General features: G+C 37.3%; 1 protein-coding gene across 1 annotated transcript; it reads right to left on the reverse strand.

Annotated features, from left to right (window-relative positions):
* Window positions 1-9,208: 9,208 nt before the first annotated feature.
* LOC104461499 (lysine-specific demethylase 4C-like) lies at window positions 9,209-49,358 on the reverse strand. The gene is made up of 7 exons (XM_010073121.1): window positions 49,272-49,358; window positions 40,111-40,296; window positions 39,146-39,160; window positions 32,652-32,804; window positions 16,160-16,279; window positions 12,095-12,187; window positions 9,209-9,385 (listed from the first exon to the last, which is right to left on the reverse strand). Exons 1-7 carry the CDS (start codon window positions 49,356-49,358, stop codon window positions 9,209-9,211), a joined length of 831 nt encoding a protein of 276 aa, XP_010071423.1.
* Between the last annotated feature and the right edge of the window lie 9,963 nt (window positions 49,359-59,321).

Consider the following 59,321-nt stretch of genomic DNA (forward strand, 5'->3'; position numbering starts at 1 on the left):
GGACCTGGGGTTGTTTAGTCTAGAGAAGAAGAAGCTGAGGGGCGACCTTATCACTCTCTACAACTACCTAAAAGGAGGTTGTAGTGAGGTGGGTGCTGGCCTCTTCTCTAAAGTAATAAGCAATAGGACAAGAGGAAATGGTCTCAAGTTGCACCAGGGGTGGTCTGGGCTGGATATTAGAAAAAATTTCTTCACCGAAAGAGTGATCAAGCATTGGAACAGGCTGGCCGGGGAAGGGGAGGAGGCACCCTCCCCGGGGGAAAAAAGAAGTGGTGGAGTCACCATCCCTGGAGGTGTTCAAGAAACATGTAGATGTGGTGCTTCAGGACATGGTTTAGTGGGTCAGGTGGTGTTGGGTTGACAGTTGGACTTGATGATCCTTGAGGTCTTTTCCAACCTTAATGATTCTATGATTCCATAAAAATATTTTAATTGATCCACACTATCTGGCCCTTTGCACGTTAAAACTGCTGGGGAAAGAAGCACCAGACAGAAAGGGAGAGCTTCTAGTAAGGAAACTATATTGGCTAAGGGCTATATGCAAAGAATAAAACAAAAAATCCAGATAAAAGGAATGCAGCAAAATGCAAAGCAGTGTTTCTGCCATAGGGAATACCACATAATTCACTAGAGAAAATGGATTACATGGCCTGACAACAGTAAGGGGATGCCAGAGACTGCTCTTATAGCAGAACTAAGCTATAATTGCTGTATTGTTATAATTTTCATTGAGACAAAACTTGCAGCTGACACACAGCCAGATCTCACATTGGTGCTACATGGTGTTTAGCAGGGATTTGGGCCCCCCATCCTGCATTTGAAAAATCTCTGTGATGTTGCCCTATGTGGACAAAAGGAAACTCTTGTTTTCCTCCAGGGCCTCCCTCAGTGGCTACTGTGTCCTTTCTTTTAAAACACATTATGAAATTAATAATTCTGATGGCAAGTGATTACCCTCCTGGGGTTTCTCAATTGATTTCCTGTGTCTTTTTAAAACATTACTAATTGACATCAATTTTCTCACTACTATCTCAGCAGTTAATTTATGGACATTTCACAATGAGTGTCTATTATTGTGTTTTCTGTTTATTTTTCATAAAGTACCTACTGTTACATAGCTTTGAGGGGGTACCACAGGACAAAGTGCTAAAACTTGGGTGCAGTGCACGCTGATCACATTTATTTGTAGGGGCTGTGGTCTATGTATGTGCCTACAGAGCTTGTCAACTAGTACCCCCAGCAGTGGAAGCCTGGACAAATAATAGGTGAATTTCCCAGAGACACAGTCTCTTCTTTGATTATTCCAAAATCTTAGGGTGCTGTAGCTCAACACTGTTACTGTATCTCAGGCATCCATTTTCTTTTGGGGACAAAGACCTCAGGGAGCTCAACAGTCACTTTAAATCACCCTTTTTACCTAGAGTTGGGGTAAGAACTTCTGCAGTGGTTGGTCATGCCTCAGTCCTGCTTGTTTGCTAAGAACATGGTGATACTTACCACCACTGTCTGAGTGGCTGGTGCTTGCAGCTCGAAGTTATTTCTGCAAATATTTACTTCCAGTTAGAGCAACCCTCTCATGTAGCTTCTGCTTGACTTTCTCTTGACAGAAAGGAGCTAATGAAGAGTTTTATTCATGTTTCTCTTTGTGTTATACGACAACGTACCATCTATCAGACCTTCCATTTTTAAAATATACTTACTGGACCAGTTTACATGGTGTCACATTCACTAACTTCTCTAAGCAAAGACAGGGTGTCTGGAGACCTGCCCAAAATCACACAGGAAGGTGGTGTCAAAAGTTGTGAGCTCTTCTCACAATATGCTGTGCCATGTTGTGTTTCAGCTGTGGATGACAAGGGTGAGACTATTCAAAAACCCACATTTTTTTGCTTTTAGATTATGGCAGTACTCACCACTGCTTCTTGTAGTGAAGAAGATGCTGCTTCTTTCATCTTTTTTCAGTAGTCTCCAACTATGTGGTACAGCCAACATCCATTTCATTAGCTGGGGAAGCACTGCTCCCCATCTACAGACCATACAGGCATTGCACATGAACAAGTGAAGCAGAACATACTCAGCCTGTCTCAAGCCAAGTCTTAAGCCTACAGGTGAATAAAAATCCACAGAGGGAGCATGGAGACACAACAGTGACAAGGTTATTTTCCAAATAATAGTAGGGCACGCTAGGAGCAGGCCTCATCAGCTATTTGCCACTAGCCAGTTCAGCCTGAACTCCAAAACTAGCAAAAATTCATACGGGAAGCACTCTGGGGAAAAGCAACATTTCCCTGGGAATTAGGTTCCTGAAGTCCAGAAGTGACTGCTTAGACCTCTAGTTCATGTTTCACCTGTGAGAGCTCCTGCGCCACCCTGTATAAATATTGAAATTCATTTCTAGATTTATTTCAGATATCTTACTATTTTTCAGAAGTCAAACCCTCTTCTGTTTATGTAAATATATTCTCTGTTTCAAAGACACCCCATCAAATATTTTTAACCACTAGACAAATTGTAGGAGTCATTATGTGTTTCTCCAGGGCAAACAAGAGATAGAGCAGGAATAAAAGGGGAGGCACTGCATTCCCATAGGACATGGAACTGTGGTCCTTTGCTTGCAGGGCCTGGGATGGCTGTTCTGTGAAAATAAACCTATGCATCTCATACTACTGCTAGAGCTTTGTACATAGCTTATGTCCCCATAATAATTTCCAATAAAATCTAATTTGTCTTATCTACCCGCTGTCATACCCACGTCAGCTTTGTTGGACTTCTTTTCATTGAAACAAAGACACTTTGTGCATAAATGATATCTTAAAAATGCTTAATCATGAAGAAACCTACAACTCCATTTCTTCTTATTTCAACAAACCAGTGAAGTCAAGTATGTTGCTATCTAATGCATGCTGCTCATTTATTCATTTCTGATTGATTCGATTTTCTCTACAGGAATATACTGTTTGATTAGAAGTAAAATATATTATTTTTCTAGTTATTGTAACTGCAAATATTGTCTTTAAATTAAGATCAAGGACTGAAAATCCATGATCAAGGGGGAATTTATCACTGATTTCAGTGGAACCAGGACTTCACTCCAGATGTTACTGACAAAGATGCTTCAGTCATGAAGGATGCTTTCAGTAAAGAATTTAAAATCTGGGGCATGTGAATAACGAGCTGTGTGACCAAATTTGGACCAAGAGACTGGCTTTCAGCACATTGACACAAACTCAGTCAGATATACATACTAAAACAACACCCATTAAGCAAGGTCCTTCATGTATGCCAAAGTCATGTACAGAAGAACTGGAGACACTGAACTGCCTCCCTTACCAGAGACCTCTGTCCTTTGCATTTTAGGTCCACACAATTGTCAAAGGAAGACAGAAAGCTGTCTTTTTTTTCTACTTGTGTGCTTGGAGTTGGAAGAAAAATTTTAGCTAATATTCCTCTGCCTTTGGTGGGAGACTTTGAAGAGGGAGCTACAAAAATGGGCAGGCAGAGAACAGAAATACTCCAGCCCTTCCTTTGAGAGGACCTGAAATGACAAAAAGAAGAGGTATGTAGCCCAGAAATCTATCTTATTGCTATTTCAATAGCTCAATAGGAAAAAGAAAAATAATACCTTGTCTTCTGCTCCTCCTTCATTCAGGATTAAAAAAAATATATTTATATACCAAATCCTCCTGCTCCTGCTTTCACTTATCTAATAGAACTCTTAAGGGAAACAACAGGTTCATGCAAGTCACCCATGGCTGCCACATCAGGACTGGCCTGAGGTAGCAGCTTTGTTTATTACTTATGTCCAGTGCACATGCTCACAGAGAAAGGGACTGACATGGACTGCAGTGGACCACTTTTAGACATGGAAACTTTTCACAGATAATGTTGTTCCATTACACTGTTCCTTAAGCCTTTTCTCCTCAATAATGCCGCATGACATTGCCATCAACTGTTAGTACTGTGTCAAGAAATGCCCGTTGGGAATGCAGTGCCTCATCTCTACTCTTCCCTGCTTTTATCCCTGTGCATCCCAGAGAGTCACTATGGTGATTCCTTCACACAGTTTCTCTAGTGACTAGATCTGTAAGGAACATATAAGGAAGCTTCAAACATTATGTTTATTCTGGGAAAATTCTGGTGTTGGCTGTATTCCTCATTTTGCAACCTTAACTCTAGCATAAGAATTTAAATGCACACAAACACACAATTTTTTTTTCTAGTAACCAATCTTAAAAAAGAAAAAATTTAAAACCTCATCACATGCAACTGACTTTCAATCTGTACAGCAGGATCAGATCCTTGGGAGAACAAAGATGACTACTCCTTCAGTTAATGAAGTAACTGGCATCAGGAATAGCTGTTCCTAAAGGCAAACAGCCAGTAAGATGCAGGTACATTTCACAGCCATTTGCTTATACCAGAAGAAATTTGAGCCTCAGACATCCTGGGTTCTGCAGAGGACTGTGAACAAATCTGTTTTTCAGAATACGGTCTCCCTATTTCTCGTTCCAGCTCCACAAATTCTCCCTGTCTGTCTTCAATTCTTTACACTGTTGTACTGAAGTCAGAATATTTTTCTCTTGCTTTTCTATACTACTGCAGCAACATTAGCAGGTCTCCTTTGTTTGAGAACAAAGGTGAGCCTGTCTCTGTCCTCCATTTAAGTAACCAGAATGAACAAAAACGGGCCCTCCCAGTTTGCAAGCCTGGCAATGTCAGTGCTGAGCTGACTGTTGTGGCAATACATGCACAGTCCCCTCCAACACCAGAAAGGCACTGAGGAGGGACAAGCACTGCAAGTGGTACAGGCTCTTCCAAGACATTATCTCAAGGCCCTGTCCACAGAGCACTCAGTTTACGATAGCTCAGTCAAATGACATCACATTTATAGAGACACTAAAAACCCTCTTTCTGATACTGAATGGGAAACACCCGTTTCCCCATCCACCAGCAAGTCCCTGTTTCACTGCATAAAGGAACCACGTAGGTTTCCAGATAAATAGCTGGGAAACTTCAGGACAGAGAGAATATTTATTTCCTTAGCCTTCCTCTTCCAAATGACGAAACTACTTAAAGTAGTTATCTGACCTTTTTCAGGCACAAACTGAGAGATAAAAATTTTGACTGTAATATATCTAAACTGACGAAGTTCTTAGTAACTCAGAACAGGCTCTACAGGAGAAAGTTTTGGCAGCTACCAGCTCTGCCTACAAATCTAGATATAGAGGAAACACAGTAAAGTATTGAGGTTAACATCTCAGCAGTATGGCTGCAGGACAATTCAGTCTGACAGTAACAGTGAGGCCATAACCACGTAGACCGCACACACAACAGCTCAGATGAACTCCAGTAAAACTTTTATGCCCTACCATATCATCACTCATTTTCTTTTTGCTGGATGTGTCAGAGAACAAAAACCTATCTAACACATTGGCAATGCAAGACTAGAAGCCTTAGAGATGGCTTTTGAAGTTCAAAGGTGTGTGATATATTTATTAGATGGTGCTGCAATTTTTAAGGAAGATGGATATACCTTTTGTGGATATGTGCAGGAAGGATTCCTCTTGCCCATCATACATAAGCTTTCTCTCCTGCTAATGTGCTATTGGGCACTGGTATGAAATACTTCAGCTGGTTAACAAGAAACAAACACCACTACAAAATGCAGAGACTGAAGAAAAAGTGGTAATTCATAACAGCAAGTGAAATTATCATTTTGCCTTCATCTATTATCAAAGTTAACAGTTGTGATTGTGCCACTAAATAGAAATGGCTAGATCAAGCAGAACAGGTAACAAATACAACTATTTGTCATTTACCCAGATGATTATTCAGGCAGTAATTATCTTACCAGTAATTTTTTTCTGTTATGTCTTCTACACTGGAGAACACTGTACAAAATCAGAAATGGTGGAACTGCATGAATAGGGGCAGCTTCTATCTTGTTATATTTCGTTTGTAAGTATCAGGGTATCATATTTCTCTATTACAAAAGTTTGCTGTTCACTTATATCACAGCCAGAAAGTACAAACAAGCTTCAAAGTAAAAATATTTTGGTTTTAATTGAAAATTTTTAACCACTGTAGCACAACACAACAGATTGCAGAGCTCCTATTAAGTATCAACAAAATTGCTTTCTACAGTAATACAAGAGCAAATAGGATTCAAGAGAAGTAATCTAATTTTCATCTAATTCTAGTAATTTGGTTTTATCAGATTTTAGCTATAACTGTGGAAATCAAAGTTGTAGTGTTAAAGCATTTTACTTCACAATCCAGCATAAATTTAAGTACTTCAAACTCTCTGTTGATATTTTTCATCAGATGAGTGTGAATATCCTGAAAAAAAAAAATGTATCCTGGTCAAACCACTAATTTGTGTGGGTACACTCACAAGCACACCCATAGCCTTTGGGATTTTTGAATATGCAAAATGATTACTTTGCTCTTGTATCAATAAGCTAATAAAAAGGGCATGGTTCCTCCTGTCCCGGCATATGCAGTGCTGTCTTGCTACAGACAAGGTTGTTTGGTTTTTTTTTAACCCTAGGAAAACCACCGCTGATTCAACTAGCCTGTCTTTAAAGGTAACACTTCACTCTTCCTATGTACTTCACCCTTCCTCACACAGACACATGAATGCCAATGTGCTTTTTCATCAGCAAAGACATCCCTGTCCCTAATATGAGGACAAAAATAACATGTAAACATTTTTTACTGGAGCAAGAACCTGGCTATTGAGAGCTGGTTACATGGACAGCAAACAACCCTGTTTTGCTATCCACCTGTCCAGTTCAGATAGAGGCAAGATCCTGGTCTCCCAGAGCATGTCATACCAATCACTGCATGCACCAACCACTGCATGTGAATCTGCTCTCTCATATTGCTGAAAGCTTCATATCAATACTGGATATGAAACTGAAAAATTTGGCTTTTCAGGAACTGTAAAGAAACAGGATAGCTCTTTCTAGGCCACTTGTTTAGCCAGTTCAGTTTGCAAGGGCCATGAGGTCTCAAGACAGGAGGCATGAAACTGCAATCATGACAATGACTACACTTTCAATTTACATAGCAGGTATTTTAGAGCACCTTACAAAGGTCAGAAATCATTTTGAAGCTTTCTAGAACTTCCAAAGTAAAATTTTTTTGCTGAAAGGCAGAAGGGGAAACAAGCCAACTGATGACTTTTGCATGAATCCTTTAAAAGATTTTTGCAATACTTTAATCAGCAAATTTCAAGGAACTTGAAGAGAAAGATGCTGGATCCATTTCACAGAGATGAGGCTGTTTATTCATGCTGTCATAAGAGGTCATCTCAGATCCAGGCAAAGAATGTACATTGATTTCTAGCCCCTGTAGTACCCTCGTAACATCATCTATTTAATTACAAAATGTATCTATATGTATTTAACCAATTAATAATGTCATAGCTTTTTGAATATTCATGGTGGATCACAAAAGCACTCATCCTAGAACAGTACTTTGAAGCTAAGCATCAGTAATTAGGTTATCAGCTGCATTTACTCTAGAAGGCAGCAACAATCTTGCATTTTGCAAACGTATAATTAGATTTTATTTTTCCTTTACAATACCAGAAGGAGCTTTGATATTCTGACATATGCCAGACAGTACCACCACAACAGACTACCTCTAGAGAAAGTATTGTCAATTAGAAATACATTCCAACTGTCACAGCTAAGCAATTTCTTAGACGAAAGATTCGGAGTGATTTCATGGTACAAGAAAAGATAGTTAACGTAACACAGAAAAATTAAATTGTCAATTGAGGTGTCACATAGTAAATTAAAATATTTCACTGTCCAATAGGAAAAATAAGAATAATCATGCAAGGGCTACAGTGAAACAAAGATCTGTGTGCCTCACATATAAAGGACGGGGTTTGTAATGAAAAATACTTTGGGTCCATATATTTAGGTTTTTTTGCAAGCAGAACCCTAGAAACAGCACTGTTCAGATTTAAATCGGATTTTGAGAGGGCTCTTTTTCCTGTGGCAGACAGTCAGAAATCCTGCTGATGGTCCAATTTACAAGAAACAGATGATGTCATTTTGATAAAGCTCTCTTCTAGTTTCACATACTCAAGAGTTTCAGACAAATTCAGACTTTCTGCTTTCTGTGAAGCATCAAAAAAGGTCAAGATCCCAAAGATTGAAGGGAAATAGAAAGACAAAAAATGAAAGTACATTATTTATCAAGTTTGCATTTTAATAGCAAGCTATGTACTTGTATGTGTGTATACTCAGTCATGTTCAGGAAACTACATGCATACTGCATATAGTGGAGTTTCTTGACTCCTATAGGTACAAAATAGTAGGACTGAAAATCACATCAACAGACAAAATGCTGCAAATAAAAGGACAGCATTTATTTGTTTGTTTATTTTAAAACACATTACATTGACAGAATATTACTTTTAAAGGTAGACCATAATATATTCCTTTAAAACTAGGCTGATAAGCATGTAAAAACTCTAATTTTCATACACTCAATGAAAGAAAACTATATTTTACAAATAGCTATTTTTAATAGACCTTACGAAAAACATGTTTAAAAATAACTGCCAAAATCTGCCTCTTTAAATATACAAAACACCCTTGCTGTGCTGAAGATATCTTTCTTAAAAGCCAAAAATATATGTCCACAGTTAAGTCCACATCAAACCCTACTTAAAGCCGTAGTGACATAAAAATGTAAAAGCACTTTACAAAGTAAATACAGCATTGCTTTTGTTTGTCTTAATACTGTACATATTTGTATTTGTTTTAAAAATATTTTACAAAAACTGCTATTATTGAACTTAACATCCTTTCCTGTCCACAGAAAAAAAGTGAGCCACTGAAATTACCTCTTTTTTCCTAAAATATCTCCTCTTCTGAATGTGAATCTGCTCCTATAATGCAAAGGGAATTTTACTGCTTAAGTCAATGCAAGCAGGACTGAAAGTTTTCTCAGCATATCACTGTGTTATTGCTCTTACTCTCACTTGGTTTCCCCCTTAGTTTCACAATGCAAAACATTACAAAATCTTTAATAAATTAACTGAAGAAATCAGAACTCAAGTACTTCAGCTTCTGAAGCTGGTGTATGGATTAGTTCATTGTAAGACTGAGTGTTCCATTAAACCAAACCAATCGCAAACGATGCTGTATGTTTTTTAATCAACATCTCTCTCTCTCTCTTGCTTCCTTTACAGCCCCTTCTGGCATCTCTTCTGGAATGAGCTTTTTAAGAAGGTGCGGTATCCTGGATCATCCACATATTCATTCCTAAAGCGGGAACTCAATATTCTCTGCCTCTTCTTCTCGCCCAAGATAATATCTGCTCCATAAAATGTGTCTTCAAATCTCATGTCAGAGGCTGTAGACTAAAACCAGCCATTAGTGAAACATACAGATTCATACAGGCCATAATATTCTGGCATTTTAGACAAGCTACCTGGAAACACAGATGTATTTCTCTAGATCATTACTGATTATGTAGTTACAACCGTTTTCAGGAAAATGTCTAAATATTAAGCATATCTGTTAAATGCAGATTTAAAGCATAATTTTTACTCTTCCATATTTTGCATGTACTACTCATCATTTAATTCTCTAGGTCTGCAGTGTTCCTTACAAACAGGTGACTAACACCAAATGTTAGTCTAGATTTTATCCAGAGGTCACACAATCACTGTAATTCAAGGTCAGAAACAGCAACATGGAAGTGATGCAACTGTTGGGCAGGTTTGATCCTAGCAGTATCAAGTTTTATCCACCACTTTGTGTTATTCAGAAAAGTTTTAAGTGCAAGGTACTATGGCATGACCCTCTGAAAAGAAACCTGCACACTGCCTAATTTGCAAAGAATCAGAGTCACAAGTTCGTTTGTTTGTCAGCAAACTTAAAACAGTTGGGAATCACCTGAAACAAAGCAGCAGGACAGTGAACAGCAAGCTATTTGGGAAAACACAGTGGCAGAAATTTTTGGATCAACTTCCACTACCAAAGTCATGGTAAAATTCCCAGGTTTAGGAAAAGAATAATTTAGAAGGAATTGGTGTAATTTATTTCAAGGGGCAGAAACAATATCATAAGCTGTCTTCAACTTGCACTGACTTCAGCACGAGGAGTGGAAGGAGGTGCTGGTCACACCTTGAGGACTAAGCTACTTATTTATAGAACTTGGGGCAATACCAGGAAATCAGGCAAAGGTCAGAGCACAGGCTGTGGTTTGTTTTATTTGGTTGACCAAATTAAATGTTTTTTACCTATGTTTAATTCCCCTGTGAAGTTCATGGTGTCAAACATTAAAAAAAAAAAAAAAAACAAACTATAGAAACTTCATTTTAAGAAGAGTAGCATAAACCCAACTATATCATTATCCTTAGTGAAATGCAACTGTTCACATTCTACAGAACATGCAGTTAATTACAAATGCTTCTTACAAATAGTCTCTTAAAACAACAAAAAAAACCCCAGAAATGGAATGCATTTCAACTACAATGAAAAATCCCATTGAATATAACCAGGTGGTTCATTTTACATTTTCCAAGACAACTTTCTTAACCCTAGATGGTCAGGACACTGAAAAATGTGTGCACTTATCCCAAATACACTGACAAAAAGGTGTGTTAGCCAAAAATATTTCACCATTGCACCTCCTGTTAGAAAGAGTTGTCCTAATTGTATTCTATTCCTTCAGTAAAACTGGGCATCCTGCTGGTGAGCACTTACTCCCTCACATTTCTCTTTCTCTCTTCCATTCCCAGCTTTACATGATGTCAGTCCTTTCCTTTAACACACCCCCACCTTAGGAAACATACAGCACCCATGCTGGAGTTGGCTGCTGAGAACTGGATGAAAGGAAATTATGATAATAACAATGATGGCAGCTGCATCTGGCAAGAAGCATAGGAAAGTCAAACTGAAACCTTCTTTAGCTGCCTCACCACAAAATGTTATGTTATTCCACTAAACTCATACAAGCTGACGTACACCCAAAGAATCAACTCTACACATAATTCCCCTACAACTGCTTGCACCCAGCTTTCAAGAATCAGCTAATCAATGTCACATAATGGATGCGTGAGCAGGTATTGTGTATGAGACCACCTCCCTGCAGCAATGAAAAATATACTGCACACTGCTCTCCCTTTCAATGCTTCACTGAAAGGATTAAGAGGGAATTTTTCATTCACAACAATGAGTTATTGTTTGTTCTAAATTATGACAAGATTTTTGCATCTTATGCTTTGGTTTTACATGTTAAGAAAGCTAAAATTTAACATGCAATGCATTGCAATGCAGTTTTGAACAAATAGCTCTAAAGTAGAACACAGGCATTAGAAGAACATGGCGCTGTTCTGAGTAGACTTGGTAATGGATTGAATTGCACAATATTTAGCATTAATGACAAAGACAGGTAACAGCAGTCATCTTGCCTCCTCCAACAACTGTATCGCAGAACTTTCCCTTTTCAACCTTTAAGTGTTACACTCTTCATGAACCTTAACACTTTGCCACATGGCATACATATAAATGACTAGCTGGTGGCTGTTGTTTCAAAAATATAGCAAAGATTTGGTTTTAAACCAATGACTAGTGAAATGCTGATGAATCCTGCCAGTGACACTAATGAGTTATGATCAGGCACTTTCTTTCTTAGAACAAGTTAATTGCATTTTTATTAAACTCAATTCTTTTAAAATCACAAGGGTCTGAGAAATTGGAAAGCTTTCTAAAAAGTATAGACATGCTATAAGCATACTGAAAGAACAGACTGCCTGTCAATTTAAATATTTACTAACTTGATAATTCATGATCTGACAGATGATCGATCAAGATATCCCTTTTAAGAGAAAAAAATTATGTTTAACAACAATATTTGCCTGTACCAGAAAAACAACTAACCATCCTCACTAGCAAACAGACACTTGTGCTAATTTTTGTGCTGATTTAGCTCGTTATATTCAGTACAGGCTCCACAAAACATTTGTCCAACTTAGACTGAAAATCCAGAATACAGTCCAGGATAGCATTTTTGTCATTTTGAGCATATATATAGTATAAAGTTATCATCTGCAAATACTCACTAAACGTGCTTTTACTCTCTTAGGAAGCTCTTCATCTAGTGTATAGATCTCTTCCCTCTTCATTACTATTTGAGAACCATCTTCAAACTCAACCTAATTGAAAAAAATGAGTATTTTAAAATAAAATCATAATTTTACTCTTGCAGGAAGCTTTTGGGAATGTTCCTACACAAAAATATATGTGCAAACACAGAAGATTTAGATACAAACATTTTGCTATCTATTTTAGGAAGATAAAATTAGAATAAAACATTAAAATATGTTATTTCTTAGGAATTTCAACACATTAATAAATTTAAAATAATACCTGAGCAAAGAGACTTCAAAATCAACACTGACACACATATAATAAATTAAAATTGGTTAGATTAGGAATGCTAAGCAGTGACAACACAGACAACATTATTTTGTAGGAATGACATTAAAATGTCGTCGTGTCATTTTTATTTGCCTCTATTTTTTCTACCTGCTTTTAATAAATAAAAAATTAATTTTAACATCCTGTGCTTCAAGGTTGAGGAAGACCATGTCAAAAGAAAGTAAGTATGAGTGACAACTAAGGAAATACCAGTTAACAGAATTTTATTGAATCTGATGGAATTTCTTTAAAATGCTCTGTTCAGAAGATGAAAAGCTTTATCATGCTTAGGTTTAGATTTAATCCAACATGAACCCTGTTAGCAGAAAATGAGAAAAGAAATGTAACTAGGTGTGGGGAATGTTAAAATGCTGAGGCTTTGAAGCATTTAAGCTTTTTCAGTAGGTTCCGTTTTTTTTTTTTTTTAATACTTTATCTAGCAATTGTGAATTTCAGCTATTATCTATGTTGTCTTAGCTCCCACAGAAACTGTACTTTAAGTTTGTTATAAAATTAAAAGAAGTCCCATCCTGCATCGTTAGGTGACTTAATGAGACGATGAGAATGACAACAACAGACTGAGACTGGAAGAATAAGCCCAAACACAAAGGAAAAAACGAGGAAAACATTCACTTAGAGAAAGTATTATCAGAGATAAAACCAAAAAATCATGTATTTGAATTTGTAAATTGACTGTGTTTTGTACCTTCAAATTCAAACCTTGCCATGACTGATTATGTCAGATTAATTGTGAACAGCTGAAAAATCCGCTATAGTATATCCATTGTCAAAAGCCAGGGTACAGATCTATGAACTACTAACTTCTTTAAAGGCATTTCTTTAAAGCAATTTGACAGGGATGCACAAATCTGGAATGCATTTAAAATCCACAGAGCACAGATGGATAACAAAGTCACAAGAGTCATCCTTGCTCCTCTCTGTTCCTGTTACTAACCCTATAAGCCTAGTCTGTTAGTAGTATGTTAGAGGAACTTAAATGTCAATTTGGCTTAAGCTTGTTTAATAAAAATAAAATGATGGTAATTTACATATTTTTCACCAGGATGCAGGAGGAGCCTTTCTGTTATTCCTGCTCCTTACTGCACAATACAGTTGGTAATATGTTTTTTTCATAATACAGTTCGTAATCATGTTTTTTGCATCGTTGTTGAAAGAACTGGGCAGGAAGTGAACTCTGCCAGCTCCATGCTATCAGAAAATCACCTCCTCAATGGGCAATGTTTTTGTTTTTACTGGAAGTGTGTAGCAGGAGGCAACTGCTTCATACCACAGAATCTGTCAGGCTTGCAGTATGAAATATATTGAACATTTACAATGAAGAATAATTGGAAGTTCTTCAGCTATAACTCAGCATACCATACTGGAAATAAATTTGCCTACTGTTAAGGGAAAACACAACAAGAGCTCCTCTAAGACTTTCAATAGTATAATGATTCATGCAAAATATAAACCCACAATCTCTAATAGCTCCAACAATTCAGACTGCAGAGTGCATTTCAAATCATCAATTTTATCCAGCAGGTTATTTTACTTGGAGTTTGGTTGCTGTACTATATCTGTGTAGTATGTCATTCTGCCCATGAGATTTTATTTCATCAGGACATCATAAACTGAGGAGCATTTTATCCTCAGCAAAGGCAAAAGGGACCTGAACACTGAAGGGGTCAATTAAAGGGTCAGCTGAAATTGTTAGAAAGCAATTAATAGAGTGAATGGATAATTTAGTAAACTCAAATGAAACTCAAAAATAAATGGTGAACTTCAATATCAAAAATGATCAAGACATCAAATGTAGATCACATTAACAATTTCACTTGAACACCTGCTTCATTTGGCATGTGTAACTCCGCTTAGGGATTGCGTAGGATACTGGGTGGCAAACTTCAAACTGGATGATACCAACTCTCGAGCATTGTGTCATAGCTCCAGCTTGCACAAGTACTGTCACATTTGGTACAAATGTCTCATGAAGATGAAGAAAATTCACCCATTTACCCAAGTAGAAAAGATTTGCTTTATTAGATCATAATACTCATTTCAGAGAGTCCTTTTCAGTCTCTCCTTTTGTCATACCATCTAAGAGATCACACAAAAGACTTGGCAAAAGAATCTCAAAGATGCAACAGAGATATCACAACCCAGACGAAGAACAGATTATGTATATGCATGGATCCTGGGAGCATTCAGAAAGACCAGAGGAAGAACTACTAATGTGTCTTGAAGTTAGCCTTGCACCCTCCATGTGACAAACTTCCTGTAACCTGTGCCCATGTGGCAGCCTCCTCGTCTGTACTACAGAATGAAATACTTGTTAGTCTTCAAAGTCCTACATAGTGCAATCTGGACTCCCTCTAATCTTTAACCTTTGCTATTTCCCCCAGTATAAGGGTTGTTTCAAGGTAGTTCACAGTAATCTCCCATGACTGTTATGCTGGGGAACTTCACAAGCCTTACTGAACCTCCACATGCTAATCCATTTTCCTTAAACTAAATTAATCTCACCATGTTTTCCAAGAGGTCTGAAACAAGACAAAGAAGTTTCTTTTGACTACATCAGATTCCTTCAAATACAAAAGATAACAACATTCATCTAATATATCTTATAGTACTCCTCAGAAGACCAGCTGTTCAGAAGATTAAATGATTTGAAGATCAATGTTACTATAGAACAATAATCTTTATATTTTATAAAGAACTTTTCACCTTCACAACATAATACAGCTGCTAAATGTAAGGGAAGAGGTAAGATTTAGAGACTAGCTCAAGGGATCAGGCATTTGAGGACTTCAGTTTGATTGCAAGTCATTGGCAAAGTGAGAAGGTCAATGCAGCAAGTAATTTAGCCTCCCTGTGCCTTAATTTATCTATAGATATAATAGTAAATTTGCCATTTTTGTAGATTAATGTGCGGCCCTCAGATGAAAAGAGTTACATAAGTGAAAATGATTATATATATAAATGAAATGTATCTGGCTTCTCATTCTTTCAGAAGTGCTATTATTATTGTGATTGTTTTATTGCAGTTTCTACCATTCACTTGGGTGACTCAAAGCTGCTGACTGATTTTTCTCAAAGGCAAACACATAAAAAACCAATTATTGTGCCTCTGAAATCAGAAGTCAGCTTTTTAGCCTTGCCTTCAGTGTTCAGCTCCCTTTTGCCTTTGCTGAAGACAAAATGCTCCTTAGATTATGTGTTAATTAATTAAAAAATGCCTCAAACAAATGAAAGCAGAGTTATTTATGCTCTTCTTTTTACTGTCCTCCCTTCCATCCTTTTATGAAATGCCTAAGGTTCATTATAGTCACACACCAATACTTAACTTCGTATCATTACTTGTATAATTACCTGACATCAAATAAAAGTAAATAACCTGGAGAAAATAACAAATGTTATCTTTCAATCCTAATGTTCCACCTGCTTACCTGAGTTCTTATTAAATAAGCCATTTTCTTGATTTTATAAGAACATGTGAAACCTCAACGATCAAAGAGTATACAGCATGTCATGGTTTAGACAGCTTTATTTATTGGTTTAAATGCATTAACAGTTACAATAATAGTCCACACTCCAGCTTTTTGCACCTTTGAATGTGCAGCTGGACACGCCAGTGCCAGAGCTGAATAAGCAATTTGCAATGAAGACATCTGAAAAACAAGCACATGATAATAAATATGGACACTCACCTGATACATGTGAGCTGTGTTTGTTCCCAGATACTTTGCACCATACAGTTTTCCATCAGGCCACTTCACTTGGACAACCTCTCCCTCCGCAGGTGGGCCGAGCCTTAGGCAATCTCTGCTCTATTTACAAAGAAGGATGGATTCTCAAATCAGCCAGCGAGCCACTATACTGAAATTACCATTAAGCTGCTGTTTACAACTTGGTAATTGGAGATTTATTACCATGTGTGTTTCAAGTTTTATAATCCTGCTAATGGGCTAATGGAAGACATTATTAGCCTTTATGAAAATGAAATACTGACCAAAGAAACACTCTCTTTACAGCTTGGTGCTGCACTGGCAAGGTAACGTATGCATAAATCAGACAGCTATCAGCAACTGTGATACATTTTCCCCCAAATTAATTTCCATCACACATTGAAAATAAAGATCACTAAAGTGCAATTCTGTATGAACAACACTTTCTCTTTTACATACTCAAGTAACTCATGTTTTGTCAACCACAGCACATTTTTGCTAGATACTAACTTTGCTGACTGCAACATACGCTGACGGATCAAACTGTAAATGGTGAGAATGCCAACCAGTTCTCTGCTTAGCTGATGGAGAAACACTGAAAGAATCCAAAGGCTTACAAAGAAAAAACAGGTGGGATTTTTTTTTCAGAAGACATGAGGCAGGTTTTTTGCTGTGTTTTGGCCAAATTTTGTGCCTGACTTGTTGAGCATGTCAGAGTAGCACAGTTTACACTACTTGCAACGCATCCTTGTTATGGTTTCTTTTGCCCCATATCGCTCAGTAGGACCTAAATGACTCATTTGCAGAGCACACTGACCACTCGCCCATAACAACAGCTGTCCACACGAGGAAATACACAAAGGACCAGAAAAGGGTCGTGCTGAGTATCTGCTCACCAGTTCTTTGGAAGCTCTCTCTGGCAAACATTCACCCCAACAGAGGAACCTATGCTTCGTACAGACTACATCACAAGACTTGTAATGAAAATTAGGGCTAATTTAGTGGTATTCACTATCTCAGGTTGCTGCAGTACTATCACAAAGTCTCAGATTTACACAGAATAATTTAAGAAAATACTGTATTTTTGAATCCAACAGTTCACTTCCCACAGAGGTCAACAATCACCATGACAAAGAACTCAAAATGTGGCAGCAAAAATGCACCACAGTGATCCCTACTGGGACACTATGTTGTCGTAATATCATGCTAGCCAAATCCAGGCTTATAAACTATTTTTAACTACATGTTTCTTAATCCATTAATTTTATTCAACACACAAGAAAAGAAGTGAAAAGCTGGATTTTCACAGAAACACACTTTCCTGCATGACAATACTGTCTCTGTCATCTCTGAGGTGTTGTGCCAAGGGGACAGCTCTAAAATATGCCCTGCATGTTTGCCTGGCAAAGGTTGCTGTGACAGACACAGAAAGATGTATCCTTTCAACTTCACCATATGTTTGGGGTAGTAGGTGGCATTACTGCATTACCCTTCCAAGTATATCCAGGAGAGACAGCGGGAAAGGGAAAAGGGTGGCTGCTGCCTAATTTCCAATGGTGAAATAACTATGACTTCTCAGGGGACGAGGATTGCTAAACACTATCATAGCTCTGACTATAAATTAAATGAGACTTTATTTTTAATGCTCTCTTCAGTGATGACTGTCAATATCGTTATTGTCGATATTGTACTTCTTCCTTTACCTATTTATGGCTAAACTGTAAAAAGGAGTCTTGGCTAAGTTTGGTCCTGAACCAAACCTTTAAAATGCATCATGGAAGACAGCAAATTTCCTGAAAACAAACTATCAAAAATGTCAAGCCAAACATTAATTTTCCAAGAACAAAAGCCCAGCATGAATTGCTTCCTTTCCACCTTGCACAAGAAAAAAATCTCACAGCTTCTCTAGGACAGCTAATGGAATTGCTCATATGGAAGCTCAACAGTATGACCCAGCAATGTGTGCCTGCAGCCCATAAAGCCTGGGCTGCATCAAAAGAAGCATGATCAGCAGGTGGAGGGAGGTTATCCTTCCCCTCTACTCTGCTACTGTGAGAACCCACCTGGAGTACTGTGGTCTGGTCTGGAGTCCTCAGCACAAAAAAAGACATGGACCTGTTGAAGAGGGTCCAGAGGAAGGCTACAAAAGATGGTCAGAGGGCTGGAGCACCTCCCATAGGAGGACAGGCTGAGAGAGCTGGGGTTGTTCAGCCTGGAGAAAAGAAGGCTCCGAGGAGACTTTAGACCAGTCTTCCAGTACCTAAAGGGGACCTACAGGAAAGGTGGGGAGGGACTCTTTATCAGGGAATGTAGTGATAGGACAAGGTGTAACGCTATTAAGCTGAAAGAGCATAGATTTATATGAGATATTAGGAGGAAATCTTTTACTCTGATGGTGGTGAGGCACAGGAACAGGTTGCCCCGTGAAGCTGTGGGTGCCCCATCCCTGGAGGTGTGCAAGGCCAGGTTGGATGAGGCTTTGAGCAACCTGGTCTAGGGGAAGGTGTCCCTGTCTATGGCAGGGGGGTTGGAACTCGATGATGTTCAAGGTCCCTTCTAATCCAAACCATTCAATGATTCTCTGATTCTATGAAAATTGACTTCTCATGCAAATAACAAGACAAATAACAATGCCGTTCTTCATGTATCACAACAATGTCTTAGTCTATGGAACAATGTTTGGGAAACTTGTACTAAAAATTTTTTGCTGATTTATGCCCGAGTTCCTATCTTTCATTTTCACATTACACAACCATTTTAGAGATTCTCTTTTTACTGCAAAAAATAATTCTCACAATTTCCTTCTGGGGAATGATTTTCTTTAATTTCTCAGGCTGACAAAATTGCAAAAGTGCAACCTCATTTTCTCAGTCATACAATGAGAAGTCAAACATCAAGATACGTCAATCCTTCAACATTTCCATGCACCAGATGTAAATAATATAGCCTGGGCTCAGTCTACTTTCAGCTTGTAAACCATGCACATTTCCTGTATAATTACGTAGTATATTTTCTTCTTCACACAAGTGGACAAAATCATGTCCATCTGTACTGAAAAGCCTGTTCACTTAAGTGTTCAGTTTCACATTCTCAGAGCCCCAGCTCCAAGCCTGGTCAGTTACAGTAGGTTGCTCAGAGACATGTCCAGATGGGTTTGAGTACTTAAAGGATGAACACTTCACCACCTCCCTGGGCAACTAGTCCAGCATTCATCAGCCCTCACAGTGGAAAAGTCTTTTCTTAAGTGAAGAAAATTTCATGTTAAGGAATATCCTGTATTTCCGTTGGTACCTGTTATCATTCATCCTGCCACTCTGCACCACTGAGAAGTTCTTTATATCCCCCATCAGGCATTTATACACTTTGATAAGATCCCCCTGAGCCTACTATTCTCTGGGCTGAACAGCCCCAGCTCTGTCAGCCTCCTCTCATACAACAGTTGCTCCAGTCCCTTCATCATCATCATATCCTTTCACTGTCCACATCCGTCTTACAGGTGAGCCCGCAACTGGACGCAGGACTCCAGTTATGGTCTCATCAGTGCTACTTTTACAGCCATTCAGAAAGTTTATTTGCAAGCAAAAATGTATAAATAACAATAATTCTGAAACTTTTATTGTTTATTACAGGTGGTATTTTCTGGCTTTAGAAACAATCATTTGGGGCTTCCTTATATGCATTGAAATATAATAGGAAGCAATCAATTTGCAACAGATTTTGGAAAAATATGTTGAAATACTGGGTTTGTCCACTATGCTGTCACTGAGGAATTCTTGTGTACAGCACTATAGATAAAGTAGGCATTTTTGCTGGTTTTCTCTTTTGATATTCTTTTGGTTTTACCACAGAGGTTGAACAATACTTTTGTTCACTGAGACTGGAGAGAGCATTTGCAAATCCAGTTGCAGTGGCAGTTTGGTGATGACCGACACAGACTAGTAAGAGGTGTGGATCCACATTAAAAAAAAGGGGGAGGAAGTCTGCACCTGAAGCCTGTACTTGAATCCAGGAACTGTGAAATGTTGCAAGATTCCTGTAATTTGAATATAGACACTGACACATGAAGAAAATACCTTAGTTTTTAAAAAGTTTTTTAAAAATATGTTCAAATGCTTTCCTAAGTCAAGGCTAAAAATTGTAGATATTCTGGTCTAAGATGAACTTATGAACTATTGAGACTATACTCCAAAACTGTCAGAAATAGATGTTCCTTGGATACCTACAATTTTATTTTGACAATGTTGTGCCTAGTAATTATGCTACTAATCCAGCTATTTCCAATTCAGCAATTATTTTCAAAATTATAAGAATATAAGAGCGAGCCTTTGACTTCTTCCAGGTTTGATCTAAAAGAACATAGTGAAAACAAAAATCTTTAGTGAATTCAGAGGAAACAGAAAACTGTGGTGTAACCTTCGAAGCTAAAAGGGCTAAATTGGCTCATACCTTCAGGCACTTGCTAAAACAAAACAGATAGTAGAAAGTATACTGTAGTCTTTCATGTCAAGATTGTAGTAGCAAAGGATGAAATCATTCTGTGGCTACAAATATCAGCCAATGTTAATTTACAGAGTCTCTGGTCTGACAGAAAGCTAGATAGAGAGGAAATCTTAGAAAGGAAAATACCGCCATGGCTTAAGTAGAATATGTGAGTATTTAATGAAAAACAAAAAGTTTCCAGCTTGAGGGATTTTTCTCAGGTGAGGATAGCAGCAGTTGAACAAAAAAACAGAAACTGCAACATATTAGTTAATAACACTATTCAAAAAAATTATTTTTCAGGTTAAATACATGAAAAGCAAAAAGCTCTCAAAAACATTTCTGAATATTCTGAACACACAAAACCCCAACCACTTCATTGCTCCTGAATATAGCACCAGGAAACATTTTTCATTCGCTTGGACAATGTTCTGCCTTTCAACAGTCAGCTTATAGCTCAATGTTTGCTTTTTCAGGAGCTTAAATTGAATTATATCCTTCCAAATCTGATTCAATCTTTGGTAAATGTGCAAGGTGATTGGTGCAGAAGGGATCAATTAACTCCTTTAACTTAAAGCAACGGTCATAAAGGTTAATATTGTATTTAATATCATAGCAATAACATTGGTTATTATATCTAAAAAATTTGTTTCAGGAGAGGAAAATGTGGCCCATATGCCATATTTTAGACAAGGTATAAACCCAACAGTAGTCAAATATTTAGAATTGTTGCTAGAAAACAATAATCTTCAAAGTGAAAAATGCCAATACTTGCCTATTCAAATCAGGAGGCAACTTTGTCAGGTCACCTAGCTCTGGTTAATTGTTTTGATGATGTGATCCTACCCTGGCTCAAGAGAGGACAGAAGAGTTGTGATGATGGAAGTCCCCAGCTGGCAACCTAGACGAGCATGTCTTGCTCTAAAAGATGCTTTTGCCTCCCACTCATACTTTTGCATGAGCATTCTGTGGAACTTCTGCTATTAGGATGAAGAAAATCAATCTTCATCTTGATCAGACGAGAAAATTTTCTGTGGAAAATTACTAAACTCACTTCTTGCAGCTGTGCTCCTACAGTGGGCTTAATAGGGAAGACGAGAACGAAACACTGCAAGATAAAAGACACTTGCAATCTGTAAGTAACAGTCAGAAGACCCTCCTCTATAGCTGATGAATATTACTGCAGACCAGTTTTTCCTGAACATAGCCCTAAAGCATTCAAACAAACACACACACACACACACACATATATATATATAACAGTACAATGAAGATTGAGATTTCTTCTTTCATGTATAAAAAAATAAGGGAAGGAAATTGAAGAAAAATCAATCTGTGGTATACAGTATTAAGTTAATATTGTCTGCAAGTGGTTCACTCTTGAAGTTTACACTTATTCACCACTAACCCCTCTGAATAAGCATAAATTTTTCCCTTATAGCAGTACTGTTTTATAAACCTGAAGTTTACATTCATAAACTGGCATCATTTAAAGTAATTTTTTAGACATGCAGAGTAGCCTCTTCCTTTTTTTAACCATTTCATTCTTCTGGAACTTGTTAAATAATTTTCCAATCTACCACACGCATAACATCCTTCTACCCATTTCCCATGAGGGTGTCTCTACAAATCCACAACATGGAGCATCAAACTGTCATCAAGCATTAACCACGACAGCAAACATAAGCAGGCTGGCACCTCTTTCTTCAGGAGAGCATCTAACTGAGCTGCCCCTACTCCATGAACAACCTCAGAAACTCATGTTCTATTTTCCTCAACCCTAATAGAATTTATTATCTGTTTAACTGGCAGACACAGTGCTGAGCCTGTTATTTTTCAAATCACTGTGGTTTAGACTGTTATTAAAAATAAAATATTTTAGTTTGTTTAAATTGTATTCAAATTATAGCATTTTCTCAATGTTACTTAGCAAAAAAATTTACATCTTCTTGGCACTCCTGGGTTTTACTTGCTGTTTTGCTTTGTTTCTAAAACAATGCACAAAATGCCTCATTGTTTATTCAAAATCTTGTCAAATACCATTGATGATATAATTGACACAAACCATACAGGGCTAAAGTGGTTAAGTGTGGCTCTTGCAAGAGGTTTTATGAGCTAGCACACACTTTTAATCCTATTCTTGCTGTATGGCTCTGTAACACAGCGGCAGAATGAAATACACAGAAATTGTACAAATTATTTTACTTAATGGAATAGGAATAGTATAAATATAGACCGAACCTGACTGGCATTATTCTTCTTGGGATCAGCTTAAAGACAGTTTAAACACTACCTCAAAACTACTTTTTGTAATAATTAGTTTAACTGAATATATTTTCCATCCTTTGAAGTTAATCATTATTTCTGTACCATACAACATCAAAACCCTTTAGGAAGACATATTCCAATCAATCAGTGGCAGTCTTGCAGGAAGACTGTGTAAGAATCCATCTCATTGTGCTGCTGCGGCTTTCTGTATTGGAGTGTTGTGAATATACTGTGCTCACACAGCTTGTCAAGAAGGACTGGCAAGTGGCAGAGGTAAGCAGCAACCTGGTTTCAGTCCCACAGCATGTCTGGTGATACAGATCCTTTCCATATTGTTCCATCTCTGATGCACAGGGGCCACAGCACAATATTGTAATCCTCCTGGCAGACGGAAAGCTGATAATCTAGCCCTGAGGTTTCAAGGATCAAGGAGAAACAGATGCCATAGAGGTGAACTAGAGATAAATCAGACTCTGTAACTACAAGAAACCTGGCCTTCCTATACTGCGTATCTACGTATTTTTTTACTATCACTCATCTTGTGTTTGTTCATAAATTTATATATATTGTTAAAATCAAACTGTGAAATATGAACTGCCTATTTTCTGTCATTCCCTGCACTGCTTAAATCTATAAGAATGGCTCAGACCTCTAGTATTAGTCTATCTAACCACAATTTGCATGGAGCAAGCCATAATATCTACTCATGTGGGCTGTCATCCTAGAAATTCCATGGTTTCTGAAAAATGACTTAAAATCCATGATGGTTCCCCAAACTGAATAACCAACACCTCCATCCTCTTATTTTTTAGAAACGGAAATTAATTTCATGGCAAATTCAATTCATAGCACGTTCATTTCAATTTATAGCAAACAAGCATTCTCGTTTTCACAAAATTAACAGTTACTTCTCACAACATAGACAAAACACACTAACTCCATCTGATTTTCACTGGTAAGACTTCAAGAGGGTTTCTAGTCCCCAGATTCACAATACAAAAAAGTAGGAAAAATCCAGGCCTCATTACTGGGCTTTTGCACAGAAATGGTCCTCTCACTGACTCTAGTTGAACTGTGGCAGTAGTTTCTAAATTTTTCCTTTGAAAATTTCCCCCCTAAGTTGGGACCTGAGTTAAATTTACTATCTTACTTCATTGCTGCTAGGGTACCTACCATGAGGCAGTGCTCTCTGTACTGACAGAAACCAGCTGAAGACGATTTGAAAGGGAAGGAATGTAGAACTAAGCATGGGGTGACCACACTGTCAGGAAGAGTTAGCTCCTGCTGTACAGACCCAGGAGAGAAAAAGGCTTCTGTAGCAGAGCAGGAAAGGTACCTCTGAACAGTCCTGAGGATGGAGCTGCAATGTCCCCAAGGCCATTCTGCAAAGGCACTTAATGCAAGTTGTCTTCTCTGCCAATGTTACTTCAGCTAACATTAACTTTCAACGTGAGTGCTAGTGATTACGCTTCCAAAGTCATGCTCACCCGTGGTTGTTTCATAAGGAGCACGACTAACGTGATTACAACTAACACCTCCTATTTAGAAAAGCCTGTCATACCAACAAATAACATTCCACAGCTGCAAACAGTGAACATATCTACCAACACTATTAAAGTGGAAGTGGAGAAACAAATTGTGGTAACTTTCTGAAAACAACCGCTGATCTCAACAGGCTGTCAAAATGCGTTTTTCATTTGGGACCTGATAGTATACGGTAGTTAATGCAAATTTTTAGAAACACAGAATTAGGTTTCATATGTTCCAAGACAATTCGAATGAAAAGGAGAGTGGTAGCTAATTTGCCACAGTAAGAATTTTATCTAAATAGGAATGGCAATTTACACAGTGCATTAGCATTTGAAAAAGCAGGCCTGATTCCCAGGGGTGCAGTTCTGTTTTTGAATTGGTACAAACTCAGTGAAATCACCAGATTAACAGAATAGTTACTGTAATTCAACAAATTTAGCCTTGGATCACAGAACGCATAGTATAAAAATACTTCAAATTTATGTAGGATACGTTGTCCTTAAAATGCTACTGAATTTTCTCTTACAAAGTGAATATACGCTGTCAGCAAAGGCAAACTGGGAGACAAACTGGATCATGCATTCCTGAATACATCTAAAAATATATCGCTTTCCATTCAGCTTAGAAAGTTACTGTTTCAACCACCACATTGCCTTTCAGCATAGTATTAATGCCACAAATACATGTGTAGTGCTAACTGACAGACACCAAACTGCCCAGGAGGCTACAATTCAAACGCACGCTGCAGAACGTGTCTTAGGATGTCCAGGGTAGTACTGGGCATCACAATAAGGTGCAGTACAGTGGACATTGAGGAAACCTTAAATGGGGGTACAACATAATAGAACAAAACTCAATTTCAGCAGTAGGAAAGAGAAGTTGTCAAGGACACCAGGATGTCTGATTTGCTGTGCCTGACTTAAGTACAAGACTCCTTTACTGCAGCGGAGAACCCTTGCTTATGCTTGAAGTCAGATGAGACTCTGAATCCTAGAGTAACACCTTGTATCCAGCCCACCTATATATCGGTGAAGGTAAAAGTTTAAAGTTCCCAGTAAATCAATTGCATTCAGACAAGTACAAAGAGCAGCTCATGTTCTGCTCCTGTCCCTGCCTCAGGTTGTAACACACAGGAAGGAAAATGCTCCTTCTTCCCCCTACCATCCCCAACACACGTGTCAAATCTGGAAAAAAATCTACTCCTGAAACACAGAACAAATAGGGTAAATTACCAGTTCCAAAAATCCTACAGTTCCTGGGCTACCTCAGAAAAAAGGTGGGAGGGTTAATAATGCTCCTCCCCGGCTCCCAACAGTCCCACCTCATCTCAGTTGTTCCTGTGCAATTCCAGGGATGTCACTGTGCTCCATATGCTCATCATGGCTGTATTCATTGTGGTCCTGGACATGGACGCACACTCATTTTGCAAACACAAGAAGCATTGTAATCTATTTCTGCCTCTCACCTGCAAAGGCAGCCATCTTATCATAAACTGCAAAGTAATGAATTAACTTCCATTTTGTTTCTCCTGTTGAGCTGTGGGGGCACTGCCTTCAAGTCATCTAAAACCATTATTGATAAGGATCCATAAAGTGTTCCATTATACATCGGAAAGGACATTATACACGGGAAACCATGTAAAGATAATACCTACATTTGAAGTTGTAATTTGCCTTTAATCTATCCTATGTTATTTTTTTTATGCTTATCTATTAAGTTGCCTGTTTTTCTACTGTAACAGCAAACAAAGTAAAAGCAAGAGCCATAGAAAAATCACTTCTGTTCTCCGTAATGGAGTAAAGTGAAATAACTCACTTAAATCAATACAGTTATAGTTCTGCACAACAAGTTTCAGATTAGAATCAGACTATTGCATCTGTTGATGTTTTGCAGCTTCAAGAGTTAAATGATGGAATAAAAGCCTCCGGTCTGAAGCCTTAGAACATAGTCCTCCCTGTCCTTTTTAAAAAGTTTGATTTTAACTTAACAAGACCACAGTTTTAAAAACAGGAATTAATTTGTGTTCGTATTCATAAGATGCAAACAATTATTTCCACGTGCAAAGCACAGCATTCTGTGTATAAGTACTTGCAAATCCAGTGTAAAAGTTCACAATTACAAAAATATGTTAAAGTAAATTTCTCAGCTCACATGAACTTGAAATAAATTATTCAAAACATATATACATATTAAACTTCTTGAACTATTTCACAGAACAAGAACGCAAAATTGTACACAATTTTTACAGATCTATCTAACCAGGAAAAGAAACTCAAGTTTTCTCATAAGAGACATATCATGCAGCTCTCAGACTTGATTTCCAGAATTTTTCTGAATTGTCTGTCAGTGGTCACAGCATGCAAATTGCTGAGTAGTACGTCAAACTACACAGCAGGTAATTTTATAATGCTGGGAAAAAAAAAAAAAAAAAAAAATTGTGCCAGCCCAACACAAGTAGCACATTATTCAACTCGGAGACTCAATGATGTCTCAGTTAAGAAACAATAATTAAAAAAAAAAGTTGCTAAACCTATTAGAATTCATTAGGTCTTTTTTCCATGTCAAATAACCACTTCTAAGGACTTTTTGACTAAGTTTACACCAAATATGATCTATCCTCTTGTTACCTTCAGAAATGCATTGCCTGATTTTCTGTTTCACATTCTCAGAAACCGCTGGTGATGGTGACAGCGGAGTACATCCAAAGCAGCTATAGAGTGCCCAGGAAGAGTACAAATTCAACAGTGTTCATTTCCTCACCCATTTTTTACAGATTTGCATGCTAGTATAGTAAAAGTCAACAATAAGCTATTATTGTCTGTCAAAAGTCTAATGGATCTTTTGCAGATACAAGGAGACAGGTAAGCACTACTATTTAAAGTTTTTATTTGAACAGGCAAACAAGCAGAAAAACAGTTGCCAGAAGAGGTAAAGAGAGAAAGAAGAGACACTACTGCAAAAAATGCTGGAAACTTGTCAGGACTTCAGTCATTCATAATGCCAGACAAAGTTGATGGAGGAAAAATTACATATATCTGGTTGTAAGAGAGATTTTCAAAAAAACACAGCATCAGAAATGACTAGGGCTAGAACCAAATCTTCTATTTTTTATATCCAAGTGGATAATGGACTGTCAAGACACGTGCTAGACCAGTATTTCTCAATGTCCATTGTTCAAGAAGTACAGTTTTTCAAAAGCAGTAGCAAAAGTATTAACATGTACAGAATTTGAGAAGCTGATTGAGTGTCCACATAGACATATGCAGACACAAATTTACTGCACCAGTGAAAGTCAGTAGTCTGGACAAAGTAATCAGGGAGAAGTTCTTATAAAGAAGTAAGACTTTGTTCTTGAAGCTATATGCCGAGCATTGACACTTACAGCCCCCAAAAGTGCCGCCTTTTCTAACCTGCATGTGCAAAAGTCCCACCTACATAATGGCACATTATGGTTTTAAACTAATGTTCCCTTTAGCTACCTTGTGGAGAAAATAATTTTTGAAGAATATTTCACCTAAATCCCATTTGTTCTACATGTCAAAGGTGATGAAGCAAATCCATTCTGTCTCTCATTAGTCTAATATTACTGACCTTGGGCCAGTCTGTATTCAGCTTGACTCATTCGCCTGCACATTACCCCAATCAGCTCACATTATCTTGAGCAACTTCTAAGATTACAAATATCTATGCAGTTTCAACTGCCAGATAACTAGGCCAGGAAGGATCATCCAGAATCTCAGTGACTCCACAATCATCAAGAAAGACAGGATAACTGGCAAGCCTATTCACACAGTATTTATACACATTAGAGTCTTGGTCATGAGATGTTGAAGCTTTCATTTCATGACTTTGTAGGGGTCTAAAGTAAGCATTTGTGTGCTGGGACAGAGGTAGAGGATTGCAAAGGTCCATAGCAGAGAAAAGCAGTGTGGGTTTTTTGGGGTTTTTTTTGTTTGTTTGGGTTTTTTTTAATAGCTTCTCAAATTACATTGCTGTCATACTGGCAAGTTTTTCTTCAAATACTGGCAACTAAAATGTGCTCCATCTTTTTATAAAGAAAGAAGATGATAATAATTTTGGGCTTCGTGAAATTTAGGTGTACACTGTAAGAAGTTGTAGATTTCGTGATAATTTCAGTGAAGTACTTTGGCTGTCAGAGTTCTCAACAGCCCTGTTCCTCCCTCCCCTGCCAGTGGTGAATTAAAGGATTGATAGACACAGAAAGACAGAGCTTAATCTCCATTCTCTTCCAACTGAAGGCTCTCTGGGGTCCCATACAGAAAGAAGGCACTTGCATAAGTATCAGCATAATTCCATTAAGGATTCTAGGTATCACTGTTGATATGTTAAAAAATCCACTGCTTGGTTGGGTTTTTTTTCATGCTTGGATTTTTTTCAGGGCATCCACCTCAAAAAACAGTGATAGACAAAAAAAAATTAAGCAAGATGATGGATGGACACATGCAAAAAATAACCTCTTGTTCCTGCTTTTGACAGCTGCAGCCTGAATGTCTTAACCTGAACTAATACGTGCCTTTTCAAGTGTATGCTTTTTGGATTTTATCGGGCCCTCAAAAAATTACCATAACATGGTTCAGCAAAACAAACTTATGAACTCCTGAGTATAGCATCAAACTGTCCTTCCAAACACACCTCATTTCTTCAACTGTTAAGATGGTCTCGCTTGTAAGAAACATTTACAGCAGCATTCCATAAGCTATAATACCGCTTAGAATGGCATTCATTTTAGAGATTTTAGTAAGCAAAGTCCATTTTGGGTTATTGGCACGACAATCCACAGATTAGCTTTACCTTCTCACCAGAGAACCTTTACATTTACACACTTAATAGTAAACTAAAACACACTGTGAGTATGTCATGCCAGCAAGAGTAAGCAGACTAATTTTTATTCACCGAGTTTGCTTGATAAACACCGAGTGAAAACACAACAGCAAAGAATTATTTGTAAACTGGTCACTGAAGGACCAGGGTGCTTACTAGGGCAATTGGCGTGGAAGCATGTTTACCACTTTAGGAAAGGTGTGCTCAGCTCTCCTGTAATCAGACCTCTCCACAGATTCAAAGCATGCCTGATGTTGCTTTTTTTTTTTTTCTTCCTTTCTTCCTTGAAATCAGTGTAAGTTGGTGGGATCTTTCTGCCCCCAGCCAAGTATACTGCAAAGCCTCTCTGTTTATCTGGGATTTTAATAAGCTAATGTGGGAACAACTTTATCCTTAGCTCTAATTTCAGGTTACATGTATAGGTATGTACATTCTAATTATACTTTCTGTGAAGTCATTACTGACAGCCACAATATAGAGAAACTAATAAATCTCCTAGCTAAATACCCAGAATATTCATTTATAGACAAATGTCAAGATACGCCAGTGGAAATATGTCCACCAGGTACTAACAAAAAAAAAAAAAAAAAAAAAGGAACTATGGGACATCATCCCTAAATGAGCAGGCCAAATAACTGAGACACTTCCTGATGCACAATCTGTAAGCTGACATCTAGCCTGTTGGGCGGCACAGTCCGCCTCCTGGTGCTGAGCTAGGGGTTGTGTGACAAGTTACAGAGCATTAATCCTTCAGTGGCAAGTCGCACACATACACGCTGTCTGTTGGTAGCAGTTATTCAGGACTGCAGCATATGCACTCCCCACTTGTGTGCATGCATCGTTAAACTAACTGCTAAAGCTGCCATCTCACCTCCCTTAAAATATCACATACTATCCACCTCACTGCAGTCTTTCCATGATTTATAGAGGAAGTTGTCCAGCTGTTTCTTCCAGAAAAAAATCGTACCTATATACTTCTTTGCACCCTCTTACACCTGCTAGCTTGAGGGAAAGCTGACTGGCTAGCACATTAACAAGCTATCTAATGGGTTTAAACACTGTATTTGAGGAGTGGTTATTTTAAGACATTCTGCCTACATAGAAATCGGGTATAGTACCCAAGTAATAGCTTGAAGTAAAAAAATCTATATATGGATGCCTACAACTAACACCTACACTTAAAAAAAACCTCTTGATATATTTACCAAATCCTAACACAAACCAAGAAAAACACATATGAGAAGAGAACAATGTACACCCTGCTTTGGTAATTATTAAATGCTTACATGCAAACAGTTTCATGAATCTTCAAGACCGAAATTTCCCTATTCCCTGTTTTCCTCCTTAAAAATAAAACACTGTATCTGAACACTGGAATTGTGGTCTATTGTGAGCTGAGCTAAAATTATGTAGTGGATTCAGCACATACTGGAAAAGCAGAAAGCTGCTATCTTTGTGAGCTAGTTGTAAAGTGAAAACAGATTAGAAAAATAAGTTCTTCAATAGGCAGCAACATTGCTTTCACACCAGATTTGATGAATAAGTCCTCCCAGCGGCACTAACAGCTGATACTCACATTGCATGGATTAGCAAGTTTTAGTCCAGACAAAAGAAAAAGCTTTTTTTTTTTTTTTTCCTTTCCTTACAGTAACTGCTCCAGGTATATTATCTAATGAAAACAGAAGAAGATTTCTCTAAGGAATGTGAAATTCATTTGGTGTTTCCCAAACAATTATATGTTGTTCATCCACTAGCTGAGAAGCACTGAGGCATATCCAGACCTGATTACATTTATTGTTAGCTCCAGATCAGACTACCCCACTAGGGCGGCAAGCAGTTTCTCATCTCTGCCTTAACAGATCATTGATGCAGGCATACACAAAAGAAGGGTTTCTGATAACAATACAGCCACATTTGCTTAATATCTTGATCATTCTAAATCAGAATGTCTTTGATCATTAATGGAGCATTTGGGAGTCTTTGAAATTAAAAGATAAATTTTCAAAGACATGTAGCAGGGATTTGCTGACTGTGTTCTATTAAGACCAGTGGGAGGTAAACAGCTCAACCCCTATACACTGCTCTGAAATCTACCCTTTCATACACCATATTTTGAAACGGCACCAGACCTTTCAATAACCGAGAAGCTTCTAAGAAAAACAGTATAATTTCCACTGATGTATCTGTCAGCTAATGCTACTTCCAGCAAAACATTAGGCCTCCGGAAAACCAAACAGTTCAAAGACTTCCACAGGAGAAGGATATGGAGTACCCCCAGGGGCTGTGCTTCTTATGCACCACTGCGTCTGCCAGACTCTCCCCTTCTACATACAGAACAGGACACAGGGCCAAGTGAAAAGTGGTCTTGCAAGAAACAGCACTTCTGCATATCAGTGTTCACTGAAGATGTTAACTTTTAGAGATTATTAGCAAGAGGGACACCAAAAATATCAGCTCAGCACAGAAAAGACACAGAAGGTAAGCAAGAATTTCTTGCAGTCATGTGTTGAGAAAGATGTCAAGCAGCACCTGTCAAGCAGCACCTGATGGACACCGCAAGGGTTAGCATCCAATGTATTAATTTCAAATGTGGAGGGAAACAGCTTCTTTCCCCAATTGTCTGCAAATAGTGTTCATATGTGCTAACTAAGTGCACAATACGGTCTTTAACAGTTCTGGAAAACATGGTAGTTTATGTAAGTGCATAAGGGAAATCAAAATCTCAATTGCTTTTTGGAAATGCAATAAGCTACACATTCTTCTCCCTGATGATTTTAATCATTAATAATGTAATCTCACAAACTAAATACCAGAAGGTGTAAACAAGTTGTTAGAACGGATTCTTGAGAACTATTCTTCCCATTACAACAGGATTTTTCTATTCAGCAAGGAATTTTTACAAGTTATCTCTGAGAAACAGATAAGGATATATGGAACTCCCTCTCTCATATCCTTTATTAAATATATACTTCTTATTTAATTAAAAGACTTTGTAAGATTACTTTTGATTCATGTAGTAAAATGGCAAAGACTAATTAGAACAACCAAAGTTTGGAAGCCCATTAGAAAATAATCATACTCAGCAGCAAAAGTAACAAACATGAATGGAATATTAAGATGTTATCTCCTCAAGGTCAAAAGAAGTAATTCAAAAGGTACCAACTCTCTAACTAAAAGAAAAAAAAAAAAAAAAAGGAAAAAAAAAAAACAAACAAAAAAAACAAAACCAAAACCAACCAAACAAAACCCAAAGAACCCAAACAAACCCACATTGAAAAAACACAACCAAAACCAACCAAACAAAAAAACCCAAAGCCAAAAAAGAACAAACCAGAAAGAACAGGAAAGTACTTACTACAATATCTTCAGGAAAAGTATCCAGACTGAAAGAGCCATCATCAAACATGACTTCATAGAAAAGTTGAGATGTCACTCCTATGACTCTGCAACTATAATATCGGGTATTCCTATGTTTCGTGATGACTGTCTGCCCAACTGTAATGGCCTTCTCACATGCTTTAGCTCTCTTAAAAAAAGGGAAGAATTTAAAAGAAAAAGTCATTTTAAAATACCAGTTTACTCATCAGAAATTTATCAGAGTCAAAACAGAATTGTTCACCACTCAATATGAAAACTTGAAATGCAAAATAATTACTTCCACATGATCACACAAATTTGTTTTACATACAAAGTGTATGCATTTTATGAGAAAACAAATGGCACCTGAAGAATAACAAATCTGAGCACTCAAAAATATTTTTGCAACTGATGCCTTCTAACTATTCTGCACTACATCAATGACACAGCGTTAGCAATATTTGTAAATTTTATTTGTAGAATAATTCATAGAATTTGCTTTATAGGGTAAAATGTGATGAACACAGACTATGGTCTTGCATTCTTTTAAATTATGGGATTTTTAAGTACTGCATTTCAGTATGATTCTACATAATTGCTTAATATTTTGCTGAATGGGATGCAGTAACTAAATCCATAACCAGTTCTTGTCAGAGCTGTCTAGATCAGTGTATCTGAGTAACTTCTTAACCCATACTGAGCAGAACTTTTGCTTTAAAACTTCAGACAACATTGATCACTCTTCATCAGTTATTTATGTAGTAAAAAAGTAACAATAATTTCTTTTCATTTCTTTTAATTCCCCAGAGGTGGTTATGTCAATCAAAAGAGCAGCAGGGTTGTTAAACTATGCAAAAATTCTGCATCAATAACTGCTTAATGAATTCTATAAAGAATAAAAAAAAAAAGAATGGAAACTTGTGAGCAAATTCTCAGAAGCTCACATGATGCAGACAGCTGTTACCTATCAGCTCCCAACTAATGTATCCCCATGAACCTTCCACTTAAAAAGCAAACTTCTTCACCAGGAAAAATGAAATTAAAATACAATAATTCTAATAACACAACGAAGGCACTTCGTCAGAGAAAACTGAGGAGTGACCTAATTAATGTTTATAAATATGTAAAGGGTGAGTGTCAGGAGGATGGAGCCAGGCTCTTCCCTGTGACATCCAGTGATAGGACAAGGGGCAATGGGTTCAAGCTGGAACATAGGAGGCTCCGCTTGAATATGAGAAAAAACTTCTTCACGGTGAGGGTGACAGAGCACTGGAACAGGCTGCCCAGAGAGGTTGTGGAGTCTCCTTCTCTGGAGACATTCAAAGCCCGCCTGGACACGTTCCTGTGTGATCTGATCTAGGTGTTCCTGTTCCGGCAGGGGGATTGGACTAGATGATCTTCCGAGGCCCCTTCCAATCTCTAACATTCTGTGATTCTGTGAGTCGGTGATTCTTTCTTATGATCCACACCGTCTATTCATTACTTCACAAAGGTCCATTTGTTAAGCAAAAGTGAGTTATTGGGACTTTGACTATGTCTGAAATGTTGAACTTTTCTTATAATGGAATATGCTACTACAAGGGGCAACTATGCTGGTATATACTAAGCACAGAATATCTTAGAAATGTTTATATAAACAGCATGAAAATGCTTTACTACATGTGCTAAGGTAATTACTCAATTTCCTAGCTCTGCTTTTCAAACCTTCAAAGGCAGTGGATTCTTCAATCAATATAATAATCTTTAAAACTGTCTGCAAAAATATGGAAAACGCTACAGCTGTACAATTTTTAGCACTAATATCAAAGGGAGAACCAAGGACAGCATCAGGCCTTTTTGTCAGACACTAGGCATTACTAGTAATGTCAATGTTTTTGGAGAAGAGGAAAAATCCACCCTAAACTTGAACACTTCTGTTTTTGTGGACACTGTAGTCACTGTTGTGCCTCTTTCTTGGAGCAGTTTCTGGGATTTAGAATTTTAAAACCTTTCTGCTCCCACAAATGAAGGGCAAACCAAGTACAAATATTCTGTACCATTTCTGGAGACAGTGCATTAAATTGCCACGTATAAGAGCTCTGCCTGACATACACATTTGGAGTATTTAGTTGAAGTCACCTCAGACAGTAAAACCCAATGATGTTTCTAAAGCATTTTCAAGTTTACCTAGAAATAATGTTCTGAGCATGCATATTATTTAACCATTTACACGTATAACGAAATTGTTTCATCCTCATTTTTTACTTGTCTATAGTTAGACTAAGTAGCAGAATTAACTGCATAAATAGCAATTCACTGGTGCTATCATAGGAGTGATAACATGTCAATTAGCACTTTTTATCCAATCTTGAAACACACGTAAAAAAAATGTTAATTTATCTTTCACTTGTTGACTGTAGCCTACTCATATTGCCGAGGTGGGGGGGGGAAGGCAAATCAAAAGTAAATGTGAGAGTATTAATTGATTTATGTATATGAGATATTAGAAGAAGTCTGCTATTATAGTACAGAAGCCCAAGGAGAAATAGCTCTATTAAAAGGTTTAAATGTTTCCAAAGCCTGATGATGGAACTCCTCAGAGAAGACGGAAAGCAAAATACAGTATTTTAAGGGACAATACAGCCTTATTTAACAATAAAATTTTCAGAGAAGAAACGCCATTGCTCATTGGAACAAATAATAAAAAAGAGAAATATACCCTAGCTCAAGGAGAAGATTATTTTTCAGTTATGTTATCTTGGTAGGATTCTTGATTTATTTCTCAGAAAAAATATTGACAAGAACACTCTGTAATTGATTGCATGTCCCAGAAAACATTTCCTGTCAGAAAATCTTAAGAATTTATTGATGTTAAGAATGTAATTTTTGATCAGAAAGGACAGTTGTTATGTAAGGGAGTTTATCAGATTAAAGAAACAGCTGTGGTAGTTACCAGATTATTGAGAAAGCTGTGGTTAAAAAAAAATATTTTCTTTAACAGTACCTAAGCCAAGGATGAACTAAGACAGTGGCAGAAATGCAGAAAACAAGATACTAAGAAAAAAAAGTTAACCTCCCCTTCTGTGTGCAAACTTAAAAAAGATAAGAGGGAAAATTACTTTCTCCTTCATTTTCTGTATAGCAGGACACAAAAATATTTTATTAAACTAGATACAAAATACATAAACTGCATGTATATGAAATCATAATAACTATCATGAAATATGCGCCTGATGTATATCTATAATTCTCTGACTACAATTTTTAATGAGGTATCCTCAAAATTCTGAGACTTATTTGATACAGGAACATAGCTCTCATTTCATCATTTTAAGCTTACTCCTTCTAACTCCAATTTAGGCATAGAAATGATGCATGACATTTCAAAAATACGCTAGCTCATGATTTTTGAATATGTCCTTCCTAAGGCATGCCTTAGTCTCTCTGAAATGTTAAGGGGCTGGCAGTAGTTAGCAGACAGTGGCAAACAATAACACTGCAATACTCAGGTATTCAACACAAAAAGGATCTACAGCTTCCACTTGACAGCATCCCTTCATCCCCTCTGCGCTACAGAGCTAAGAACTGGCTGATAATAGCAGAAGAAATTTGAAATACCTCAAAAAGCAGAAACGTTAGGTTTTTGCAACTCCTATCCAGTGGGTTTTTGCAAGTCCTATCTTTGTCCCTTCTAAAGACTGTTAGTCTGTCAAAATGCACACAACCGAGGCTGCCTAGATGGCCTTTCCAAACGAAGCATCACCTGTGAGTATATCTTTGCCTCCAGTTGGCTTTCTCTGACCCTCAGTGCTGACTTTGCTAATCTCGTATGTATGCCTCGGTTTGTTTTGTTGTTTTGGTTTTTTTTACTTGTTAGTGTGGTTGCATACAACTTCTTTTTCTCCTTTCCTTGTGTATGAAAGAGTTCTTCTAATCAAAACAAATCCATCTGCAGCACCTATTCTCAACTGTACTTCCAAGTGTTTTTGCTTGATGTTTGATGACAAAAAGGTGTGAGGGATATGTTTCATGCCCAGGGACAAGCACAGTCAAAGATGAAAAAATGAAAAAAAAACATGACCTACTGTCTGTAAGTAGTAAATTGCCTTCCTTGCACATTGACACTCCAATTTACATAACAAAATAATATAGGCTGCAACAAGAATAATCAAAAACATTCTGTATAAAATAACTTCCTCTGCTAGCAAATGTTTGTTATTTCTAAAGCTGTCCCTTCAGCAAATACAAGAGGCATGCTTAGTCTTGAGTTCATGGACCTCCAAATAACTCATACCAATATTTAAAAACTCTGGTTCATAGTATTTGTATATTTACTTCATTTGGCAGCACTATATGGATGCAACGATTATCGTTTCCCTTTTGATTGTCTTTATGATGATTTTTCAACAGAAGGCACATCAGTGTTTTCCATGGTTGACATTAAAAGGGTATTCTGGGAAAAAATCCTGAAGACAATACAGAATCTGATCCCCAGTGAAAAAGACTTGTGAAAGTATATTGATCAATAATTTGGACACAATCTGCTTGAGACCACAGCCATAAATAATTTAGATGCATACTCCACCTCATCATTGCAACAAGCCCTTGCCTGAGGTGATATGATAATACCAGTAATTATACATGTTTATCTGTAAATTTTTTGTACAGCACCCTCACTGATTTACATATTACAATGCCTCACTACAGATATATATATCAGTTTTTCCTAGTACCCAGAAGCCATCCTTTGGTTCTTGAGTTTTGGGGTTCTTTGGGTTTTTTTCTTAAATTTGAAGAAAGTAGCAATCACAGGTATTCACTGAGCATTTAGGCATAATATCTAGAGGCCACACTAATGAAAAAACAGATGTCTTTATTTTTGTTTCTGTGAAATGAGGAGAAATAATAGTGTCCTTGCTTTATGTACAGTGTTTTCAACTGCTAAATATTCTTGCTGACAAGACAACCTATTTGATTCCTGTAAAAATTTGCAAAGTGAGTATAATATTTCAGTCTGCATGTTTCTCCTGTTCTGCTTTCTAGCAAGGAAGTTAAAACAGACAAACAAAAAAAGTTAATTAGAAGTAAGATACATTGCTATGCCTAATGGTGAAAAGCAATGTCTTTTCTGCATGAAGGAATAGCTAATAGCAAAGAAAAGTATAGCAAGAAAACCAATGGTGAAAAAACTTCCAAAGGCATAAAGATGTGATTAGATTAATTATGCAAAAGACAAAGTATAAAACCAAGCATACACAAACATGTGTCAATCTCCTTTGTCTCAGGAGTAAGTTAAGAATTCCACAGAAAAAGATTCTTCAAAAAAATATCTGAGTTTTGGCCCAATGAAAAACACAAAAGTGTAAGTTTTCTTCCTCTTCTGAAAATCTGATTTTGATTTGAGCCGCAGGAAATAAGTTAATAATACAGATTTTTTCAAAAACATTGGTGTTGAGTTTTAGGAAAGGACATTATAGTCCCATTCCAAGCTACGTGGAACACCCTTCACACAACTTCTTAAACAGTAGCCCCACAAAATCCTGTTTCACCATAGTTGGCTTTTCTCATTGACGCTACCTAATACAGGTCAAGAAAATCACTAAGAAAAAATTGGTTTTATGGGATTCCATGTCACTCTGTTACTACAGTGTTTTTTTCTTCAGATGAGTATGTGTTTTGTTTCTTACCATTCAAAATAACAGCTATCTTAACAACTTACTTTCTGTTCCAGAGAAAGTATATGCTAAGAAAGTTAAGTGCTAAAGTCTGCACTGTTTTATACTATATTGAAAGTATAAATTCTCCTTAAACAACCTACCTGGTTTACATTAATATTTTGTAGGTATTTCTATAAATAACTAACATGAACACAGAAATGTCAGGAAAAAAGTCTGTTTAGGATGGATATAGCACTATATTAAGTGCTATATAAACATAGAAGGAATAATACAAAACCTCAGCACATTTACTATGTAGTATCATAAAAGATAATAAGTTCAAGAAACTCACATGCATTGTTTAGCAGCATCAGAGACAGATATATTAGAGGAAGGTGGAAAAATTAAGGGGCTAAGGAAGCGGCTGCAATATACATAGGATGCAGGTATAGGAGAAAGTAGTATGCAGAAAGTCCTTTTTGATCATTGAATTATCTCCCAGCTACTGATGCAAATCCTACTACCTAGAGTATAAAGACTTGTCCCAAACAAATACTAGAAAAATAGTCATATTTTTACTGGCCATGATTTTAACCCAGTAATTGTCAACTACTGATAATGTTTTCCAAGAAAGCCAAGAAAAGTAACTTAAGTCTCCTGTACAGATAGAGGTTTAAGTTTGATTGTTTTTCAAAGCAAACTAATTTTCTTGAAAAATGAGAAAACTAAAACCTACAAACTTTACTCTGAAGAAACTAAAACCATATGAAGTGTACTCGTTTCACCTGTTAATTCATTTTGGAAAACAAAATTTTTTTTAAGGTTTAACAGTTCTGTGGAAGTTTTAAACAGGAACACACCATTTCTTTCCCTCCTTAAGAACCACAGGCAGACTGAACACTCAGAACTGACTGATTACTCTTTTTGGGAGGCATTACATTTTACTACACTCGAAAGAAAATCTTACTCTTCAGTAGTATTATCATTAAGACCAAACTTTCACTGACAACCTCACGAAAGAAAGCCATATATTGTGCAGACATTACCTGGGTTTATTTCTTTCACTTCTAATGTACAAAGGAGATAAAAAGTTTGCAACTTGCGAATTCTCAACTTAACTAGCTTACCAAGCTCTTTCCTTAATAAGACTACATTAAGTCGTTCCAGTTTGCTAGGAAACAAAATACAGTTTTAAAAGCCCAAGATAAATGGCAAGAGTTCTCTTAACTAAGCCAGTAACAATTCATTTGCATAAAAGACATTAAAACCTACAAGACAATAATAACTAATTTTTCATGTGTCTCATCTAAAATCAAGGATTCATCCTCAGCACAGGCCAGAAATAAAAAGGCACAGTAACAACATGGATTTTCATGACATACCAGTGTTACTCTGCCAGATGACAGAATAATTATAATTGGATATTTGCAAGGCACTGTTTGGCTGCGGAACAAAGAAATTACATATACACCATATCCTTTATCTCATAGTACCTGTGAGTATTTGCAAGATACTGTGATCTGGGTATTTGTAATACAGTCCAGGTTAACAAAACAGAGAACTCAAAGAATTATTTTGGCTGTCAAAACAACATATTTAACAACAACTCTAATGTAAAAACGCGTTAGGCATATCAAGTATAATTTCTCCCAGGTAACAGTATAAGAAAAAACCTTCAAGATGTAGTTTGCTATGCATGGAAATATGATAAGACGGAGCTATTATAATACATGGTGTGGATCCTTTCTTCCTTTTTTTTCTGGAAACATACTTTAATTCTGCAATTCCATTTTTTAACAAATAAGGAAACAAATGCCTTACCATATTTTGGTTGATCTTGTGCCTGAAACACGTGACATAGACAACATACGGCCAGTCATCAGGTTCCATCAGCACTCCTGCAGCATGGGCACAGGTAACATGGAAGGAAGCTGGGCAGCGTCCATATGAACACTGAATGCAGGCACCAGAGATTTTCTTAATTCTCTGTCTGCAGAAAATACATTTCTGTAGAAGCAAAATAAACAGAATATTTACCATACTGCCCCAACTCAATTGACTTCTGCAAGTATCTTGAGGACTGAAAAGTTATTTGTGCTTCACTGATTACATTTTATACCTGGCAATATGGACAGAAAAAGAAACACCATTTATGAATTACAGGGTAACTTAGCAATATGAAAATTAACAGATAGCGTTTTTGCCTCTTTTGGGTTAATGTGAAGATGATCTGTTCTGGTGCTATAGTATGAAAACTGATACAGCTATTTAAAAGTTTAATTTCAAATTCCATACACTCCTCTCAAAATTAACCTGCTCATCCTAAAATGAGTAAATCAAAAAACCTATACACAATTCTGCAAAAAGTAACAGCAAGACTCACAAAGAAAGAGAACAGGTCCATAGAAATGTAGGGCTAGACAGGACATATGTGGAAACATCATTTAACCTAGTCCCCTACTTTGAAGCTGGACTAAATATATATTTAGAGAGTCTTTGGGAGATGGCTAATCTAACCTATTACAGTGGACAAATCTTCTCACAGTTAGAAATGTTTTCTTTATCTCAAGCCTTTGCATGTTTCCACAGCTGCTCCTGAGCTTCTTTTCATTTTTTCCAGCCTGGTTTTCATTGGTTGTGTAGTCAATGTAATAGTTGTTAAGTAGGCTCCATTTCCCTACTTCATATATTAAAACATCCTGTCAACAGCCTTACCAGTGTCAAGACACATCACTTTTTTGCATTTCCCAAAATGGAGACCATATCAAAATACTGCCACTATTTTGTAAGTGACATAAGTGGCCCATATGAAACAAATGAAAGGACATGAGTTAGGTTAAATAAGTCTGGGAAACAAGCTCCACCATACTAAAAAGACAAAGTACAAGACAACTGGTATCTTGCCACCAAAAGACATTAACAAACACACCAGATAGAACAATTACTTTACTAAATTCTATGGACAACTGTGTTATACCACATATGGGAACTACCCCCTGATAACTCTCATCATGGATAACAAAACTGCAAATGTTATTGATGATCATAAAATTATCTCAGCTGTTCTAAAACACAGACATTTTATTTAATGACACAAATCAGTGAATTCAATAATTTGAAAACATACTGCTGGGATAGCGATTACTTCCAATTGTTCTAAATTTGCTAGTCACTGATTTTGTTAAACATCTTTGTCTGCTGGGAACACGAGTAAGATATAACTTTGATTTATTTTTACTGTATGGTTAATAATTCAAAGTATTTCAAATTAACCCACATCAAATTCCTCTTCCTAGGTTAACAGAGAATTTTGTTCTATTGTTTATTAATTTCCATATTCTGAAGAAAATCTGTAGAAATGTTATTGTATAATTCAGCACTTAGATAGTTTCAGTGGCTTTTGGCACTCAGTTTGTGACTGAAATAATGCTTTTTGCAAGCACTGGCCCCGTCAAGTTCCTCAGCCCTGCAGGGTTCTAGCTCACCCATAATTCTGAACGTGAATAACTTCAAGATCTGCCTTTGTATCCACCCTCTGAAAGCCAACAGCCTGCATGGCTTTGTACAAGCAGAAGCAAGAGTAGCATCTGGCATCTGGAACTTAGTTAAAAATTTTACCTATCATTCCCTAAAAGGACCAGAACTCAGCCCAGTCTGCTGTAGCAGCATCAGGTCTGAAAGACTAGAAAGATGTAAAAATAATTTCACCATCAAAAGAAATGTTTCAGAGACTTCACTGATATGCTGATATCTCACTGTGCATTTGTATTCATGTGCAAGAAGCCATTTTCAGATAAGTCCAGTAGCTGTTTCTAGAGTGAACTTAAGGATTTTTTTTATCTTACATATTCAGAACCCAGTAAAATGGGAATTCCAGAAAGAAAATACAATTGAAATCTATTACGTTTAATGTCTAGACACTGAGTTCATGCAAATACACAGCTCCTTTTGAGTGCTTTTTCACACGAAAGAAGACTGAAGTACCAAAAACATATGAGTATTTAAAAAAAAAAACCCAAAGCAAACAAAAGAAAAAACCCCACCTGAATATTCTGACTAAAACACTCTGAAAATGCAGTTCGAATAAAATGTAGAGAATGGGGAAAAGGGATAAAAAAAGTAAAATGCAGCTAAACTAGCAGTAACTTAAGGCAGTATGTTACAGCAGGAAACACTGAACTTCTTAAATTACTGGCTGCACTTGTGCAAGACAGCAAATATTCAAACATTGCAATGTGGCTGTAAGTTTCTACAGCACCTTACTAAGATATCACAAAAACTTGTGAGATGCAGAAATCTAAAACATTACATTACATGAGTAATGCTTCACAAGAAGATGCATTTGCAACTATATATATATATATACACACATATATATATATACAATTCTATTTTAAGGCTTATCCCCTTTCAGAAGTGGTTAAACTGACGGAAATAAAAGCAGTGTGAGGACAGTGAGACATGTTGAAACATAAGCTAGAAGTGCAGTCAGGAAAAATAAAAATGTAATACAGTAAATGGGTTGGCCAAATCCACAGAAATTAGAGCAAAACTTCACCCCTCCCAATAAAAGAGACTGACTTGTCTGCTCTCTTCCAGCATAGGTTACCTTAACCTTAACATACTAGACAAACTGACATATTGTAAGAAAAGTTATTTTTCTCAGTGCTTTTCAAAGTTTCAACTTTAAAGTACTGAAAAAATAATTTAAAAAGCTGTCAGATTACTATTGACTATATTCTGATTTCCATCATGCTGGTGTAAAATTACAGTAACACTGATGACAACTGACATTACTTCAGATTTACTCTTATATAGAAGGAATATTTGGCCACATGTAACTATGTGTATGCAGACTTCAAGTTGCATGAAGAAAGTGAAAATATTTCCTGTGTTTTAAGCGTGAGATGAATCCATCTCACTCCTAAATACAAGGAAGGTAGTTGTTATATCTGTTAGATACTTCTTACACTCTTCAGTTATCAAAAATATTAAGATAATGGATATGAACAGGAGGAAAACAAGCTACCGTACATTCAGGGGAAAAAAAAAATCCTATTTCTCCCTGTGCTTATGAAATACCAGAAGAATTCTGAAAATCAGTCTTTCAGAAAGCACAAAAAGAATCAAGGTTTTCAAACAATGAAATATGTTCCCTATTACTTTTAAGATGCTGTATCTTTTGTACAAGTATGACACTGAAAGGGATGATGCAGATGTACCTCAGCTTTACAATGAGTCTCAAACTTAGGCATGGATTTTAAAAGTACACATATGCACAAATGAAAGTCCGGTGTACAAGCAAATTCACACTGTGTAACTGTATCAGGCAGCATGGTTCCATTCAGAGATATGAGAAAAAGCTCCTTTATTTCTGAAAATACAAGTCAAACTGTTAATCTACCATTCATTTACTGAAATACAATCATGCTAATTCAATGCCCAACTGACAGCTTTTCAGTAGCATGAAACCCTAGCAGCTAAAGCAAATTCAACATCCTACATAGCTAGGAAGAATGTCATTTTGACTTAATGCTTGCTAAATATTAGTGCAAAGCAGAGACAACAGGGGAAGCAGCTGAGGATCAATCTTAATCAGAGATTCAGATGCAAAATGAATTGGAGAATAAATAAAATTGTTTATATAACTGGAGATTAAAAATGTAGGACAGAAAAATGTATTGCAATCTTCTAGATGGTGAAATGACCTCTTTTTGCCCCAAAATGAAAAATATTCTGCTGCTAATGGATTTCATAATCATGGAATAGCTCTTTAATATTAATAGATTGCAAATACATGAACAGAATGGATTTTAAAGAATGAGTATAAGGAAACTGGATACCAGTATTTTGCAGAAGAAAGCCTACTGATAGCTTTCATAATAACTTTTACACATCCTTATATAAAGAATTTGATATTGCTTCCTTCAAAAAGAGTAATATTTACAAAACAAAACTCCAGTCCCTAACAGGATCATGAACTAAACACAGTAACACTGCTTTCTGATGCAAGGATTTATGAAAATAAGCACAACCTGAGGTTGCAGCAGAAAGCCAGGGCCGGATTTTAGGAGACAGTTTAGAGTATTGATTTCTCCCCGAAAGTATTTCTATGCCTTGACATGAAGAATGACTTATGTGAAGAAGCGCACTATAGGAATGTATCAGATTCTACAAAAATAAGCTATTTCAGGAGACCCTCCAAAAAATATTATATTTCTAAATATTACTAATAATCAGCCTATAAGACCTCTTCTTCTACTGCTGCAGATGGTTTTTAACTACTAGTCAGTTACTGAACTGTATATTTTTTTTCCTCTTTTACATATTTGTCATTTTTGGCCTTCTAGGTATCATTGGAAATAAACACTAAGACAGAGACACCATTGTAATGTTTAGGTAATTAATGAAAAATCATAGGTAATTTTTTTCCCCCGTAAGATCTGCTTTAGCACCTCTGCATTTTGTAATGAATCTGCTTTGCTTCAGAATTTGTATTACCAGACAAGAAATACTGCTGTTGTGTATGATCACACTCCAGATATGAAACGTTGGTCGTACTGTAATCAGTAGTAAAATACCCACAGATTTTAACAGAGCAAAGATTTCACAGAGAATATTGACAGGCGCTTCACCAGCTTATCAACTGTTACAACTTGAGACATACAGTATAAAATGCACTGTGAAACTAATCTTTTCTTTCTCCAGTCCAAAGCCATAGCATGGATTAGAAGAGAGAAAAGATTACAGTCTAGTCATACTGCAAGAGTTGGTAACAAGGCACTGGCACAAAGATATGTTAATGATGCAGAAGGTAATCAGAAGACACATACTATGAAGACACTCGACACACTATCTGCAGATCAGTGAGTGCATGTTGTCTGCACAACCATCTTTTAGAATATAAAGTCAGGCCTTAATTTTTGCAGAAAGCATAGTGCGTTTCTATGGAAACAAGCTGTTTTTTTCATTTTATACTTCCTTTTATTCCTGATTAATCTAAAGAAAGCTGAATATTTCACCTGTGAAACTGACATAGCTTAGAATCAGAACATGTGAAGAAAAAGAGTTTCTTAGGTCATCTATTCCACTTCTTTGTTCAGTATGTTTAGAATTACCCACAAATGTTGTTAGATAAAGTATCAAGACACTTATTTTGCATCCCTCTGCTATTTCAAACATAACTACCAGTACCTCAGGGGGGAAAAACACCCCAGTGCTTGTAGAAAATAATTTGTAATTTCCCACTAATCCGTAAGTCTGCCTATGTCAAGGGGCTATGGCAAATTAAAGATGGCAGACATTCTCTAGATGTAGGTGAAATTCCGTTAGTCATACATTCCAGCAGAGAAGCAAACTCAACACTTATCCATCAGTAGCAATTAGAAAAAGCCCTCTTATTTTCTAATAACTCTGAAATAATGTAGTTTTGGGTCTACTCTCAATGACTGAACTTGAAGTTGTTTAATTTTGATTTAAACATGAAAATATCTAGAAATGGCACAAAATACAGATATCGGCTTAATATAGGATTTTAATAGCTGATAAAAAATTATCAGGACTTACCAAAATTATGTATAGATACAGTATACATCTACTATTTACGTGAAACTACTAAGGTACCAATAGCTTTTTACTTCATAGGAAAGGAAAGACAAATACACAGTGCAGAGTTAAAAAAATAATAGCTCTTCTGAAGCACAGATTGTGTGATTGTAATGAAAGAGTCCTTACACTGTAGGTTAAAACACAAAGTAAAATAACCAAAGAAAATGAAACACTTGATGAAGAAGTTTTTATCTTAGAAAGTGCCTGAAAAGGTTTATGTTCCGGTGACACTATGCAACCTCCTTAACTGGTAAAAGGTGAGTTTTGTGAGGCAAAAATGAAGAAATAAAAGACCTTGTCAGTGCTCCAACTGTTGCCCATACAGTGGTACTCACCACTACAACACTTAAAACTAAGCCATATCTGGGGAAGTAAACTGCTGTGTATTTATTTTCAGTATTTCTGAAGTCCTCGATATTTGTAATTAGATTTCAACACCAAGCACTGCAGTTAAGTCCCTCCCTTTTTTTTCAGGCCACAGAAGTACCATTAGTGTTCTACACTGTTGGAGATACTCAGAAAGTACTTGAGAGGTCCGTAATCCTAACCAAGAGATCTACTGAGAAAAATACCATATACACATATCTCTACTCTCTCCTCAAAGTCTTATTATCAATAAATACTAGAAGGAAAATATTCAATCACAAATGTCTCCTTTAAAAAGAAGAATCACTACATATATAATAAATAGGCTGTTAGCACATAGTCATTGAACATAAGAATAGCCCCCTACCTACTTCAGATTGATATACACCAGGTGACACTAACAATTTAGTAATCCTAACTCTCTTTTCACTCACTTCATACCTACCTCCTTTCTGAAATATTAAAATGTGGCTGTGAGCCTTCACTTCATAAGGAGACTATTCTGATTTTAGCTTTACTCTGTTTTTTATGTATTCATATATACCTTTTCAAATGCGGTTTCATTACACAACAAAACAAATCTTTTTGCCAGACAATGCTTCTCCCTCTATAGCTTTGAAACATTGCATGTCTTCTTTAGGTTTACTTGCCCCATAATTTTCACCCTTTAGCTTCTACATTGCACTGTATAAAAAAATAAACACACATCCTTCAAAAGTATAATTTTATAGAAGCATTTTGTCTGCATTCAGTGCATTTTCAGGCAGCCTGAAATAAGAAGAAACGGTTGATACTAATACTGGAAGAACAAAATTCCAGGAAGAGAAATATGGGAGGCTGGAAAGAATCTCCTTTTCTTTGTTCTCCAGGAAGACAGCATACTTACCAAAGCTTTGGTTTGGATTTGCACAGACCAGTTTGAATAGATTTGCCTGACAAGCTGTGAAAGGCCATTTAGGCTGTGAAGGTGATGAGGCATCAGTTCACTGCCTCGCTGCTGCAGCCTCCACCAGACACGGTGGTTAGGGCTCCCAGTATTATATTGTAACTCGGATGAAATTTAAAAAGTTGAAATGCTGTATTCTGCACCTGGGACAGATTAGCATTGGCACAAATCTAAACTGTGAGAGCAGCGGCTGGAGAGCAGCCCTGCAGGAAGGCATCTGGGGGTGCTGGCTGTCAGCAGCTCAGTGTGAGCCAGCAGTGTGCCCTGGCAGCCAGGGGGGCAAACCACACCCTGGGGTGCATCAGACACAGCACAACCAGCCGGTCAAAGGAGGTGATTGTCCCGCTGCGTTCAGCCTTGGTGTGGCCTGACCTGGAGTCCTGTGTGCAGTTCTGGGATCACAATTTAAGAAGGATGTGATGGTCTTTGAATGCATCCAGAGGAGAGCAACAAAGCTGGTGACAGGGCTGGAAGGCATGTCCTGGGAGGAGTGGCTGAGTACTCTGGGTTTGTCTAGTTTGGACAGAATGAGGCTGAGGGGTGACCTCACTGCTCTCTGCAGCTTCCTGAGGAGGGGAAGTGGAGAGGGAGGTACTGGGTTCTCCCTGGGATCCTGTGACAGGACACATGGGAATGGTTCAAAGCTGCAGTAGGGGAAGTTCAGACTGGACATTGGGAAGCATTTAGTTGCCCAGAGTGTGGTCAAACACTGGAACAGGCTTCCTAGAGAGGTAGTCAATGCCCCAAGCCTGTCAGTGTTTTAAGAGGCATTTGGACAACAGCCTTAACAACACACTTTAACTTTTTGGTCAGTCCTGAATTGGTCAGGCATTTGGACTAGATGACTGTTGTAGGTCCCTTCTAACTGAAATGCTCAATTCTATTCTATTCTAACTACATTCTTTCCAGCCAATTCCTGTAGGCATTAATGGAAATTTAAGGCAATGGTCATCTTCAGATTATTTTCTGCACGTCAGTCATACCAGTTACAACCACGTATTTTTTAACTCAAGTATCTACTGCAGAGACAAAACAACGTACAAAAAGGTAGCTAAACTATTTCCATAGAGTCAAAGAAAAATGGAGGTTGGAAAGGACCTCCAGAGGTCATGTATCACAGAATCACAGAATGTTAGAGATTGGAAGGGACCTCGAAAGATCATTCTGCCGGAGCAGGAACACCTAGATCAGATCACACAGGAACGCGTCCAGGCGGGCTTTGAATGTCTCCAGAGAAGGAGACTCCACAACCTCTCTGGGCAGCCTGTTCCAGTGCTCTGTCATCCTCACCGTAAAGAAGTTTTTTCTCATATTCAAGTGGAACCTCCTATGTTCCAGCTTGAACCCATTGCCCCTTGTCCTATCACTGGATGTCACAGGGAAGAGCCTGGCTCCATCCTCCTGACACTCACCCTTTACATATTTATAAACATTGATTAGGTCACCCCTCAGTCTCCTCTTTTCCAGGCTAAAGAGACCCAGCTCCCTCAGCCTTTCCCTCATAAGGGAGGTGCTCCATTCCCTTACTCATCTTTGTGGCTCTGCAGTCCAACGCCTTGCTAAAGCAGACCTAAATCAGATTGCATAAGACCTGTCCAGCTGAGTTTTTAACATCTCTTAGGACCAAGATCCCTCAGCTTTGCTGAGCACCTGTCCAAGTGTTTGACCATCAGCTTTCATAGCCATCAGCTTTCATAGCAAGAAAACTCATTCTTTACACAACATCGGAATTTACAATGCTCCAATTTGTGTTGTTTGCCTATCAAACTATCACCATATACCTCCAGAAAGCATTAAGCTCCATTTTCCCTTTATCCTCTGATTACCAAGTTACAAATAGCAGTAAGGCCTCTGAAAAAAGATGTTTCTTTCCCAGACAGAACAGAACCAGTTTCTCCACTCTCAACACACATCCTGTGCTTCAGCCCTGACCATCTCAGTGGCCTTTCACTGGACTTGCTCCTGTATATCAATATCTTTCTTGTAATGGGAAGACCAGGTACAGTCTTCTAAATGTCAAATAGAAGGGAATATGGATCAATTCCTTGGTCCTGACACCTACAGTCTTACAAATCAAGCCAAGGACGCTGATGGCCATCTTTGCTGCAAGGACATATGGCTGATTCAGGTTTAACTTCTTCCTCACCATGATCCCCAGTTCCTTTTCTGCAAATACAGTCAAGATAAATTCTAGTGGCAGACTTTGTATTATTTAGATTTCAGAAGAGACAGATCCCCAACTAAAAGAGAGCATGACTACACAAAGTAGTTAAAGAAGATATGTAGAATTTGCTAACTCAGAAAAGTCCTTAATAGACAACGGATAGAGAACCTTAAGAGACTGTATGGCCTCTTCAGGCTTCATTACTCATGAGTTGTAATTTAATGCAAAGCACTGCTCTGAAATGTAATATTTTTATTTATATTTAGTAAAGAGAAGATTACTGTTTCTGTATAATTTATTTTATAATAATTGCTTCATAATACTTCAAATGAATACATACAAACACAGAGAGAGAATTTAACATTTTAATAAGAGAGCAATTGAAATTAGAACATTGAGATGCAGCACTGAAAGGATTATATTCTTAGCAATATCCTGCAAGCAATTTACTGAAATGAAAAAATGCAAAGGGAGTCTTTATCAAAATAAAGGTACCACCATCTCTTATCTAATAAATCCTATATCCTTCTGAGAAAGGCTAGTCAGTAAGGCAGTACTAACAAACTAAAAAGATATTTCCACACATATGCCCAAAGAAATCAAAATTACTAAAGAGACAATCATATAGCACATAAAACATGCATGTTCAAATGCTTAGAAACAAGAATCTTGTCAAGCTCAAACAGAAACCTCTCATGACAATACAAGCACACGTATCAAAATTTCATCTACCTACTAGCATGACAGTAACATGCTGTTTTGTGTCTTAAAAGATTAAAAAATGGAAATGGACTTCAGTGTATCTCCTCTGGGCAAGAAGGGGTCATGGCCAATTATGTAGGTGAATGCACTTTGCCTCTGGGAAGGAAAATATTGGGCTTGTAAAGTACACTGAATGAGGACATAGCTCCTTGTCAAGTTGCTCTCTGTTGAAGGGAAGCTATTGTGGACAGAATATATTATTAGAAAAGAAGGACAAGTGAAACTGTTTAGTGTGGTTATACCATAGGTCAGGAACCACCCGGCACCCCTACAGTAAATCCAGCAAATGTGACTCATTCTATTTCCAGGTGATAACAATAGCATATAAACAACTTAATAAGTCAAAACTGGAAATAAAGGGCTACTCCAGGGTGGAAGGGTACAGGGTATTTTGGGGGGCTGGTTTTTTGGTTGGTTTTGGGTTTTATGGGTGGGGGGGAGGGGGGAGATATTTTAGGAAGGAGTCAAAGCACAAAGAATTTAAACACGTTCTGCATCACAGGAAGTTTTTTTTCAGTTCTGAAGTTTTGGGGACTACATAGCTTACAAAGAAAAGATTCATTCTGAAGCTTTCATCCAAATGCCAGAATCTATTTTTCAGCAGGGCTGATGTTAAAACCATACCTAACCAGAAAATAGTGTAATTTGAACAAGCACAAATGATAAGGCAGCACAGAAAAGTTATTACACTCTTTCAGACATATTAAAATGTACTAAGCATAAGAAAGTTTCAAAAATTCTGCAATGTAAGATGAATCCATTTGTATTATCTCAAAAACAATTCTAAGTCCTGCACTAACTTCACTAAGTAAGTATTTAGAATAATCTGATCCCACTGCAGAAGAGGGCAAGCAGTGTCTTGGAGTAGTTAGCTGTTTTAAAAATTTGCCAAACATTGCTCCTTCTAAATTTAAACACATCAGCTATTAATGTACTTACTGATTAAAATGGTTGTTGTCAAAAACGCAGAAGCAAAAACTGAAATTACAACATGCTACAAATGAGTTGGGCTTTGCTCTGTTTTTGTTATTGCCTTCCCTCAAAAGATAAAAAAAAAATAAAAAAACAATATAATGGCTTTCTCTTGGTCAAGTAGGCAAATGACCTTTTGCTTAAAAAAATCTCATAAGTATCATCTTTCTTGCATAAACCCCAAAGTATGTGGATGTCAGCACAGTTGCAAAGCATTCCAAGTTTGCCATGGAAACAACATTCTTATTTGAAAGGAATACAACTGCTCACTGTGGACCATTGGCATGAAAGCTCCCAATCCAAGCTCATTGACAGCTTGTGGAGTGGACAGACGAGGCATGGAAAATATTTTAAGTTAGTTAATTTATCTTGCTGAGACTGAGAATTCTTCATGTTTATAGAAAAGCAGAAGTAGAGAGAGAAAGAGATGGGGGGAAGAGGAGAAATGAGAAAAGAAAGGGACAGAGGAGGGTAAAAAAGGGGAGGAAAAGAAAAAGTGGAAAAAGGAGGTAAAAGTAGGAAAACGAGGGAAGGAGGAAAGGGGGAAAGGACAAAAGGGAGGGAAAGGGGAGGAATGTTTGGGAAGGGGAAAGACAGCAGCTTTCTACATAAATTATTACCAGTTAAGCTAAATTTCATACACAAGGCATTTTTTGTTCATTAGAAAACATACACTACAACACTAGCTAAACCAACAGATGTTTTTAACCGGTTTTGACTTTATCATCACAGTTTTCAGAAAATAAACACTTTTTTATTACTGCATTAAACACATGCAGATTTAAATTGTTCTGCCTTAAGGACTCAGATTTTAGCTATTTTTCAGACATGAGGCATAATTCCCCTCACATACTTCAGAAATTATGCCATACACATCCAAGATGAACAATACAATAGATTAACTATTTAGTTAATGAAGAGTGTCTTATTGCCACGGATGTTATTGGAGCCCAAGACCTAACAAGGGAGACGGCTCAAAGGACAGAGTAATGCACTGCAAGTCAGACAACTCATTTTGTTGCTGAGACTCCAATGGCTCCTAAGAATATCATTCTTACAAACTTTAACAGAGATAGGTTTCCTCTTCCTGCTTTGAACTTAGATCACTCTATGGTTATACCTAGAAAGGCAGCTGAGTATTGTATGAAGCTCATATGAGGACAAAACATACCTGACATGTACACGTCAAATCTGTGAGAAGCTCACAGGGGAATCTTGCCCCAAATCATGGAGTGTATGTAAATTTACACAACACAGAATTCTTTTATATCAGAATAATGAGCAAACATTACCAAGGTCTGTAATTATATATTGTTTCTGCAGCATCAGTTCTAATTACAGATATAGAGAGGCTTTGAATCCTATTATTCTAAAATCAAATGGAAAAGTGAAACAATGTAGTTCAAAGAGAACCTTTGAAATTAAATCAAGAAGAAATGTGTCTTAGTTATTTTCAACAGAACTGACACCTATGGATAACATACTATTATGTTTATTACAGCTATTTCCTGTATGCAACACAAATTTTGCTTCCGATGGAAATATGTATGTTTGATTTTTATATTTTTAATTTATTCGGTATGCCTTCTTTTTTAGACAGCTTTTCAAGAACAGTGACTAGGCTTGAAGGAGGTTAGACTTTTCCTCACATCTTTATCTTTGACATTTTTCATTTTCTAATTTCCCGCTCTGGGAAACGCTTCACAACCTTGATGGACATGTAATTGATTTTTTAGTGTCAGCATTTAGAAAGGACTGCTATTGAAGGACAAGCTGCACTCTCTTCTACTGTAATGCCCAGTCCAAAAAAAAAAAACCCAAAACCAAAACATATTACAAAAAGAAAAATTTTAAAAGTCTATTTTACCTGTACTGTGTGAGGACTGACCCATCTATTTGGTCTAAGTGGACCCACTTAGCATTCATATTTTGTTCAACCTTAAAACATCGTTTTCAGCATCTCTACCAGCTGGTCACAGGGAAATAAACTGCTAACTATAGACTTAATATTAAAGGCAATTTTTTAAATATCCCTGTCAAATGCTGTATCAGCAACAATATGCAGAAATGTGCAAAAGCCCAATATTTAAAAAGTCACAGAACAAAAAGAACACCTAGAATATAGTTTGACTTTTTATACCAGTTTTCAAAACTTCCTTGACTAGTTAGACTTCTGAAAGATATTCTTTCTCTTCACACAGTGCATCCAGCTCTTGTGTTAATGGACCATTAAAAGATGCTTCATTGTGTCTTAATGGCATAATACATTATAAAAGTCAGGTGAAGGAAGGAATTACACCTCTCAATCTAAAGACATGTCATATAAAAGGCCATAGCTGATATTTCCAGAAAGAAATATAGCAATTTGCTAATATAGCACTGCCAAGTAATCAGCGATTTTTTGAAAACTTGTCTTAGCAAAGATTTTTCAAAAGTTGTCCAGAATTCAATTAAACCATTTATTAAACTATAATCTGACTTGAACTTTTGACACTGATTTGAACATGTCATTCATGTGTCTAAGCATCCTGATAAATTATCGGAGCAGACACGTACAATATTTCAAACCAGAATTTAGTTGCTTTAGCTCCTTAATACCCTTTTAATGACTTAGTAGATCTAAGCGTGTTCTCTAAAAATTTCTAAATCCTTATGCAGGAACTGAGACAGCACACAAAAGATTCCCTCACTCCATACATTGTCCATCTGCTGTACACAACATACTGCCTCAGCACCAGAGAAAGAACGACACGAGTATTTGGATCTCTGAAGTCTCACAGTACAATACAGCTAAGACAGTGATACGGAAGCACTCATGATATCCAAGCTTTCTGGGTAACTGTGAATCATTACTATACTTATTTGCACAGGTCTTTGCTATATTAAGACTAACAAACTCTTGTGATTTCTGTCTGGTGGGGGCACACACAGCACAAATCTTCCTATGCAGTGCACTTGGCTCAGCACCCTTAGAACAGCATCTCATCCCTTTCTGAGTGAGCTCACCATAGCCTGAGATTGCCAAGGCAGCATCACCGAGTATCTGTGTCCCACACAAAAGAAAAAAAAAAACGCTGGAAGCAAAAGTGAAGAGAGCATCTCTGATTCTTGGAAATTCCTGAAGATCAGTCAAGTCCACAGTTGACATCAGCATTACTTCCCCACACCACACTGACGCGGTAGACATAAATCTCCACAAGCATGGTCTGCCTTTCATTTACAACCTCATTACAAATAGCAGCTTCAGTTGTGAGGAGGTCATACTAGTAGATCACACTTTAAAACAGTTGGGGTTTAACTGTTTACAGAACTATTTCTAGCACAACAAAGGAAAGAACTTGAAAAAGGGAAAGCACACAGAATTTTTATTATATTTAGGATTCAAAGCATTTCTTTTATTGCTTTCACTGCTTCACTCAGAAATATTCGTTTTCTTACTTCGTTCATTTTGCTTCATTGCTTTACTTATTTTTAATTACTGTTAACAACAGGTTTTTAAGCTTTCAGGACATTTGCCCAGAGAAACAGGTAGTGGCAGATCACACTAAGTTATCAGAGATATTTATTAGTAAGTCAGAAGAAGGGTCTAGGGCCATAAACAATTAGAAAGGAAAACTATTTTCTGATGAAGTGATTTTTTTACAAATTCTACTCCATTCATTCTTTAAAATAGTAATCCTATATTCTTTGATGACAATGCTTAGTAAAAGTAGACACTCTTGTCAATTCCCTCTATGTCCTTTTGCCCTGGAGATACTGGATATAAGGCACTGTGTGATCTAGAGCTGAAAATCAATGACAACTAAGTGGTGACGAGTTTAGCTATCAGCAATCAAGCAAACATGTGGTCTGAACAAAATTACTTCGCTGAAAATTTCTGTGGAGTCCTAGAGAGCACATTCTGGGATCATAGTGATGTGATGCACAAAACAAGGTGAGACATCTTGGAAATCTCCACTACCATGACTGTCACCGCATTTCCACTGCCAGAAAACATGACTCTGTAGGAACTATCATGAGCTACTCTATGAGACATTGTGAGACTAGCCTGTATCAGTTTGATTAGCTTTGTTTTATTGCACTGAAAATGGACAAAAGAAAACAGTATATTCTCACAAGCTACTCATACATATTTACTACAGTAACTTTGCACAATGAACTGATGGTTTGCAAATGAGTTCCAGAGACGCGTTAGCTACTTTGATTTTGTTTAATATACTCCTGGAAGAATACATTTAACGTTATGATGCTCATTGTGACAATTTCCAGAGATGCTCCTTGGCTAATTTTTATCTGTCATCTACTGTTTTCATTAAGTAAGGTAATCTCGATGAGAATCAGTTTCTCTCCACCTATGAGCACAGACCTAACACCTTTTAACCTTGGGATCTTTGCCTTCATCGAAGATTCCTCTCTTGACCATTACTTTTCCACCAACTATCAACAGCAATATAAGAAAAATAATAATAATCTTATTTTGATGTAATGACCTTGAGCAACTTTGTCCTCACATGTATTTTTCACAACTGACTTTCTATTCTTTCCTTCAAACATGCTCCTTAAAACCCCTCAAGAGATGGTAGGATGCACAATAGAATGAATAAAAGTATAATTTATTGAAGCTGTCTCCTCAGTGACTACTATCAAGAATAGTAAAGTAGTTCTAGATATCCAATCAAGTATTCTTATCTAAACTGGTATACCACATGATAACCAAAAGCAAGCAATAAAAGCCTGTTTGGTAGAAGAAACAGTTTGTAGTTAAAAAATATTGGGGGGGCAGTGATATGTATGCTCTGTTTATGGAATGTTCAGTATAATTTAATAAAGTCTGTTCTCAGTGTTTAGATAATTTCTATGCATGGCCAAGCTAGTTCATAAGTCTAATAGGCTTGTCATGCTGTGTGGATTTTGCAGTATTAACTACCAGCCGACCAAGGACAGAGACTCAAAAGGTGTAATTAAGAGATTAGAGTGGTTTCTATTAGCAAAAAGAAGACTCTGTATTTCAGTGCTCTCACTAAAGCCATTTACATTTAAATACTGTAGAAACGTTGAGTTTAGAATAAATATGGTTCATCATGCATTGGCTGGACATTACTTCTGTTTCTTGCTGTATGTTGGAGACAAATGATACTGCTTCTCCATGATTAGGTATCATTTCTCCACATTAAATTTTGCTCATTTTTCAATTCAGCAAACATGAGGAAAAACTAAGACATGGCAAATACACCCAGTACAACTGCATATAATTTTTATAGGAGAAATTAATACAGAAGACTTTTTCACTGCAAAGCCCAGAAGGAATCAACACTACTGATTAAAAAACACATTTTGGGGTGCTTACCCTCTTACCTTTCCAAGCTTCACGAGGAAGGAAGTGCAGTGAATTACACACCACTAAGTTTTCACTCAGTATGAAGTTTAGCATTCAGGCACATTTACTGCAGAGGAATCAGAGCAGTCTCCTTTGTAGGCAAAGAGGATATGTTCAAGAAAAGGCATATGTTTTTCTGAGTACTTTTGGAGGACGCAGTAGGCAAAAGAGAGGTCCCTAAATACAATTTGGACAGCTCTCAGTTGCTTACTGGCTCCATCTCAGGCAAAGTACATGGCACATGCATCCCGCCCGGATGTTACAAGAAGCCACAAAGCAGCAGTTGTTTTTTAGCAGTCTGGCAAATGTTAAAGCAGTCAACTGTGAGTCTTGAAACATGACTTTTCACATCTGCAGTGCCTACTGACTTGTCCAATACAAGTTTTTCAATGATTTAACACAACACATCTGACTCCTGACCTAGGACACTTGAGTTTGGCACAACCCAAAAATCTTCATCAGGGTAGAGTGGCAACCACAATATATATTATTTCACTCCTAAGATCGCATAGGTTTCTATTGATCATACTGACACTACCTTAGCACTAATAATTTATTATTCATTTGTGTGATGGGTTTGCCCTTGGCTGGGTGCCAACGCACACACCCATTCACTCACCCACCCCCACCCCGAGGATATGGAAGAGAATTAAAGGGGTAAAGGGGAAAAAAAAGACTCGTGGCTTAAGAGCAGTTTAATAACTAAACTACAATAATACAAACATATGAATTAGTGATACACCGTGATACTGCCCCCACACCCGATGACCAAGGCTCAGCCCATTCCCGGCTAACGATCACAGAGTTTTGGGGGAGTCCCAAAACCACACTCACGGAAAGGAGATAACAGTCTGAGCGTCACAGACCCAGAGCTGACCGGGGTGTGGGGGGAAGGCCTTGGGAGAGCGACCACCTGGAGCAAGATAACCCGGAGCAAAAGGGATCCGGAACCAAAAGGGACGATCTTCCGGAGGGTCCTCACCTATACACTGGGCATGACGTGTGTGTTATGGAATAGATTATTGGCCACTTTGGGTCTCAATCCCGAACCTAAGATCAAATCCTGGGCTAGTAACTGGGGCTGTGCTCCCTCCCAGCTTCTCCTGTTTGCAGACAGCCAGAGAAGCTGAAAGACCTTGGCAGCCACATAAACATCACTTGTTATCAGCTTTCTTCTGAGCACAAATCCAAAACACAGCCTCTTGCTCGCTATTATGAGGAAAGTTAACTCTGTCTCAGCTTAACCCAGGACAGTTTGCCAAATTACTCAGACCATCATGTAATCAGCATGTACAGTCTGAAACACTTGATTTTGCCACAGTGTTTGCCTTAAATCACATAGCAGGAAAAAATTATTAAAAAAAAATCCACACAGAAAACCACCACAAGCTTGAAATGTAGAGCTTCAAACAAGAGCAACTGTAATTATTACTTTCAAGTGACAGATAATATGCAGAAACAACAATATGATAACTGATGATTAATATGATGATGACTGTGGTAATGAATAACCTTACCTCTGTTATGCTAAGAATAAGCAAAAGATATTAACAGGTAAGATAAAAATTATCAGATAAAAATAAACAATTACATCAGATTCCTTCCTTACAGATGCATGTTTTAAGTGGTGCAGACCCCAGAGGTCTTCAGGAAGACCTCCAAGGTAAAAAATACAGCTTTCATGTCCCTATGGAGCTGTGCATTGAAACAAAAAGAATGTCTGCATTTTAACCAGTAGTGCAAGAGAATGTAAAAAGCCACTTACTCATATCACCAAAAGTTTATTCTTTAGACAATCTGAAAATGCACACGCACCTACTTTCTACCTATCTGTTTTCATCCATATTCTCTGCAAGTCTAATGCAGGACTCCAGGTGTCCATCTTTAATGCAGTGAGCCACTGCATCTGCTCAAATGCACAATGCTGTTTTCTGACACAGTGAATTTCTAGCAAAACAGCTTTTTGTGAAAACAGAATGCTTTGAAATAAGATGCTGCTTTTGATTTAGCAAGACTGAGAAAAATTTAAGTAAATCTTGTGTGTTTTCATATGTCTTTCTTAATTTGTGGTCTTCATTAATAAATACAAATTTCATAGTCATTTTTTCCCTACTAGAAAAATATATTAGATCTTTGACTAATGAAAGGTCCTTGTAAATCTCCACCGAAAATCAAAAAAACAGAATAAAAAAAATTCCTATGTTTGTTAAATCAGTCAGTTTTTCTACATATAAATTCTGTACATTTTCTTCCTTGGAGAGTAACTGACTGATTTCAATGGTTGATAGACATAGCTTACTCAAACAGAATGTAGTATCATAGAAATGAACTAATATAACAGTATTTTAAAACGATGGCATAGCTATTTCTGTGGGAAAACTAGCACAATACAACTCACCCTAGACCCTCTTTACCCAATGATTTAGTACATAGGCCTGGATAGAGGATGTCATATCTCCTCTTATAGTCCCTGTTCATGCAGGTCTTTACAAAAGAAAAAAAGGAGGAAGGGAGGCATTGCACATCCGGTTTTGTTCTAGATGACAAGCACCTGCAGAGCACACTTGGACCCTATTGTCAGGTACAGATACAATCTGTGACAACTCAAGGATTGCGATGATAACTTTGTGTGCTTATCCATAAGAATGAGGGGAAGGGCTAACAAGGCTGATGTCCTGCTGGGAGTGTGTTATAGGCCACCCTCCCAGCAGGAGGAAGCAGATGAGGCATTCTATAAGCAGCTGGCAGAAGTCTCACAATCGCTCCCCCTTTTTCTTCTGGGAGACTTCAACTTGCCAGACATCTACTGGAAATAGAATCATAGAATCATAGAATCA

The sequence above is a fragment of the Pterocles gutturalis genome, unplaced genomic scaffold, assembly GCF_000699245.1.
Source record: "Pterocles gutturalis isolate BGI_N339 unplaced genomic scaffold, ASM69924v1 scaffold3217, whole genome shotgun sequence".
Classification (NCBI taxonomy): domain Eukaryota; kingdom Metazoa; phylum Chordata; class Aves; order Pterocliformes; family Pteroclidae; genus Pterocles; species Pterocles gutturalis.

Excerpts from the sequence above, each read along its gene's own strand:
- LOC104461499 (XM_010073121.1), bottom strand. The coding sequence starts at position 49,358 with ATGGTGAGGAAGAAGTTAAACCTGAATCAGCCATATGTCCTTGCAGCA. Across the intron at positions 12,188-16,159 it reads ACACAGCTCACATGTATCAG|GTTGAGTTTGAAGATGGTTC; the intron begins GTGAGTGTCCAT and ends TTTTTCAATTAG. Across the intron at positions 9,386-12,094 it reads AGAGAGTAAAAGCACGTTTA|TCTACAGCCTCTGACATGAG; the intron begins GTGAGTATTTGC and ends GGCTGGTTTTAG.